The sequence below is a fragment of the Pseudorasbora parva genome, chromosome 3 (assembly GCF_024679245.1).
Source record: "Pseudorasbora parva isolate DD20220531a chromosome 3, ASM2467924v1, whole genome shotgun sequence".
Taxonomy (NCBI): Eukaryota; Metazoa; Chordata; class Actinopteri; order Cypriniformes; family Gobionidae; genus Pseudorasbora; species Pseudorasbora parva.
In genome coordinates, this window is record NC_090174.1 from 24,975,371 (window position 1) to 25,047,459 (window position 72,089).

The 72,089-nt window shown below is 37.4% G+C and overlaps 3 protein-coding genes across 4 annotated transcripts; all 3 read left to right on the plus strand.

The window, feature by feature from the left end:
- The first annotated feature begins 14,640 nt into the window (after positions 1–14,640).
- On the plus strand, positions 14,641–22,195 carry LOC137071848 (arrestin domain-containing protein 3-like). 2 transcript variants are annotated; one of them, XM_067440059.1, is made up of 7 exons: positions 14,641–15,117; positions 15,230–15,271; positions 15,447–15,507; positions 17,364–17,511; positions 17,710–17,806; positions 18,197–18,453; positions 19,840–22,195. In XM_067440059.1, the coding sequence occupies exons 1-7, from the start codon at positions 14,853–14,855 to the stop codon at positions 20,143–20,145; spliced, it is 1,176 nt and encodes a 391-aa protein (XP_067296160.1). In that variant the 5' UTR covers positions 14,641–14,852; the 3' UTR covers positions 20,146–22,195. The 2 variants fall into 2 exon arrangements, with proteins under 2 accessions (XP_067296160.1, XP_067296159.1); XM_067440058.1 differs by having other exon boundaries at positions 19,776–22,190.
- A 165-nt stretch (positions 22,196–22,360) lies between these two features.
- LOC137071849 (arrestin domain-containing protein 3-like) lies at positions 22,361–33,977 on the plus strand. The gene is made up of 7 exons (XM_067440060.1): positions 22,361–22,758; positions 25,231–25,268; positions 25,650–25,710; positions 28,875–29,022; positions 29,653–29,749; positions 29,881–30,137; positions 33,615–33,977. Exons 1-7 carry the CDS (start codon positions 22,493–22,495, stop codon positions 33,873–33,875), a joined length of 1,128 nt encoding a protein of 375 aa, XP_067296161.1. The 5' UTR covers positions 22,361–22,492; the 3' UTR covers positions 33,876–33,977.
- A 3,743-nt stretch (positions 33,978–37,720) lies between these two features.
- On the plus strand, positions 37,721–45,955 carry arrdc3a (arrestin domain containing 3a). The gene is made up of 8 exons (XM_067438221.1): positions 37,721–38,216; positions 40,611–40,692; positions 40,806–40,953; positions 41,037–41,139; positions 41,668–41,924; positions 42,831–42,993; positions 43,276–43,418; positions 43,550–45,955. The coding sequence occupies exons 1-8, from the start codon at positions 37,937–37,939 to the stop codon at positions 43,616–43,618; spliced, it is 1,245 nt and encodes a 414-aa protein (XP_067294322.1). The 5' UTR covers positions 37,721–37,936; the 3' UTR covers positions 43,619–45,955.
- Positions 45,956–72,089: the final 26,134 nt, after the last annotated feature.

Here is a 72,089-nt window from a genome sequence, read left to right on the forward strand (position 1 = left end):
ACAAAGTTATTATGCCTTTATTCCCAGAGAGAGGAATATTGGAATTTTCTAATAGAGCAACCCATAGGTAACCTATTACAAAACTATACACAATCAATAGCTAATTTCTCTGCATTGATTACTGCTTGGACATTTAACACGCACCCTCTGGCAAGTCATAGGGTGTGTGTGTGTGTGTGTGTTTGTCAACTCCCCATTGGCTCGTGAGTATTACATCCATCGATTCCATGAAGAGGACTAAAAATGCCAAACTGTTCATTTATCTTAATAAAGACTGCTCAAGACTGGATCTGTCTCTCTTTGCTCTGGGCAAGGATGCAATTCATGTAGAAGAACAAATATTATACACAACACTTTCCAGGGATCTAGAAGCAAAACTACATTATGATCTATGACTTGGTCAAAACCTAATCATGTCTACAATATCACATATACTTTTCAAAAGTTTGAGGTCAGTAAGATTTTTTTTTTTTTTTTTGAAAGAATGTTTTTGAAAGAAGACTCTCCATTCTCACCATGGCTTTATTTTTTTTAAGGGTTAGTTCACCCAAAAATGAAATTTTTTTCATTAATTACTCACCCTCATGTCGTTGGACACCCGTAACACATTCGTTCATCTTCAGAACACAAATGAAGATATTTTTGTTGAAAGCTGATGGCTGAGAAAGGCTTCAGAAAGGCCTCCATTGGCATTCAGTACATTTCCACTGACCAGCTCACAAGAACCATAAAAGGCACTAAAGACGTCGTTACAAAGTCCATCTCACTACAGTGGCTGTACAATCATTTTACGAAGCGACAAGAATAGTTTTTGTGCGCAAAAAAATCTAAATAATGACTTTATCCGCCAAGTTATTATCTTCTAGTAGGTCTCTGACGTAAACTCACCTGGAACTCACGCGATAGCGGCGCTCCTCCTCTTCTGGGTCATGAATCGAACGGCGGAGCTGCGTCATATTCTCGCGCATGCGTCGAGTTCATGTCAATAACTTAGTGGATAAAGTCGTTATTTAGATTTTTGTGCGCACACTAACTATTTTCGTCGCATTGTAAAATGATTGTACAGCCACTGTAGTGAGATGGACTTTGTAACGACGTCTTTAGTGCCTTCTATGGGTCTTTTGAGTGGGTCAGTGGAAATGTACTAAATGCCAATGGAGGACTTTCTGAAGCCTTTCTCAGCCATCAGCTTTCAACAAAAATATCTTCATTTGTGTTCCGAATATGAACGAACATCTTACAGGTGTTCAACGACATGAGGGTGAGTAATTAATGTATTTTTGGGTGAACTAACCCTTTAATTAAAAATACAAAACAAATTAATATTGTAAACTATTACAATTTAAAGGGTTCATAAAATTAGTTTTTTTACCCTTGAGCTTTTGCTATATAAGAGGCCATCATACTATAAGAATATTCTGCAAATTTTACAACTGAACATTTCCTTGTTATTCCAAAAACAACTTTTATTGTAACTAAGTCCAGAGAACGACTCATTTTTGAATGTGCCTATCTAGATAAGGTGAAAGACAGAAGAAGATCAAATTTAGTGCAGGTTTTGCAAAAAGACTTTTAAGAAATGGACTCAACAATAATGCGGCAGTAATCAATTGTTATTTCTAATGCCTGATCTGTGACCAGTGATTTCTGATATGTAATGATTCATTTACAGTAAGTTCTTTGAGATACCCCTCGCTGCAGACTGTAGCGCGCTGACGTCACGAATATACGTCACGTATATTACGTATCGCATATCTTTAAAACGCATGCGCCATAACGTGGTGATAGCGCATGCGTGTACTATTTGCGTTATGCGGTGATGTCACGTGTTTTGATTTCTTGTTTGACGTCCCACGTCTTTAAAATGCATGAGAAAACTTGACATAATAGGTTGATAAAATGTTAAAAACGCTAAAGTAATAATAAAAAACAGCAAAACGGAGTACACATATCCTTGGTTTTGACCATGCCATCTGATATAATTATAAGGAATTACAAAGTATACTCTGTAATGGCTGTGTATTTTATTTAAACTAAGTGTAGTTTAGATTACAACTCTTTATTGTCCACGCCGGTGGAAATTCATCTTTAGCCTCACAAAAATTATTAATTTGAATTCCCAATTCAATACAGCAAACGCACAAAGAAACTTGCAAGAATTACATGCCCCATGCATTACAAACGTATAAACTAATTACGCTAAGACCATAAATAAAATAATATCACTAAATAAATAAATAACCACCCTTAGTATTATTATGTACATAGATCATTAATTGTAAAAAAATAATGGCAGATGGTATAAATGTATTATTTTCACATTAAGTTGTAGCCTACATTGTTCTTCTTTATTTTTGTGTATTATATTTTTTTGGACAGTTTCTCTGACAATACGGCATGTAAAACATTTATGCCAATAAAGTAGTTTGATGTTAAACTGACTACATACAGTACATTTTCAGTGTCTATGTCTATATCCCAAATTATAACTCATAAGAGTGACAACTTTCTTTTATTTCAAAGCAAAGCAGACATCGCTTTTATCATTATAATTACAGAATTATGTACACATACAGATTATCATACACACATATACAAAGTACAAACATTATCATTTTTTATATCGCATACACACAAAACAATCCATTCAAATCTACTCAGCCTGAAATTTCCCTCCATCATTAAAAAAAAACATTCAACCCGAGCAATAGCCCTCATCCTCGTTCTCTGGATGAAATCACCTCAGGACTCCCCATCCGCCATCAGGTGCAGACCCGGGTGGGCAGTCCTTGGAGAGTGCAGTGCAAGCACAGTGTCAATGAGCAGGGCACCCCAAACTCTTGTTTGTGTTCTGTGGAAAATGCGCACCAGTTCTAGACACCTAATTTAGATAAAATATAGCACAAACAATGTTGAATAATTTTGAAGAAAGGCATTAACATGGTACAGGATTATACCAGGACAATATTTTAAAATGCATTATTGGAAGAAGTTAGACAAAGATATGCTATTGGCTTTGTCTGTAAAGTACCTAAGAGACTTACTTCATTAAGAATAAAAACAAGATAAAAAAATTCTCAAGACAAACTTTAGATTGAGAAAGCCTAGCCTGAAATTTTGAAATAGTTTCAATAGCTATGAAGCTTGAAGATTCATTAGTTCAAAGTAGTTTATAAACTGAGAGTTTACAGTCTATCAGAAACAAAAACATGATAAATAGATAGACACAGACAGACAAACAATATATATATATATATATATATATATATATATATATATATATATATATATATATATATATATATATATATATATATATATATATATATATATATATAGACAGACAATACAGACTGACACATTACAGACTGGCATGACATGCAGGCAGACAGACATTACAGACAGACACATTACAGACTGGCATGACATGCAGACAGACAGACACATTACAGACTGGCATGACATGCAGGCAGACAGACACATTACAGACTGGCATGACATGCAGTCGGACATACATTACAGACAGACACATTACAGACTGGCATGACATGCAGACAGACAGACACATTACAGAATGGCATGACATGCAGGCAGACAGACACATTACAGACTGGCATGACATGCAGGCAGACAGACACATTACAGACTGGCATGACATGCAGACAGACACATTACAGACAGACACATTACAGACTGGCATGACATGCAGACAGACACATTACAGACTGGCATGACATACAGACAGACACATTACAGACAGACATGCAGACAAACAGACAGACACATTACAGATTGGCATGACATGCAGACAGACAGACAGACAGATATTTGATTTGTTTTCAACATAAATTCCCATAATTTTATTAATTCTTTTGAGACTCCAATTTACATTTGCATTCCATGTAAATGCATCTCTGTTTAAAGATGTTTAAATATCTATTTGGAAAAACAAGACAAAAATTAGGATTTTTATTTTATTTTATTTTTGCAATGCATGCAACAATCAATGACATGACTTCCTTAATTTAAGTCTTTCTGCTCTATTTTAAGACATCTTCAAAGCATTAATTTGTTTAGAGGCACACATGTTAAACATTAATAAATTAAACATTTATGACGCTCTATATAGCATCCCTAACAATTAAAAGCTGTTAACACAAACACACAATTGTTAAAAACAACATAAATACACTGCTTATTGACTTACTGCCATGGAATCCATACCTTTCGAGCGAACGCTAACATCATCCTCAGGTGATTGAAGTTGAAAATGAATGTACGCGCATGCGCGAATACACAAAAGTGACATCATCGCCGCGCATGCGTATTAAATACCGACGAAACGTCACTTTGCGCATGCGCGCTAACACATTCGTGACGCAATATTCGTGACGTCACCGCGCTACAGTCTGCAGCGAGGAGTATTTGAGTTCTTTGTCTGTCTGTCAGTAAATCAAACCAGTATAAAGGGTCACGTTGTTTCTCTTAGTAGCAGCATGAAAGTAATCTGTTATCTAAATTGTGATTAAACTCTCGTTACAATCAACAAATCTCTTATACATTGTGTTTGCACTCTTGTTAGTGTGCAGAAATAGAGTTGCAATTACGAGATCGCTGCATTCATGTGCTCAACATGTCTGTGTTCGGCTCCAATGCTCATCACTGCAAACTTTCTTGCCGCGATCTCAATATAATTCCATCTAAATAAAATGCAAAATAATCCCTTTTTATGATTAGCTGTAATAGCAAAAACGTGTAAAAATTTGAGAGAGAGTTAAACGCAATACTTAGCTATTTAATATGCAAAGCTGTCAGCCAATCACAACATGGGCATTTACATCGAAGTCTCACGGCAGACGCGCCCCTTCAAACAGTGTTCAAATCAATGGGCTAAAATCAGGGTAGAAAAATGTCTTTTATTTCTAAATTAAAGGACAACTCCGGTGAAAAATGAACCTAGGGGTAATTAACACATGACATGGTTACTGAGTAGATCGTTCTCTGGGGTGCGTTTTCATGAAAATCGAATGTAAAGAGTTTTCTCTCTATAACAGATTAGCTTATAACGCTAGTATATGGGGCACAGAATAGAGGGAATGCACGTGACGCCATCTTCAGCTGGAGTGACTGCGATTACGCCCTACTGAGTGGCAAAAAGACTGAGAGGCAGCATTGGTTTACAGCGTGAATGCACCTGCTGCTTCTGCTTTAGGGAAAAGTTGCCCATAACTGCTTGTCTAGGATATGTAATCCTCTGCAAGAATTCGTAATAATAGCACATTATTAGTGAAAATAAACTAGCAAAAGATCCAGTGTGTATCTTTATTTGCACTCGTCAAATGATTAAATCTCCAACGTGTTTTCGCTTCATTGAGTAATGTAGCCAATCACAGACATGTTTGTAGATTTCTATAACGCAATTGGCCAATGACAGGTGTTGAACTTGGAATCCACTCACTCAACGCTCGAGTATTTGTCCAGGTGCTGAGTTCACTCGCTTCAATCCTCTGTAAGTGCAGACATTGTGATAATAAGAGATTAATTGTATACCAGCTTCACTGCAGAACTTTGTGAGATTGCGTTTATTGAATGAGTGACAGCTTTTAGTGATTATAAAGGGATAAAACTTTTGTTTTCTATTCTTGACAAGCGGCCACATACACGCTTCAATACACTGACCCATCCGCATAAACATTTAATTTGAGCGCAGTACCAGATTTTCCCCGTTAGATGCCAGCAAAGCTCCACTGGTACACACGTTGGAGTTACACTTATTAATTTTGCAGACGCTCCAAAGCGATTTACAACTGGTGGATACAGATTTGCATTATAGATTTTATCTTTCAAATATTACAAGCACACATACAAACTTTATTACACACATGCAAAACTTTTGTGTGAAATGCATGTATCCTGTCTCCTTTTGGATACATCTCTTCCACACACACTGTCCTGTGGAGCCCACATTTGTGCAGCCCTGTATAACCTTCGAAGTGACATTATTTCTGATTTAGAGGATGAATAAGTGTTGATTTGTGGTTGCATTCAATTTCTTTCGATACATTTTACCTTTGGTTTTGCTTAAACTAATCAGTGTGAATGTGGAAGTATTGTTATTTGTATAAACCGTTACAATGTGACCAGATGTTACCTGTTGTAAATAATGATTAATAAACCTTTACAATGTGACCAGATGTTACCGGTTGTGAATTAGGTTTTATATTATGAATATTTACAATGTGGCCAGATGTTTTCTGTCAGTAATTTCTTATAAAACCATACAATGTGAGCTCTGTAGATTCCTCTTAAAATTTAAAGTAATCTGATTTGAAGGAATAATGTAAAGTTTACAAATTAATTCCTTCTTGGTTTATTACATATGAAAATTAAATGGTGAAATATTACCTCCACATGAAGGTCAGTAGAAAGAAACGTTAGCTTTCCTGCTTATTTACAAAACTGCAAATATCTTGTGGAAAGCAACAGACGGCCTGCCTGAAACTCATCTGACACATGAGGGAGCATATACTCAAAATAAAAGGCTTTTAGTATAGCTACAGTCTTGGCACATAATTGCTCACTGTATGGGACTTTTAGCAGAACTTGTTGTGATGGAACTCAGATGAGCAGCTCACAGGCCCTTAGCTGCACTTGCAGATCCTTGTGGATTTGGCTGCAACTGAGGTGTCCAATCCACCATCTTCACATCATACCTCTGCCTTCTGAACAGGTCCTCCAGAGACTCATCACACTTAAGGAGAGGCCATTTGATCTCCAGCAGTTACTCTGAGTTCAAAACTCTGTATGGGCTTCTTGACAGCCAGGGCTCGCTTTTACACAACTGCCTCTGTGGCTGACTGTAAACCCACAACCCTCTAGCCACTGTAAGGCAAATGCCACAAGTGAGAGGAACTCTGCTCAAGCGTTACACGCTCCAATGCTGTACATTTGTTGTGATCAAGGGCTACGAATCTGTCATAAAACAACATACACCTCTGGCAGATTTTGGTCAGCATGTGGTGAGGATGCAAGCTGTTCTGGCTCCTGTCCCTGAGCAGCACTCAGACATTTGTGCAGAAGGCTTGACAAAGGCATGTCGAAGATGCTTGAGACCCTCTCTGAGCTCATCCTGGGTGCAAAATGAAGGAGGAGGAGGCAGAGGGGCATTGTTGGGCATTACTGCACATCAGTAGCTCTGTGGTAGTAAGAGGTGATGATGTCCATTAGCCGCTTCTGGCAGAGGTTCCTCTGGGTCCCCACATTTCAGAGCCGCTGCTCATCTTTAGGCAATGCCACTGAGCCCACTGGAAACAGCAATTTTAACCTGAGACCCAACATATTTAATGGAGAGTTTAGTTAAGAAGAGTTTGTGTACTTAAAAGAAAACAAATTTGTATAGTTAATGCTGCAGTTCGTAACTTTTGGCACTCTAGTGGTTAATCAACAGAACTGCATGTATCTTGCGTAAGAACATTGTAGCTGGAGCTACTTCTCTCTGTGCCTGGCGGATCACGCAGGGACTGTGCTCCTCCGCAGCGGTACCTTCCAGTCTGGCCTGAAATAGTCCCAATATAAATACTTATTATAAGTGTACCATAATGATTTAGGGTAGGACAAAAACGCGGTTTGGAAAATGGATTCACGTTGTACATTCTCATCATATAATTTTTGTAAATCTTGAACACAAAAAAAGCTACGGACAGCAGCTTTAAAATAAATAAACGTTATAAACTTCTAAACTTTCACAGTTGTCTTATTTCAGAATCATTCATTATTAATACATTTGATGTGTGTATACCTTATTACTTATATCAGGTGATAGCATGATTAGACAATCTTACCTTTACCTTACATTTTGCATATACTAGACTCCACACTCAAAAAATATTTCAGTCTAAATTTAAGTAAAATATTCATATTATCCATTTATCACAACACTGCTTGATCTCAGGCGGTAAAATCACACTCTAATGAATAATGCGTCACCTGGCTATATGTTTAACAGCACACCAGTTTAAAATTTGTAATGTGGAAAATGTGTTTATGAAAATGCTTTATTGTGTGTGGAATGTAAACATTCAATATGATTTTATCTGAGAATATTCTTAAATAAGGAAATCTATTCAGTGATTGGTCCATGCCTATGTCGTCATCCAAAATCCCGTTTGTCGCACAGCAAATCATCTCTAAAACTGACACTTAAGATTTAGTACTCTTCAATTAAATAATGACTGAGATGCTTGATAAATAACTTTTAAGCCCAGCTTTTAGCCAAGATTTTTTTTTTTTTTTACTCATAAGTAAATTCTTAGCACTGTTCTTTTGAGTAATTCTCCGAATACGGGCCCAAATGCGATCAGTTCAAGTCTAATGTTTGGTTTGTATCACCAGAGCTCTCCATCCCCAATTATACAAGCTTGCTGATGATGAAACTGCTTGCCAAGGTTTGGTTTATTTCCTGTGTTGACATATTTTCTATTCAAAAGGGAAGTCTGGTAAATGCCACCATAAACTTGTTCCCCTATGTTAGACAGAAAATATATTTATTTGCTCGTTTGACCTCAAGAGTTTTGTACTTTAGCTTAATCCTGAAGTATACCCCATAAAGGTAACTTTAGCAGTTTGTTTTAATTGTTTTTCACTAAATAATTTTAAAATTCCACTTAAACTGTGCAGCTTCATTGTAAACCTCTCAAAGTTTCCTTACATCACTTTTATTTGAGTATATAAACAGTTATGGTTGAGTGTACAGTTAGATTATATTGGATAACATTCAAAAGGGGTCACTACAACTTTATTATTCAGCAAGACAAAAGGGGATGTCTAATGCTATTTCATGCATTATGACTTATTTACTCTGTTAAAGAGTTGTATTAAATTTGCTAAACAAAGCCAAAGTTTAAAAAAATAAGTTGGACGTATGACAGTACTTCTGTGCCAAATACACTCCTTGAGAATTTGTATAAGTTTCACCCTGTATGACGGTATATAGGGCGAAATTCCTTATATGGGCAATTCTCTCGGAAGAGCATGCATACCATAGACAGTAAAATAAATGGACACAGCAACCACATAGACTTCAACGGCGGCAAACTGCGCAGGCTCAGACTGAGCTTGATGACGTAGATGTGACGTGAGCTGTCTGACAGTTGTAGGTCTTCTAGTTGTGAAAAGTGAAACCTGGATCACGTTGTTTAAATTTTTTGTCCCGTTGCTTTTGGCTCACTATGGGCTTCTCCCCATTCTTCCCTCTTGACTTTATCGGACTTTATGTTTCCACGTCCCCCCGACTGTCTCGTAGACAGTAAAAGATTGCTTCTGAGTGTCTCCTCCTGTCTATACGGTAATTTCTCTACTGTGCGACAGAGTTGGTTATGATGCAATCGTTAGCCAATTTTTACAAAAACAGCTTCTACAGGGCGATAGTGTAAGATACAAGGTAATGGAGCCTTTTATACATTGTCGTGTTTCTTTATAAATAAACAATGGACAAATGGAGTCTTTAAAGTTCACTGTCAAAGTGACGCAAAAATGAATGGGAGTCAATGGGATGCTAACAGCAGGTGATGGCTTGGTTAGCAATGGCCGCCCCTATGGGTGGAACGCTTTCCGAGTGCTAGATTACCCCCTTGATGCATACGCATCAACCAGAGCGAGAGCAAGAGCGCGCCCATCATTGTGCTTTGTTCATGTTACAGTAGCCGTCGGCAGCGTTGTCATTTATTTTTTCTAGACCCCGAAATCAACAGTGTCACCAAAGAAGTGTGATTTTGGTTGCGAGGGAAAAATAACTTTTGCTTCCCAAATAACCCAGCATTAAAGGGGTGGTAAAACTCCAGTCTCTGATTGGTTAGCTGGCCCAGCTGTGTTCGCTAACCGGCTTGTGCACTCCAGCCTACTCTTCTCCAAAGCAATAAAAAAGGGCCTCGGCCCCCTTATTTAATATTCTCGGAGGAGGGGTTTATGTAAATATTGAACCCGCTGATGTCAGCAAGTCTGGAGGTAAAGGCTTTGGTTCCCAACCGGCCGTTTGCTGTAGTCCTTAGAAATTGATTTCTTTAAACACAAATATCTCCCTTTGCTTTAAACTTTGAGCATTGTAACTTTGCAGCTGTTGTTTATGCTCAAACAGCAACATTACAAACTAGCTAAAGTTAGAAAAGTGAATGCAGTTAGTTGTTCCAGGACAGCGACGGAGTTGTGTATGTGTTTTATAAGGCCCAGTTTGACGCTGGATTTGCAGTTCGTTTGAATATGAACGATGGAGCGGTCCCAGTGATAAAAGTGTGAAGTGGATATAATGTAAACAACAAACATAGTTAATCAAATGTTATCCAGGGATAATGCGATGATATATTGTGTAGTCCTCCAGGAGCTCAGTTCTTTAGTATCTGTCTTTGGAGATATGATTCACCTTATTCTGCCCTGCCCACTTTTAAACCATCCCTTTTCCACATTTTGTCATCCGACTTCCGCTAAACTGACGTGGCACATCCGGTAGCTCAGTAGTTGGAATATTGTCTATAGCTAGCTATACCTTCAGAAAAATTATGAACAATGTTCATTCCGTAAATGTTTTAAATTGGGTGCATGGAGAAAACTTTATACTACGATCAGATGGCCCCATGTTGTCCCATCCATCTTCATTGGTAACGTTCAAATTCACATTGAATGGTGAAATTCCTAAGAGGAGTTTACATCCAATACACATTTGACAATAAAGAGTTTTCAAGAGAATACATTATAATATAGGCCTACACATTTTAAATGAAAGATAAACATGTTTTTATCTATTTAATTATTTTTTTTAAACTGGTGTGCTGTTAAATGACCTGCCTATATATAGCCTAGATTTTTTTAATATATAATCAGCCACCATGGATTCCAAAAGAAAACCGACATGGCAGGAGGAAGAAGCGATCGCTACTGCATGCTGAATTACTCGAACAGTATTTTTTATTTTATTTATTTTTTTATAAAACCCAACATTAACCAGCGCTGACAAAGATGATGTCTGCTCTGTCCAAACAATACTGTTTGATTAACTATTTGTCGTCAAAGATTTCGAACACATTCTCCCTCTATTGAAAGATTTGCGCACGTCTCTGTCTCCTCAGCGCTATCACAAGCCCCTACTGGCAACTCCTAACCACTTGAGAGACCTCTCGAACTGTCTTAAATAACTGGGAGAGTAAGAGTGATTCTTAGCTTTAAGAAATTTGATAACTTGCTTTTATACTGAAGTTTGAAAGTAGGAGTAAATTTCATGAATTTTCAGCACTTAAGACTAAAATAGCACTTTGAGAAACTTGATAAATACGGGCCCTGATCTCTATAGCAGACCTCCATTAGACTCAATTTCACATGCCCTGGATTTAATAATTGATAAATAAAGCCTTTTCTGGACAAAATTATGGTTATGGTAAGTAAATTCAAGACTTAAACAGTCCATCAATTATGCCTGACTAAATAAGAACATCATAATTGTAATCTATTCAGTGATTGGTCCGTGCGTCATCCAAAATCCCATTTGTGGCACAGCAAAGTGTCCTGAATGATACTTAAGATTTAATCTTAAACTTCACCTAATTAATGACTGAGATGCTTAGTAACTGACTTTTAATTGAGCCAAGTATTTATTTATGTTTCATTTATTTTTTACTCTTAAGTAAATTCATAGCAGTGTTCTTGTGAGTAAGAGGCTTGATAAATGCGGGCTCAGCTTATAACTGGTTCTAGGCAAGTTTATTTATACAGCACATTTCATTCAGTTATTTTAATACAAATTATTATTTTAAATTAAATCATTAAAAAAATCAGCATATACATAAGAAAGAAAAATAAATAATAAATGAAAAAATTACAAATATATAAAATTGGATTTAAGATGTAAACATATGTGGAAATGACTCCCTTTAATTAGAAATAAGCTAGAGGTGAAATCATAGTCTGAGTCATGATCTGTCCATCATCCTCCTGAGTTTAAAGTAGAAGATCAAAGTTTCTGTAAACTAGTTTGAGAACATTAAGATTTTTTAAAATTAAATTAAATGTAAACTAGATTTAAAGAAATTACTTCTACTATTTCAATTGAATTCTACCAACACTTCTGGAAGGTATTGGAAGATCCCCTTTTTTTATTGTTTAATGAATGTATTAAAAAAAAGAATTTGGTCACAACCATGAAACAAGGATTAATCTCCCTGATTCCTAAACCAGAAAAAGATCCTCAAAATATAGATAATTGGAGACCTATCACTCTCTTAAATACAGATTATAAAATGTTTGCACTAGTTTATGCTAAAAGATTAAAATCTGGATTGAATGAAATCATTAATGAGGCTCAAACAGGTTTCATGAAAAATAGACACATTAGTAATAACATTCGCCTCATAATTGACCTTCTAGATTACTCTGATCAAATTGACTCAGGGGCTCTTATTGTGTTGTTAGATTTTTGTAAAGCCTTTGACACCATCGAACATGGCTTCTTACTCCACTCACTTAAAGTTTTTGGTTTTGGTAATAATTTTATTGATATTATAGAAATGTTTTATAAAGATATCAATAGCTCTATTATTCTTAATATGGCAACCTCTAAAAGATTTGGGATCCATCGTGGCATACGTCAAGGCTGTCCAATCTCTCCCTTTTTGTTTTTATTAGTGGCTGAGCTTCTTTCTATTCAGATCTTGAATAATCAGAACATTCAGGGACTGAAAATATTTGATAGAGAAATAAAAATTTCTCAATTGGCAGATGACACTGCTTTATTTCTGAGAGATAAAAGTCAAGTTAAAACAGCCCTGGATTGTATATCCAAATTTTCCATATCCTCTGGCTTAATGTTAAATCTTAAAAAATGTGAAATTTTATTTTTACACGATTCAACAGATCTATTAGTTGAAAACATACCAGTAAAAAACTCTGTTAAATATCTTGGCATTCATATTTCCAAAAATACAAATACACGTGAACAACTGAATTTTATGCCTAAAATTAAAAAAACTAAAAATATTTTTAATAATTGGTTACAAAGGGATCTGACTTTGTTTGGGAGAGTGTTGCTTTCCAAAGCTGAGGGTCTTTCCAGATTTGTTTACCCAGCTCTATCCCTTTATGTGAGTGATAAAACTTCCAAAGAAATTAATAAATCCTTTCTTGACTTTATTTGGAAAAATAAACCTTGCAAATTAAAAAAGGATATTATATCTGGCAAAAGAGCTGATGGTGGCCTAGAGATGTTAGATTTTTTTGATATTAATAATACTTTTAAACTTAATTGGTTAAGAAACTGTCAAAAAAATGAAAACTCATTATGGTTCTTTATTCCTCAGTTTTTTTTCAAAAAGCTTGGAGGCTTATCTTTTCTACTGAGATGTAACTATCTGCCTGGAAAACTACCAATTAAACTATCCAGATTTCATCAGCAAGTGTTATTAGCTTGGAAAATTGGTTACCACCACAATTTTTCTCCACACAAAATGCTTCTCTGGAACAATTGTCTAATTACCTCTAGAAATAAATCCTTATTTATAGACAAATGGTTTGAAAAAAATATATACTTTGTGATGGATTTGTTTGATGAAAATGGAAATGTTTTGTCTTATGAAGATTTTATGTTTACCTACAATTTCCCCATTCCATTTAAACAGTTTCAGCAAGTTGTGAAAGCTATTCCAAATGGGTTGAAACTTTTAATGAAAAGTCACCTTACTTTTGGAAGTAACGAAAGGAAACTTCCCGAGTTAATAGTTGATGGTACCAAATTATTTTCTCATTCCTGTAATAACAAACATATCAGATTAATTTTTCAATCTAACCATAAAATCTCTCCTAGAGGGAAATTTTTTTGGAATGCACAAATCGCCGATATTAATTGGAAAGAGGCATGGCTAAATCCGTATAAATTTTGTATGCTGAATAAGGTTAAAGAGGTACATTTTAAAATACTTCATAAAATCTACCCATGTAAAGTTTCTTTATCAAAATTCATGGACATCGACAGCAAATGCTCTTTTTGTAATGTATACGAGGAAGACCTGGCTCATTTGTTTTACAACTGTGATTTATCTTTAAAATTTTGGTCTGATGTGAGTTCTTTTCTTTTTGCCCCAAGAAATGTGAATTATAAATTATCTCTAAAAGACGTAATATGCTCTTTCTCAAACAAAAGCAAAATGATTGAACTTGTGGTGAACTTCTACATCTTGCATGGTAAATATTATATTCATAAACAAAAATTTGCCAAATGCATCCCTAAATGTAGTTTATTTTTAAAAGAGATGGAATCGCTGAACAAAGCTTTACAATTAATTAAAAACAAAAAGAATGATACTTTGTTAAACTTTTTGGATGAATTCTTTATAATCTAATGTCCCCACTATGCTCAACAATTTATATGAATATTGAATTTGTCAGTAAGAAAAAAGGAAGAAATACTTGTCTGGTTTTTTTTTTCTTTTCTTTTCTTTTTTTTTTTTTTTCTTTTTTTTTTTTTCTCTTGTTAACCTTGTTGAAAACATGTGGCTACTGTCTGTGAAACGTTTTTTGTTGTTTGTTGGATTCAATGTTGTAATTCATATGTTCGCTCAATAAAAAAAAAAAAAAAAAAAAAAAAAAAAAAAAAAAAAAAAGGCTGAACTGAACCTATAGCAAAACCAAAGTCCCATAGGATATTCAAATGTTTTCGATGTAATGCAATATTATTGCTAACCAGGAAGCGCCACGCCCTCAAGCCTGTGCTTATGTCGAAAGAATGTCAGTCAGTCAAGCTTTCACCCACAGTTACAGTTCGTGAATGAGAAGAGCCCGCGCATGCTGTGTAACGTTAGAGAGACATACATAATAAAATGTCGAAATCCATCAAAGAGCTTAATCTCCATTACGACCCCATTAATGAAAGCAATAGTTTTACTAGCGGAGATATTGTGGAGGGTCGAGTTGTTTTGGAAGTGACCAAAGAAATCAAAGTAGATCATTTGTTTGTGAAGCTGACGGGAGACGCGAACGTGAGCTGGACTGAAAGCACAGGTGATGACGAAACAACAACATACAGCGACCATGAGAGATACTTCAAGATAAAGCAATACTTCATTCAAGAGAGCTCGAAATACGGTAAGATGGACAACATTGATGATTATTATAAATTGTTGTTGTTGTTGTGTGTGTGTTTGTGTGTAATGATAATAATATGGGGATATAACTTACTTGCATTTCTTGTCTAAAGGACAACCCGAAAAGAATACCACTCTTATAAGTGGAGAGACTTGTAAGTGACGTTTTTATTTACACATTGCACTAATAAATACATATAAAACTGAATTACATTTTTTTTTTTTAATTTGCACGAAGCATGAAAATATTGTTTGCTGATAAAAATGCTTTTTGGAAAAGGAACAAAACTCTCTTTTAACCCATACTAACATGCCTTATGCTCATCTCAGATGGACCAGTGATTAAAGAAGGAAGTCATGTTTTTCCATTCAGATTTCAGCTGCCTCAACAGTGAGTGATAATATTTAATAGTCAATATGTTCTTAAATGGCAGTCAGTTTCTGAAAAAAGCAGATGTTAGTCATATTCATTTCTCATTATTCTCGAATATTTGATTTTAATTAGTGCTGCCAAATCAATAAATCAAGGTGCAAAAATGTATATTTGTGTACTGTGTATAATGATGTATATAAATACAAACACATGCATGTATACATTTAAGAAACATTTATTATATGTGTGTGTGTGTGTGTGTGTGTGTGTGTGTGTGTGTGTGTGTGTGTGTGTGTGTGTGTGTGTGTGTGTATAATACACACAGTATATACATGCACTATGCATGTGTGTATATTCATATACATAATTATACACAGTACACAAATATAATGTAAACAAACTTTTATTATGGATTAAATTAATCAATTCGATAGCAATAATATGCTGCATATGTGTTTAGTTAAAGGGTTAGTTTACCAAAAAATGAAATTAATGACTCACCTTAATGTAATTCCTCAACCGTAAGACCTCTGTTTATCTTCGGAACACAGTTGAGTATATTTTATATTTTAGTCCCAGAGCATAGGCAGTCTATGCACACTTTACTGTCCATGTCCAGAAAGCTAATAAAAACTTCATCAAAGTAGTCCATATGTGACATCAGTTGGTTGATTAGAATCTCTTGAAGCATCGAAAATGTAGCCTGACAAGCCAGACCCACATCAAGATGTTTGGTCTGGAAACTCACCATTGACAGGGGTCAATCCAAGAGGCAGGATAAACGGCTGTCTTTCAAACTCCCTCTGCACACAATTGGATAGCGCTACAACCAACCAGAGCAACATTGAGCAACCGGAGCTAGTTGAAGCTAGTAAACATGTGAAGATTAAACTTTCGCTGTATCTGGTCGGCTAAACTCCGAACACATCTTCCCTTTTTAAGAATGACTTCAGTGTCGTTCTTTGTTCTTTTCTCAGGGAAAAGCTTAACTCCAAGTCTTCCAGAGTCGCAGTCAAAGCCGATTGGAAAGACCGCCGTTCGCCAGTTTCTGTGTTTACTGGTAGCACGCAAGCGCAACTTGGCCGTCATTATTTTGAACCCCGCCAACCGACTCTGTACACGATGTGATTGGCCCGAACAGAGTTTAGTTTTCACAGCTCAGAAGTGTATTGAGAGTTGCTAGACGACACTCGCTGCAGATTAGATTTGCTGCTGCTAAGGTGTGTCTAGATTTCTAGGCTATCGAAAATACATTTTGGTCCAAAAATATCAAAAACTATGATCTTTAAACTTTATTCAGCATTGTCTTCTCTTCCGTGTTCCTCAAATAAAGATTAAAATGGTCATGAATCAGTTCATTTGATCAATGATTCGGATCGCCAATGTCACGTGATTTCAGCAGTTTGGATCACGTGTCAAACTGCTGAAATCACATGACATTGGCGAGCCGAGTGATTCTAATTAACTAACTGATGTCCCATATGGACTACTTTGATGATGTTTTTATTCCCTTTCTGGACATGGACAGTAAAGTGTAGATAGACGGCCTATGCTCTGGGACTAAAATATAAAATATCTTAAACTGCGTTCCGAAGATGAACAGAGGTCTTATGGGTGAGGAACGACATTAGGGTGAGTCATTAATGAGTGATGACATAAATAAAAATTTTGGTGAACTAACCCTTTAAGTAAAACAAAAAAAAATTGTAAAGTATATTGTATATGCTGGTATTTTAAACAGTTATTTGGAATTAATTAAAACCTATTATCATACAGTAGCAATGGCTAACATACCAATATTCCCATATTATGCACTATAATGCTTGTCAGTCTTTTATGAGAAACTAAAGATTTCTATTTTGCCTTGATTTCAGAAAAATGCCTGCATCCTTTAAAGGAGTTCATGGCTCGGTTAAGTATGTCTTGATGGTAAAGCTAAAGAGGCCTTGGAAGCCTACGTCTAGTACATGTTCGGAATTGAACTTTTCACCAGGGAATGATGGGACCAATGATCATTTACTGGTATGAATTATAATACAATGTTTGACTCTTTGGCGCTCATCTATTGATACATAGAGAGATTATGTAACTGCCTATACTGTCATCAGAACTCATGTAATGTGACGCAAACCATTTGCTTTGGACGTAGAGCGTAGAAGAAATTGTATGTGATTTTAGTGTTAATGTTTAATGTTTTTTTATTTTTTTTACATGGAACAGGAACCACAGTCTGTGACAAAAGACAAGAAGTTGAAACTTTTTGGCTCAGGAAAAATGTCAATGACAGCAACCACTGACAAAACTGGCTATATGCAAGGTAGCGCCTCATTCAAAGCTGCATAAACTAAAAACATTAGCCTGTAATGACAATGGCCAGGTCTCCATCAACATATTTTTTTATCCAGATTTTGAGCTCCTGGATTTAAACAGCAAATCAAATGTCCCAAATTTGCATAAAAACATAAATGGTCACATTAGTAGATACATTTTTTATTAGGGTAAGTAGATGTAAACATATTTTAACTCCAATTGGATATTTAATATACTTTGTTCTCCTGAACACACGGAAACATTGCTTTACCTGCAAATAGATTTGCATAAAATTTGCAACTTGGATGGAAAACCCGGCTATAGTCATTTTGTCTTTCTTTTCCCCATTATTGATAAATGTTGTCTTTAATTCCTTTAATTTCTTACATTGCTGCAGGTGAAACAATCAGAGTTTCTGTTGATATTGACAACTCTTCATCTCGTGATGTCAAGCCAAAGTACAGCCTCAAGCAGCAACAGACCTTCATTGCTGGCAAGAGCACTAATAAAGCATTTAAGGATATAGTCAAAGAAACTAAAGATCCCGTCCCATCTGGAGAAAAGACTAAATTCATAGTGGACATACACCTTCCACATGACCTGACTATCAACATTGAAAACTGCAGAATTATAAAAGTGCAGTACCAAATCAAGGTGCTATTTTTTCTTCCTTATTATTGCCATATTTTAAGTAAAACTGGCATTCAAAAGTTTTTGATCTTTAATATTTTTAAAGGGATAGTTCACCCAAAAATGAAAATCTGTCATTAATTACTTATCCTCATGTCGTTCAACACCCGTTTATTAATACCCAGATATTTTTGTTGAAATCCGATGGCTCAGAAAGGCCTCAAACTTGGCGTCATCAAACTATGCCTTTGTTTTGAATAGGCACCCTTTAGTGGACGGAAAAATTACATGGTGTAGATTTAAAGCTGCTGTTCGTAACTTTTTTGTGTTCAAGATTTACAAAAAATATATAATTAGAATGTGCAACATGAATTTTACAACCTGTGTTATTGTCTTACCCTGAATTATTATGGTACACTTATAATAAGTCTTTATATTGGGACTGTTTCAGACCAGACTGGTAGGAACTCCTGCGGATGAGCACAGTCCCTGTGTGACTCGGCAAAGACACAAACAGAGAGAAGTGGCTCCGGCTGCAATGTTCTTCCGCAAGATTCAGTTCTGTTTAACCGCAAGAGCGCAAAAAGTTACGAACTGCAGCTTTAACTATTCCATTAAAGGAGTGGTTCTGTGTTTTTTCTAGGCTTGGTTGTGTTTATGGGGCGCAGTATAACATGTCTTAATACTTCTTCTTTTTTAAACGCCATATTTTTCTTATATTTTACCTTTATTTCACACTGCTGTCTCCACTGTCCTTTGAACAGCTTGTTTGCTTCCTGCTTCTGTGAAGCCCATCTCCGAAAAACGCATTGGTCTTAGATTGGTTGGATGACCAAATGTAGTTTCCTGTATTTTTATTGGCTGAAGTGCCAAGCACAGGTTGTCCAGAAATGCCACTTCCTTACCGTTACGTGCAGAAGTCACGTCTGGGGCATTGTTTATGTTAATAGCAAGGGTTTATGATGCCACCAACCCGGGAAGAAGCTCATTGTAGTCCAAACTGGCCGTTTCTGTAGGTAATAAACTGCCATACATTTAAAAGACAATAAATCCATTTGCATTAAACTCTCAGCGCTGTAACTTTGCAGATACTGTTTATCCTCAAGCAGCAACATTACACACTAACTAAAGTGAAAAAAGTGAAATCGCATGCAACCACCCCTTTAATTTTGTACAAATTTCTCGAAAGCTTTTTAATTTGTGTGGTACAATAGTCTATAACAACATTTATTTTGCAGCAAATACAAGACCTATAAAGTGTAAAGCAAAAAGAAGTAATTTATTTGTATTCTCTCCTTTGTAACTTCACTCAGTTCATTTGACTTCTGTACATGATTGTCTTTCAGGTCTCTCTAGATGTGTCTTTCGCCTCAGATCCTGCACTTATGTTACCTGTGGTTATTCTTCCAGCCTACCAACAATGTCCTCCCTGTCAAGGCCCATCTGGGGGATTCCAGCCATATCTGCCACCTCAGCCTAACCTTGTGCCTTATCCTGGTGGACCACCACCTCCATATGCAGAACTTTACCCCAATCTGCATGACCCTACAGCGCTGCCCTATCCAGGAGCTGCTGCAGGGCTTTATCCAAATCCAAATGCCATGCTGCCTGGTTTCTATCCAACTCCATCTGCACCAGTTTATGATCCAAATCAAAGCACTAAAGCATCCTCACCTAATGTGCCTTATTAATCTTCTTCAGCAGGCAAACTTTTGACTACCAATTAGGATGTATCAGTAATAATGTTATGGTTTTCATCTGCATGAACTTAAGCGTGGTGCCTATTATTGTGCCTTTCAAACTTAGCACTTTTACTCCCAGTTACGAGCTCTGACGTCACATAGGCCACGAAACAACAATGGCAGCCCCTACGGATGCCGTGTTTGTTATAATAAAAGGTATAACAGCTTCTCTTGCATTATGCACCAATTTTTCTTCTCCATTTCCCTTAAATAAGCAAGTAATCATCTTTAGAAATGATTGTAAATGAGCATAAGCCCCGTATGATCCGACGTCATGCTTTGTTTACATGTAGCTACCCCGTTTCCTTGCGCTCAGGCAGTGTGTCGTGACTGCCTGGAATGCTACAAAGTAGTGAGTCGTAGTTTGAAGTTGTAATACTGGCTGAAAAACCTGCCTGAAACACAGCATAAAATAAAGCTTGTAGTAAACATAACTTGACTATAGGCTACTTTGACTAGTTCAACTGTTTTAAAGTTCAACTGGTTACTTTCATTTTAGACTACAATTTAATAACAATTTTATGTAATATTTTGTATTTTATGGGGATTTTAGGGTATGCGTTCAAGTCCTCCTTGGATGTTTGTATTTACGAGGTGAGAAATCGTGTTTACCACATATGCGTTCAAGTCTCTTTGGTCGGAGCAAGATGGTGATGTACCTTCTTTTAATGAATTTCATGAAAATACAGCAAGATTTGTTAACTCTGCTTATGGAAAATGAAGAACAAAGAATGTGCATCAGGTGAATTTTAATCTTTTACATCTTTAATTAATCTATGAAGCCACTGTAAACTGTATAATTTTATATTAGGCTAATTGTTATTTACAATGTTAGCTTACTTAGTTGTAAATGACAAAGCCTATCAATGTCACTGCTAAATACCCATTGTATTCAACTACATTTATTGAATCTATTGATTCCACCATGTTTCTAATGGAAACGGCACCAATTCGTACAGATTGGGGCTTAAATAAAATCCCCAACTTCCCACTGGTATTTACAAGTTTGTTGTGGCGTTCTTGTGCATTCAATTTGTAAATACGATCTTTACAACATGACTTGAACGTACCATATGTATTTACTTCTAAATGATGCAGCATTTATCACTTGCAATACCACTAGAAGTCTACATTAGAGCACGAAGGCTACACAGCAGCATCTACTGAAAGTAAAATTATGTTCCTCTGCTCTAAGAACAGCTCTTATTACAGAGCTAGTGAGAAATTCATGTATCTTTTCAGTTAAGCTATTTAACTTAAATCGTCAGAGCAACGCTGGCAACACGTTTGTGTGAGTGTGTTTGTACTGTTTCTGTGTGTTTGAGTTGGGGAGTGGACTGGAGAAAGATTATATACTTTCAGTACATAATAAAACAAAACCTTGTGACAAAAACATGGAAATAATTTGTTTGTTGTATCCTATTGTTTAGGCTATTAAATGTATTTGCTTGTTCATTTGCTAATTTGCCCATCTCCATCCCCAGCTCCTCCCCTGGTCAGTCAGGATTTGGTATTCTAATTCCCCTTGAATCAGACTAAATTCCTGAATTATTTTGTACATTTAATATCAACATTAATGCTATCTGCAATACATTGTTGCTTCTGTTCGGTTTACCCTAAGGGGGTTATTGCTGCTCTCCCTGCCATGCTAGGCCGCATGGATGCACAGTTGAGACTTGGTGTGGATGTATGTGTGGATACACACCAATTTTGATTGGCTACGACAGTCAGGTGCTGTCAAAGGGCACTAAAAAACACATCATCAGTTTTAGATTGTCTGAAGGAAGACACACGAGGCATGCCTGAAGTATGTCAACAAGACTCAGCGTCTCATTCCCCTTTTCAAGAAATTCGAATATATCCTAAGACGTACTCCTTTAATTAGAGTGGAACTTCAGTATTACTTGATCCTCGCCATGCCACGGCCACCATGCAAGTATCCCCTGTACCATTGTTGGTGCAGTTTCATGTTTCTTGTTCATGCTAAACCAAGCCAAGCCTATGTTTATTGTATTTTTGTTCACATTTTGGATTTAATAAACTGTGTTTCAGTTCATCTACCCTACCCTTCAGTAGAGTTTGTTACAGAGGGAAATAAGCTCCTGAAGTCAAAACCTGTTGTATGACTGTTAACTCCATCTATCACAGTGAACTTTGAACTGAAAGATCTGTTCAGACCAGGTGTAGGAAGTGCCACTCCCTCAAATGTTTTATTTTATTTTGAAGCATGAACTTTGTCACTCTTGCTTCACCTACGAGAACGGGAAGAGCTGTAGCTGTCTTTGAATGTCTAGTATACTGTACATACATAGAAACAAAAAATGTCAGGATCCATCAAAGTGCTCGGTCTTTATTACAACAAGATTAATGAAAGCAATACCTTTACTAGTGGAGACATTGTGGAGGGGCATGTTGTTTTGGAAGTAACCAAAGAAATAGTTGTGGACCATTTTTTTGTGAAGCTGAAGGGAGATGCGAAGGTCCGCTGGCCTGACCCATCGAGCGATAGCAATAGAACCTACCGTGACCATGAGAGATACTTCAAACTAAAGCAATACTTTATTCAAGAGAGCTTGAAGAAAGGTGAGTTACAGAATTAAAAGATATATCCATAAATAATAACAATAAAAACGTATATACAGTAATATAATAAATTATATAAAATTACCTGTCAAAAGTTTGGAAACATTACAATTATAAATGTTTTGGATGAAGTCTCTTATGCTCACAGAGACTGTGTTTATTAAACCAAAAGTACAGTAAAAACAATAATATTGTGAAATATTACAATTTAAAAATAGTTGTTTCCTATTTTAATCAATACAATTTTTGTATTCATGCGATAAAGCTATATTTGCAGCATTATTCTAATATGCTGATTTGCTGCTCAAGAAACATCTCAGTTACTTATGTAACATCTCTGGCCCAGGTCATGGAGCCAGTGGTGAAGTGGCCTCATATGAAGCAATCCGAACAGCGTTACTGCGGATGCCCCAGGAGCCTCTCAAAATGTTTCATTGTGACCGCTGTTCTGCTTCTGAACGAAACCAAGCAGTTCATCACCGACTGGACGCGCTCCTCTGTGAGGCACAGTCAGATTGACCGAGTCTAACTCCATACCTAGAAAAGAGATTCTTTGTAGAGGGGAAAGTTTGCTGTTTTCCCAGTTGACCCAAAGTCCCAACTGGCTGAAGTGACTGAGCACCATGGCCCTATGTTCGCACAACTGCTCTCTGGACTGGGCTAGAATTAGCCATTCGCTGAGGTAGTTGAGAATACGAACTCCACGCTCTCTCATGGTAGCAATGGCCGCCTCCCCATTTTGTAAAGACACAAAGTTGATATGCCCACCCCATGAACACAAAACCTAAGAGCGGTCTGTGTCGAGGGAGAATCAAGACCTAAAAGTACACAGCCTGAACGGCAGCCTGTGCAGGGGCCAATTGGCTGAAACCCATCTCCTTTCTTGGGTACAATGAAGTACAGGCTGTAGAAGCCTATAGAAGTCTTCGTATCAGCTGGAGGGACCGGCTCTATCGTTTCCTTCACCAATAGGACTGCAATCTTCTTCCAGAAAACAGAAGCACCCTCCTGCAGCAACAGAGGTGAACGCCGGACACATTGCATCTCAACGGCCTGTTCCACTGCAGGGATTTACTACTAGCCTGGTTTCTGGCAGAGAAAGGTGCCCCTCCACGACCTAGTAAGCTCCTCATTCACTTCCAGGAAGAAAGGCACTAGGGCGGACCACCCCGAGATACCAATCATCCAACCTAGAAGGTTCAGGACATGATGTAGGGTTTCACATGAGCCAGACCTTCTTGGCGGTCCGGGAAGGCATAGGCATCAATTCTGGATCCATCTCTGGCAAAACTACCCTCCTAGCGGGAGGGAACACAGCTTAGTCTTCATCAGTAGACTGAAGCACCTCCTCAATGCAGCGATCAACATCCTGTTTTTGGGTGTTACCAAGAGAACCCTCTGGCCCCTTCCATGTCTGTCCAGTGGTGTCTTTCAGGACTCTGGCCGATGACAGGATGTTGATGTCTACATTTGGGAAGGCGGAGTCCCCTTCCCTAAGGCCAACATGAATAGCACTAGATCGGGGCATAGTTAAGGATACTTCGCCTTCCCGAATGTGGGTGAGTCTCAACCTCAATGGCGAGATAGTCATGCTCCTGCATTGAGTACATGAACTTTCCACAAATGCTGCCTCATTGTGCTGAATGCTCAGACATGTCAGCTGGTGACAGGGAACGACCGCATCCAGAAACGCATGGGTGGAATGAAATCTTGAAAAAGATGCAGTGTCACACCCGTGTATGTACTCTTTTAAGGGGAAAAATCTCTTTTAAATGTGCTGAAGCACACAATGAGATGGTCGCGGCAAAACACTGGGAAATAGTGCAGCCCTGTGTATGCACTCATGTCACTGGAACAGCCTAACAAGAAGAGATCACTCTTTGCTGTGAAAACAGCATTTGTTTCTCTTCAGTCCTCGCTCCGTGTCTTCTCTCTCAGCACTCAAACCCTTTCTCCTCTCATTCTCTCTCTCTCTGAAACACTCTTCGGCACCACATAATATTCAGCTCTGAAGTGAATGTAAAATGTGCGCTGCACCCGCTTCTGTATCTATATCTATATCTATATATATATATATATATATATATATATATATATATATATATATATATATATATATATATATATATATATATATATATATATCAGTGCTGCAGGCCAGTGCGGGAGATGCAATTCTTGCACGCCATTGTGCATTGGGTCGTTCTATATACACTCAAAGCTGATAGAGCTCCCAATACATCGGCGACGTCAATGCAACTTTGAACATGACCGACTTAAAGGGAACATTTATTATTATTGTCAATGTTATTATAAAACATATTTTATTTATGTGTACATTCATAATCAGGAAATAATAAATCCTCATAGTGAACTTACAACCCAAGGGGACAGGTGCTTAAAAAAGAGCATTAAAGAATAAGGAAATTGGAAATAATATATTTGTTGCTGTGATGTCTACAGGACAAGAAAGGAGACAAGAAAGGAGTACCACTCGTGTAAGTGGAGAAACTTGTAAGTAAGAGTTTTGCACACAGATTCCCATACGTTCTGGTATTAAATAAGTTACTTTTATTGAAATTTAATTACAATACATAAATTATGTATTATCTGTCAGCAGTAAATAAAACAATGAAGTACACAAGACAAGAGTAGCAAACTTCATCTATTTTGATTTCTCATTCACTTCCATCCATTCCCACACACATTACGACACAACAGTTCACACTTCCTTTACAAAATAGTCCACAATACAATTCTTCTCATGAAGACAAAACACACAAAAATCATAAGTTACATGAAAACGGAAAAGAGTGTAGTGACAGTAGAATAAAAAAAGTTTGTTGAAAAAAATACATCACAACTCTCTTATACTAACTAATTTATGTTTCTTAGATGGACCAGTGATTAAAAAAGGACGTCATGTTTTTCCATTCAGATTTCGTCTGCCTCAAAAGTGAGTGATAAAATTTAGTCTTCAATGGTGGTTGTTCTATATTGTTTAAATATGTGCACAGTGAAATAATGTTTATCAGTTGTGATTCACAGCTTATAAACACAATGTACAGAATAAATTCCCTATGGTAGATTATGATAGTGAAAGCAAAACTAATCATCATCTGAAAAATCAGATGCTTAGTAATATTGACAGCATATTATTAGACAATATTTGCTTTGATAAAACTTTCTTATTTGCTTACAATTCAAGGATATTTGCTTTGATATGCACTAATAGTAATATATGAACTGGACAACAGGTATTTGAATTTCATTAAAAACCTATTGTCAGGGTTCTGTCATTTTGGTCTTGTTTATTCTTGTTTTTGTGACAGAGCCCTGGCACTCCTGTATTTGTTTTGTCTTTGTGTGAGCACCTGGCTTGTAATTTGTCTTTGCTGTCTATGTGCTTGTTTGTCATGTTTGGTGTGAGCACGTCTTGTCATTGTTTCCTTGTGCCATGTGCTCTCCTGTCCATTGTCTAACCCCGCCTATATCTACTATTGGTTCATTTGCCCCACATGCCCTCCCTGTTACTGCTTTTGTTTGCTTCCCTATTTTTCTCCTTGTGCACTCAAAAAAATAACTCATTGGACAAACTCAATTTAATTGAGGGCAGGTTTTCAATCCAATCAATATGTGTAGCCCCAAATAATAAAAATCTAATTCATGCAATTAAATGTAATTGAGTTGGTCCAACTCCATTTTATCAAATACAGTTTAAGTTGTATTTTTATACTTATAACATGAGTTTTTTTGAACGTGTCATACTTTCATCATCATACACAATGAATATAATGCAATTTAAGAAAAGGGTGATGTAACGCCTAACATTAGCATAGATAACTAAATGCCCACTCTCTAAGCCCAGGCGCCACTCTTCAGCAAAATGGTAAACACAGAATTCAAAAACATTACAGAAACTTCTCTAAATGTCCAATATAACTGAACATTAAACACTAACATTAACTTACAACAACTTTCCATTTTACAGAAAACCATAAATTAAAACTTTAATCCCTAAATTAAATACTCTCATAATTTAGTCCCTTGTAAAGCATGCTGGGAATTACAGATCCGCTGCCCAGTTAGTTATGTCAACTCAAATATTTTATGTAGTTTTAACACAAATTGATTAGGTGAACTTCAGTTTTAAATATATTAGGTTGACTGAACACAATTAAATTACATTTTATCTAAATTAGATATGTTTAAAGTGAACATAATTTAAATGTGTCGTATCTATGAAGGGCCTGAACCATTTTTTTTGAGTGTGTTTGCAGTCCTGTAATAGGTTGTTGTCATCTGTTACCTGTCATTTGTGCTTCGTTATTCCCTGCCCCTCAAGTCAAGTCTTGTTTTTCCCCTTGAGGTTGTTTCTGTTTGTTTTTATAAAAACCCTGTTTCTCCTGCGATTTTGTAGTTATAGTGAAAATAAAGATTTCTGAAGCATCGAGGCTTTCCCCTCAACTGTACCATAAAAAGGTTAATTACTCTTCAACACGGGGCACACTAACAACATCTTGTGGTCAAAAGGTGGAATTATGCTGCCTTCATGTGCTATCGGAAGTTTCCTACTTCCCATTTTAGAAGTCGTGATTACGAGCTTGTTGTGTTCAGGTCCTTTGTTGTCGGAAAGAATGGAGGGTGCCAGGTTCATATATTTTTGTGCGTCTTGGGAAAATGTTATTTTAACACTATAGCCTAAAAACATTTCAGTTATTTCCCGGTTTGAGAAAATCATAGAATCACTGGCAAACACTAGCAGCACAACACGAAAGCATATTGTTTATAATCACATTTACAATAAAGGCAGAATATAGACAAGGTAAGGCTTAAAGATTAAAATGTTAATAGTTTTCAGCCATACATCCTAGCTACTTTTACCACACTAGATAGTTGGGAATGATGGTCAACTACATGCGATTTTCGATGTGTTTAAAATACACAATATGCTTCAAATTATTATTAATTTATGCAAATATGTACTACTTTAACGACAAGAAAAGACAATGAAACTGTTGTGAAAAAAAAAAAAAAACCTGAATTAACACCTGCCACAGCAGAAATTCGTCTCCCATCCGCCATTTTTAACGGTTGTGCCACGCCCATCTTGGGAACTTGGGTCTCAAAATTATTTCCGATCTTCCCAGTGGAACCTCAGTAAATTCGTATGTACGATTAATCCGACAGCACGTGAAGGCGGCAAAAGCTGCCTTTCAGTCTGCCTTTCAGCTGCCCAGTCATTTATGTGCTATAAAAAACGTATAAGTCTGTCACGTGTAACGTGCACGTACACAATATATAACTAGATTTGTGAAATAATAGGCAAGGCTCATGTAGGCATATATGAGCAAAATAAAAGATTCTTATAGAATAAAGTACCTGTGATCCAGAAAATAATTTACAATGAACATGCTCAAAACTACACATTTAAATATTTAATCGTAATTCTGTATTATGATTTATTTTTATCAAATAAGCGAATGACACTTGAAATGGCGCAAGAGGTTTGCATTATTTGAATCAGAATATGAAGCAGCACGTGTGTGAAAACGAAGCTTAGAACGTCACAGATCACGTGGTTAAGGCAAAATGAATCAAGCAGTTCAGTGCTTGTCTGGCTATCATCGGGCCAAGCAATTTTTTGTTAAGATTGAACATTGGTCTGGGGAGTCTGCTCTGTTTTATTACTGCACAGGAGGTGTGATCAATGGGCATAGTTCAAATGACTCTGTGCGTAATCGGATAGTTATTCAACCAATCAGACCAACGATCCATCGCTTCTCTCTCAGCCATTTTGTTAAACCCGCCATATGATTGGTCCCCGCAAATGTGTAAAAGAAGCAGGATAGAAATATGTAAAGGTTTCCAGCTTGAGCTGCAGAGCGAAATCACCGGCAGATCTGGCTGTGTTTACCTGCAATGCTTTACTGTTACATTTTTTCTTTTTATATACATGCTTTGAAGCCTTGATGTTGAACATCACCTTTTACCATACAAGTGACAATGTTTTTATTTTTCTGTACTTGCTGATGCATGTATCGAATACCATATTATGCACTATAATGCTTGTCAGTCTTTTGTGAGAAACTAAATATTTTTATGTTGCCTTGATTTCAGAAATATTCCTGCATCTTTTGAAGGAGTTCATGGCTCGGTTAAGTACGTCTTGATGGTAAAGCTGAAGAGGCATAGGAAGCCAACATCTAGTACATGTAGAGAATTAACCGTTTTGCCCAGAAATGATAGGACCCATGAATTTTTAATGGTATGAATTACAATATGTTTGACTCTTTGGCGCTCGTTTGTTGATAAATGGAAAGATTATTACATTTAAATTTAATCATTTAACAGATGCTTTTCTAAAGCGACTTGCAAATGAGGAGAGCAATATAAGCAATCAGACCAACAAGGAACAACAGCATAGAAGTGCTGTAACAAGTCTCAGTTAGTCCAGCATGCAGTGTATATATATATATATATATATATATATATATATATATATATATATATATATATATATATATATATATATATATATATATATATATATATATATATATATATACTATGTATATATATATATATATATATATATATATATATATATATATATATATATATATATATATATATACTATGTATATATATATATATATATATACTAAAAACAAATAGAATTGTTAAGTTAGTGCTGGTCTTAATTGGTCAGGTGCTGCTGGAAAAGATGTCTTTAGACGTTTTTTGAAAATGGTTACAGACTCACCTGCTCAAATTGAGATTAAAATTATGTAACTGCTTATTCTGTCAACAAAACTCAAGTAACGTAATTTAAATGATTTACTTGTGATGTAGTTTTTTACTAATTTCAATGTTTTACTTTCTTTTTTTCATACAGCTACCACAATATGTCATACGAGAGAAGAAGATGAGACTATTCAGCTCAGGAAAAATATCATTGGCTGTAACAACTGACAAAACTGGCTATATGCAAGGTGTGTACCTGTGCACCTGTGTAGCTCTCAAAAGCCAAAGCTGCATAAACTGAAGGTCCAATTTCAGTTTGTCTATTTTTTTTTTATTACTGGTCACCTATGTTGTCTCTAATTCCTTATTAATGCTGCAGGTGAAACAATAAAAAATGTTGTTGATATTGACAACTCTTCATCCCATGATGTCAAGCCAATGTACAGCCTCCAGCAGCAACAGACCTTCATGGCTGGCAAGGAAACTAAAATAAAATCAAAAAACATAGTTCATGAGACTAAAGATTGCGTCCCATCTGGAGGAAAGCACAACTTCATAGTAAACCTGAAGCTTCCACGTTACCTGCCTGTCACCATTGAAAACTGCAGAATTCTGAAAGTGCAGTACTACCTCAAGGTGCTATTTTGACTTCCTTAGTATTGCCGTATTTAGAGGGATAGTTCATACAAAAGATGAAGATTCTGGCATCCTTTACGGTCGGTGTATCATCTGATCATTTCATTTCCTGTTTGGAATGGAATAACGAGAAAAGATAATTCAGCGTTTTTATTCGTTTTTTTGTTTAGTTTAAAAAGCGAAAAATTAGATTTTGGCTCGATTTTTTTTTTTTCATTCTCCGTTTGTGGTTTACAAATCGGTTTATGGGTTCGATGTAAACGCCCCTTTCATCTGATTGGTCAAACCACTCCGCCTTCAGTGCAAGCTTTTCATTCTGTCAGGCAGAATACGAGTGCGGGACTGACAAATGCAATTTAATAACAAAAAAATGTCTGAAAACACTACACACAATATTTAAAGCAGAGATATGTTGCTGGTCACGTTATTCATGCTGTTGTGATTTGTAAGTGACCCCATTAATGTGAGCCACAGTATTATTTGATTATTTGAGTATGATAGCCTATTTCTCATTGATACAGTGCAAATAGTTCTGTCTCTTTGGATTTAACAGAAACGGAAATATCAAATTTATAGAAATATATAAATAGAAATATAGTTTATATTTATGAATGTAGCCTATGTGAAGCAGTTCACGTGAAAAGAAAGAGACAGAAAAGTGAGAGCCTAGTATCAGTAAACATTCATTGATACTGACACAATTAGCAGGGTTTGGGATTAATTAAAATCATGTCGATTGAAGAGCAGGACATCTTTAAAATCTTATTAGTTTTATTATAAAACGAATACAATTTTATTACATACTGAATTGGGTGATGTTTCTCTGAGTTTTCTTTATTAAGTTTGCTTGAGAAAGACAGCATAGGCCTATTTAAACATTATTATTATTTATTATTAATATTATGAGAACTTTAATGCTTCAACAAACTCAGTTCCGACCTTTAGACTGGTCTGACTCGCTTATATCTTTTCTAACTGGTCAGAATTACTTTCCCCAAAAAATCCCATTGACTTGCGTTATCTGAGCAATGAAGGCCGTAATGATTAACGCTGTCCACTAGAGGGGGTGACAGGATAATACGATAAGACTACTCACTTTCCCTGTTTGCATCAGTTTAAATGACAAATGAATTTCATTTATAAATAGGCCGTATCTGTTTATGAGAACAAGCTTTACACTTCAAGCTGTACAACTAATTAAAACTTACCCTGCTTTAAAGTTTGCCACTCTCTAGTTTCTTTTAAGATATTCACACTAGTTTTTGCATTGAATGTTTTTCCATCTAATAATAAAGAAAACTCAGAGAAACATCACCTAATTCAGTATGTAATACAATTGTATTCAATTTATAATAAAACTAATACGAATTTAAAGGTCCTGTTCTTCGCGATTCCATCTTTCAAACTTTAGTTAGTGTGAAATGTTGCTGTTAGAGCATAAATAATACCTGTAAAATTATAAAGCTCAAAGTTCAATGCCAAGCGAGATATTTTATTTAACAGAAGTTCCCTTTCATACAGCGAACGGCCGGTTTGGACCACACCCCTGCACTTCCTGCTGTAATGACGTCACTAGAACCATTTTCTGACTAACCCTCCACCCACAAGTACACGCAAAATAGGGGGCGTGGTCTTGTTGCTCTCCCACTTGCATCTCCCCGTTATGGTAAGAGGCGGGACCTTTCCGGGCAAAGTGCGCTAAGCTGCTGTCCAATCACAACACTGGAAGCGCTGGCCTAATCAGAACTCGTTACGTGTTTCTGAAGGAGGGGCTTCATAGAACAAGGAAATCTTCCTGCCGTTTTTAGGACAGAGGAAACAGCGCTGTACAGATAAGTAAATTGTGTGAAATATACTGTGTTTTTTTACACGCAAAATATGAACTCATGTTATATTGCACACTGTAAACATAATCTAAGCTTCGAAAACACCCGAAGAACGGGACCTTTAAAGGCATGTTGTGCTCTTCAACTGACATGATTCTGAATGCAGTTTCTCACTTTTCTGTCTCTTTGTTTTCACGTGAACTGCTACACATATAAACTATATTTCTATGAAATTTTCAAAATTATTTACGTCAAAAAAACAAAAACAAAAAAACCAGCAGCCATATCACCCTGTAGCCCAAGACTGGTTTCCCACTGAAGCTAAGCAGGGCTGAGCCTAGTCAGTACCTGGATGGGAGACCAACTGGGAAAACCAGGTTGCTGCTGGTAGAGGTGTTAGTGAGGCCAGCAGGGGCGCTCATCCTGTGGTCTCTGTCATCCTGTGATCTCCTAACACCTCAGTATAGTGATGGGGACACTGTACTGTCAAAGAGCATCATACTTCGGATGAGACGTTAAACCGAGGTCCTGACTCTCTGTGGTCATTAAAAATCCCAGGATGTCCTTCGATAAAGAGTAGGGGTGTAACCCTGGCATCCTGGCCAAATTTGCCCATTGGCCCCTGTCCATCATGGCCTCCTAAATCCTCCCCCTCTCCTGATTGGCTTCATCACTACGTCTCCTCTCCACCAATCAGCTGGTGTGTGGTGAGCGTTCTGGCGCAATATGTCTGCCGTCGCATCATCCAGGTGGAATCTGCACATTGGTGGTGGTTGAGGAGTTTCCCCCCTTCATTGTAAAGCGCTTTGAGTGCCTTGAAAAGCGCTAGGCCTATATAAATTGAAAAAAAAAGTATTATTATTAATTATTATTAATCAAATATTAGCCTACTGTGTCTCACATAATGGGGTCACTTGCAAATCGCAATTGAGCACAAATAACGTGACCAGCAACATTGTGTGTAGTGTTTTCAGACATTTTTTTTTATTATTTTTGTCAGTCCCGCACTCGTATTCTGTCTAACAGGACCTTTGACCAATCAGATGAAAGGGGCGTTTCAGCGCAGCCCACGCCACATGTGGAAACGAAATATCGAACCCATAAACCGATTTGTAAACCACAAACGAAACATGAAAAATCGAGCCAAAATAAAATAAAAAAATCGTTTTTTTTTTAAACAAAACAAAAAAACAACAATGAATAAACACACAATTTATCTGTTCTCATATTCCATTCCAAACAGGAACTGAAATGATCAAAACGTACACGGACCGTACACAGACCATTTACTCACCCTCATTTCTTTCTTTCTTTCTTTCTTTCTTTCTTTCTTTCTTTCTTTCTTTCTTTCTTTCTTGTAAGACAAAAAATAGGTTATTTTGTTATTCTGTTATTTTAGTCAGCTGGGTCCATTCATGTTGATTTGGACTGAATTGATAATTTAATATTGTTTTAAGAACGTAAATGTAAATTATGCCATAATTTTGATGATGACATTTTAACTAATGTTCATGCATTTCTCAAATGTAAATGTGTTCCTTCATACGCCAAATTTGATAGCTTAAAAGATGACTTCCTATAAAACAGCAAAGCTTTTTTTTCTCTTCTTTGTACATGTAGATGTTGACTTCTGTACATGATTGTCTTTCAGGTCTCTCTAGATGTGTCTTTCGCCACAGATCCAGAGATTATGTTGCCTGTGGTTATTCTTCCAGCTGACCAACAATGTCCTCCCTGTCAAGGCCCATCTGGGGGATTCCAGCCATATCCGCCACCTCAGCCTAACCTTGTGCCTTATCCTGGTGGACAACCACCTCCATATGCAGAACTTTACCCCAATGCCATGCTGCCTGGTTTTTATCCGACTCCATCTGCACCAGTTTATGATCCAAATCAAAGCACTAAATTTTAGTGACTTAATCATCCTCTCCTAAGTGACAAACTTTTGACTACCACTTATAACAGGGGTTCTCAAGTTTGGAGGCTAAGAGGTACTGTCTATACATTATATATAGCCTGACAAAAATGCTTATTTTAAAGAAAAGCATCAGACAGATATATATATATATATATATATATATATATATATAAATATATATATATATATATATATATATATATATATATATATATATATATATATATATATATATATATATATATATATATATATATATATATATATATATATATATATATTCAGTGCCTTGCGAAAATATCCGGCCCCCTTGAACTTTGCAACCTTTTGCCACGTTTCAGGCTTCAAACATAAAGATATAAAACTGTAATTTTTTGTGAAGAATCAACAACAAGTGGGACACAATCATGATGTGGAACGAAATGTATTGGATATTTCAAACTTTTTTAACAAATCAAAAACTGAAAAATTGGGCGTGCAAAAATATTCGGCCCCCTTAAGTTAATACTTTGTAGCGCCACCTTTTGCTGCGATTACAGCTGTAAGTCGCTTGAGGTATGTCTCTAACAGTTTTGCACATCGAGAGACTGAAATTTTTGCCCATTCCTCCTTGCAGAACAGCTTGAGCTCAGTGAGGTTGGATGGAGAGCGTTTGTGAACAGCCGTTTTCAGTTCTTTCCACAGATTCTCGATTGGATTCAGGTCTGGACTTTGACTTGGCCATTCTAACACCTGGATATGTTTATTTTTTGAACCATTCCATTGAAGATTTTGCTTTATGTTTTGGATCATTGTCTTGTTGGAAGACAAATCTCCGTCCCAGTCTCAGGTCTTTTGCAGACTCCATCAGGTTTTCTTAGAGAATGCTCCTGTATTTGGCTCCATCCATCTTCCCATCAATTTTAACCATCTTCCCTGTCCCTGCTGAAGAAAAGCAGGCCCAAACCATGATGCTGCCACCACCATGTTTGACAGTGGAGATGGTGTGTTCAGGGTGATGAGCTGTGTTGCTTTTACATCAAACATAACGTTTTGCATTGTTGCCAAAAAGTTCAATTTTGGTTTCATCTGACCAGAGCACCTTCTTCCACATGTTTGGTGTGTCTCCCAGGTGGCTTGTGGCAAACTTTAAACAACACTTTTTTCTTCTTGCCACTCTTCCATAAAGGCCAGATTTGTGCAGTATACAACTGATTGTTGTCCTATGGACAGAGTCTCCCTCCTCAGCTGTAGATCTCTGCAGTTCATCCAGAGTGATCATGGGCCTCTTGGTTGCATCTCTGATCAGTCTTCTCCTTGTATGAGCTGAAAGTTTAGAGGGGCGGCCAGGTCTTGGTAGATTTGCAGTGGTCTGATACTCCTTCCATTTCAATATTAACGCTTGCACAGTGCTCTTTGGGATGCTTAAAGCTTGGGAAATCTTTTTGTATCCAAATCCGGCTTTAAACTTCTCCACAACAGTATCTCTGACTTGCCTGGTGTGTTCCTTGTTCTTCATGATGCTCTCTGTGCTTTAAACGGGCCTCTGAGACTATCATAGTGCAGGTGCATTTATACGGAGACTTGATTACACACAGGTGGATTATATTTATCATCATTAGTCATTTAGGTCAGCATTGGATCATTCACAGATCCTCACTGAACTTCTGGAGAGAGTTTGCTGCACTGAAAGTAAAGGGGCCGAATAATTTTGCACACCCAATTTTTCAGTTTTTGATTTGTTAAAAAAGTTTGAAAAATCCAATAAATTTTGTTCCACTTCATGATTGTGTCCCACTTGTTGTTGATTCTACACAAAATATTACAGTTTCATATCATTATGTTTGAAGCCTGAAATGTGGCAAAAGGTCGCAAAGTTCAAGGGAGCTGAATATTTTCGCAAGGCACTGTATATATATATATATATATATATATATATATATATATAGAGAGAGAGAGAGAGAGAGAGAGAGAGAGAGAGAGAGAGAGAGAGAGAGAGAGAGAGAGAGAGAGAGAGAAAGAAAGAAACCTCTAAATCCGTCTGATGCTTTTCTTTAAATAAAGTGTATAGGTTTCTACCTAAGTACTGGTACTTCTGAATCTGCCTTAATCAATTAAGCATAACTTAAACTTAAACCATTTAAACCGTTTTGTCAACTTAATTCGATCTGTGATCTGAGTAAGTGTACTCCCAGAGTTTATTGTGGCATGAATAAATGAATTGCTTTGTTTTATGGTGTTATTTTACCATTTAATTTGCTGTATTAATTTATAATGTTCTTATTTATAAAATAAAATAATAACCTTGTTATCAGTGTTGTGTTTTGCATGCTGAATGTTTTAATGTTTTTGATAGAAGTCTCTTATAAGGCTGCATATTTGATGGAAAATACAGAATAAACAGCAATATTGTGAAATATGATTACAATTTAAAATAATGGTGCACATAATAAAGTATATAATTTTAATATACTTTAAAATATAATTTTTATTTCTGTGATGTGATGTGATTCAAAGCAGAATTTTCAGCATCATTAGTCAGTCTTAAGTGTTACAAGATCCTTCAGAAATCATTCTAATATGATGATTTGTGCTGCTTAATATTTTTGGAACCTTTGATACTTTTTCAGCATTTAATGATGAATAAAAAGTTAAAAGAACAACATTCATTTTCTAACAATATAAATATTTACTGTCATATTTTATTAATTGAACATCCTTGCTAATCAAAAGTATTTATTTCTTTAAAAAAAAAAAAAAATACTGACCCCAATTTGTTTCATATTAGAATGATTTCTGAAGGATTATGTGACCCTGAAGACTGGAGTAATGATGCTGCATCACAGGATTAAATTATATTTTAAAGTATATTAAAACTATTACTTTAAATTGTAATACTATTTAAAATATTACTGTTTTTTTCTGTATTTATGATCAAATAAATGCAGACTTAGTGAACATACGAGACTTCTTTCAATAACTTCTTTCAAAATATTATAGTAGGCTATAGCCTATTTAGGCCTACTATAGTAATGTTTCCAAAGTTTTGACTGTGTTTTCCATAAACACATTTTTTTTAATAAAAAATAACACACACAAAAAAAAAACAGATGCTAAACTCAGGATAAACCTAAAACTTCTAACATTTTAGTTCTGTTGTGATCATGCAATTACATTAGGAATTGTGTCGAATTACTGTTCCACTAGAGGGCAGCAGAAACCATCGTAATTCCTTCACACACACTAGCGACTGAAGAAAAAGGCAAAACTTTTTGTAGCCGCAGGGTGGACCATCAGATTTCACAACTTAAACCAGCATGAAGCTACTGTAGGCCAAATACATGGAAATAAAATGAAAACGCAAAATCAGTTAAATTTACATATAGCTACTGTGGATTGAAGCTGGTACAATTGGCTTCAGTTCACCATCTTTATCGCTGCAGCATGCCTTGAAAATAATAATAATAATAATAATAATAATAATAATAATAATAATAATAGATTTTATTTATAACGCACTTTTCATTCCGAAAAATCTCAAAGTGCAGCAATGGAAAAGGGGAAAAATGATTAACTGTCAACGGTATTTCTTGTTGTAAGAGCCCAAATTCACTTAACACAGACTAACTGTTAGTCTTATAACCAAACTTTTCACATATTAATGTGGAGCTCTACCTAAACGTGTGAAAAATGTTTAGACGTCCACGTATTCTTTTAATACATTGCTGCTCAGCTGTTCGCTGTTATTTGTCTCCTGAGTCCCGGTCAAATAAGAACGGCACAAAAAGCGGAAGAAGGGGGACGGATAAGAGCTCCGCGCATGCGCACTAACTTGTTTTTCACTAGAGCAACCCATTAAAGTGAGCCGGTGGCGAAATTTCGCTGTCTTTCATTGCAGACCATCAAGCCTTCACCGAGACGCGATAACAGCATCTTTTGCTGTTATTCAGCTCTCGCAGCTCAATGACACTGTCCAGTGTTGACTCTCGCTTTTTTTCATAAGAGATTATTTTCATAGACTGCCGTGTGGCTTTTTTTTGTCTACAAAACTTTGTACATTTTCTTTTCTTGCCACCATGGTGCTAGGAAAGGTAAAGAGCTTCATTGTAACCTACGACTGTCTAAATGACAGCAATGTCCCTGTTTTCTCAAGCGGGGACTCCGTCTCAGGAAGAGTTATCATTGAAGTCACCGGGGAGATTCGCGTGAAGTCTCTTAAAATACATGCAAAAGGATTCGCAAAAGTTCGTTGGACAGAATCACGAAATGCTGGCTCCAACACTGCCTACACTCAGAATTACACAGAAGAAGTGGAATATCTGAATCATAGAGACATCCTTATTGGCCATGAAAGAGGTAAGAATACAGATCTAACATGCTCTTAGTGTAACGTTAGATGTGTTCAGAAAAGAGCAGTTGAATGTACTGGTGGGATGCTCAGTGGTCCAGGATGACATGACATACTTTGGATGCTGCACAGTACTTGTTGACCGGTGGATCTGTAACGTTAGACATTGTGTCCAAGCATATATCTTTATTTTCTTTATCGTTGTTTTTTTTTTATGTATTCATGTGTTGGATTTGATTAATGATACACCATACATGGAACATTACATGGCAGACCTATGATGATCAGTCATTCAAACAATGAATTTTGGACGCTTCGTTTTCACTATCCCGTTTAGATCGCCTAAATGTGTGATATTCAGCAAATTTATTTTATTAATTTAGGGCTACACTTTAACATTCTTTCAGGTGTCAGTGACAGCTTGAATGAATGAATGGTAGCCACACAGTCATCTCATATGCTACAGCCTTATGAAAAACGAGATTCGTTTTCAGTGGTCCTCTACCACTATACGTTCCTTTTGGGGGTAAAATAACATTCATACATTTTATATAATATCAGAGTAATGACAGATCTTTCGCAAAATGTCTTAAGTTTCCACCCATTGTTAGAAGCGGTTCAATCCTGTTTTGATGCAGTGTCTAGCCGTTCTTGTCTCTGATTGGTGGAGGCGCCAACGTGTCTTCAATGACATCATGCTTTTGCGGAAAGTGAGGAAAAACAGCAACTTTGCACCAGTGGCCGTAGTATGCAACCTTGCTCAGACAGTGGCTATTACATTTAAATGTATTGAGTATTTCATTAACCGTCAATGCTGACTGACAACCTCTGTCTGCATAATGTTCTTGCATACACTATTTTCACACTTGTAACTGGCCAGGGTCATTGTAAAATGGAGTAATCTTATTCCTGTCATCTGGTTTCACACTGTACATTTATGAACCCTCATTTGCATATTAATGAGGTCAAAAACTTTTACTGGACGAATGCAGCTCGCGACCTGTTTTGATCTGTTTGTTGTTCTTGATGGCATTATACATTTTTTAACGTTTGCTAAAAAAAAAAAAAAAAAAAAAAAAAGCCCTTTTACCTTCAGTAGCCTACACTCCGTTAGCTTTTCGCACATTTTCAATTTCCTCTCAGCGCGTTCCACCAAAGACTTTATAAAGGATCCACAGTTTCTGCAACTGTACAGAGCGCATTAATATTTAATGAATTAAGCACCGAGGCAGTTCATTGGTCCGTCTGTTGCTAAACAACTTGATGTAACGCTCTACCGCTGCATTGTTCCTTACTTTACCTTTGGCACCAAGCTGGACTTCAGAACAAGGGGTTACAAATTTACAAGTGTGAAACGTTGCTTTAACCATGGGGGAAACGTGACCTCCTCAAGAATACACCAAAAATTGTATAACTTTTCTCATATTTAGTCTATTCTTTGTTGTTAAGTTTTTGTTAGCATGATCTGGATTCCTGTAAAGAATGAGCTAGTCCAACGACTGAATGTTGAAAGTCTTTGTATACAAATCAAGTAGTGCATGTTATGACTTTGTTAGATGCATGCGTATTGTAATTTCAAAGAAATTCATTCCCCTGTAAATTTCTAATCTAAATAATGTGTCTAATTGTCACTGCTGTTTCTGTACGAGTTATTGGTTACAATAAAGGTCAATTTATTATGGAAACTGGTCGTTTTTCTGTCGTTTGTGATTGCTGGTGGGTTTTTTTGGTCATATGTTTCGCACGTGTTTTGCTGAATGGGAGGACGCTCGTGAGGTCCACGCCGCAGCACACGCGTATGTTCAATTCGGAGGCTTGTTCTGGCAATGTGTGAGTGCGCGCACGCCCGCACCCGCACACTGAATACCTAATGAGCGCTCCGGCACAGAGAAGCAGTTGGCTCCGGTTTCGGCCGGTCTTCTCTTGCTGCCGGAGTCTGCCCTTGATTGACAGCTCCGTGCTTGTTTACCATGCCTCCGCTAAGCTGAATGGAGTGCTGAGCAGGCGAAACGAAAGCCACCGGTGCTTTTTGGTGTTAGACAAACATTATTTAACATTTGGAATTTTGTTTCAAATTACCTCATGTTTCATGTGAACTGCAGTGGACATAACGAGTATTTATCCCATTCAGACTTAATACTGAAACTGAATACACCTGTGCCTCAAGTGCAATGATTATAAATGTGATTAAACATAATTCATGGGTGAAATATAATAGTGATGCATATCATGATTTGCTGTGGTTTATGAGAATCAAACAACTTGTGTGCTTATGTTTACATTTAAGCATTTAGCAGAAGTGTAATGCTTATGTGTTTGAATTATATCATGTAACAAACAAGAAGATGATCAATGCTTTGGCAGGTAAGGTATATTTGGAATATTATTTTCTTCTGTTTCAGATGATGATAACTCTGAGGAGGGACTCACCACTATTCATTCAGGAAGACATGAGTATGCATTCAGCTTTGAGCTTCCACAAACGTGAGTTTTGGTCAGACATGGCCCCGAAGCTAATGATTATTCAGCTGCACTGAATGTTATAATTCTTATTTGTATTTTTTTGTTATTTTTTTTATTTTGGCATGCACATGCAGACCTCTGGCTACCTCGTTCGAAGGGAAGCACGGCAGTGTGCGCTACTGGGTAAAGGCTGAGCTGCACAGGCCGTGGCTTCTGCCCATGAAGACCAAGAAAGAGTTCACTGTCTTTGAACACATCGACATCAACACTCCTCTCCTGCTGGTGAGTGGCTGGATAATTTGCAATGCTGAAGAATAATCATTCAAGTACGGTATTCTAATGTTTTGTTTTTCTACTTTGCACAGTCTCCCCAAGCAGGAACTAAAGAAAAGACACTATGCTGCTGGTTTTGCACCTCAGGTCCAATCTCCTTAAGTGCCAAAATTGAACGGAAAGGATATACTCCAGGTAACTACAGTTAATTTTTTTACTAGACATTTGTATATTACAGTGGACCCCACTGTATATTTACAAAATACTAGGGCTGCAACTAACACTTATTTTTTATTAATCTGTCAGTCATTTCTTTGATTAATCCTAAACATAAAAATCCATTATTTACTAAATTGTTATACCACATGCTGCCCAATGTTGTCCTCCAAAAAATGTGTAATCTGAAGGAGTTAGAAACAAATAGGGCTATAATCTGTAGGCTATATGCAGTTAAACATAATGTTCAAAAAAAGGGGGGGTTCAAATTTAAATGGATTGCTTTCCATTTAAAAGCAGAACTTAAAATCACAAAATTAAAAAGGATAACAAAGAAAAACAAATCAGAGACTGTGATTTCTGTTATTCACTACTGTAAAGTGACATGATTAGCGTATGTTTTCATGCATCGTACGCAGGCGATTTCATCGATTAATTGTTGCAGCCCTACATGATACCCCTTGGTACTCTTTGGTACCATTAACAATGTATTATTTCTTCACACAGGAGAGTCCATTCAGATCTTTGCAGAAATTGAAAACTGCTCCTCGCGAATGGTTGTGCCAAAGGCCGCCATTTACCAAACGCAAACCTTCTTTGCCAAAGGGAAGATGAAGGAGATCAAGCAGTTAGTGGCCAACATCCGAGGGGAGTCGCTTTCTTCCGGCAAGACGGAGACATGGAATGGAAAAATGTTGAAAATCCCTCCTGTATCACCCTCCATCCTCGACTGCAGTATCATTAGAGTGGAGTACTCACTCATGGTAAGGGATTTTTTTGTTTGCTCTAATTTGAGTTTTCATGTGATTGCATAAACTGATCATCTCTACATTCAGAGCTTTTAATGTCAATTTCAAGCAACGAGGATCAGTTCCTTGTGCTCTTCCACACATGCAGGACCCTGAATGATAAGCAGATAATGCCAAGTTCTCCCAGCACATACTGATAAGAAGATCAGCCTAAAATATCTTATTAAATTCAGGCCATTGAATGTTAATGGCCTATTAACCCCATAAACCAATTTGCCATTGCTCAGAATATTAGAGTTTACTATTTCAATTCATCTCTCAGCTCTGATGATACGTTGTTCATTGGCTGTGAATACATGAATAGCACTGTTATTAACACTGCCTCCTACAAATGATTTCGTTTCTTGCCTTTTGACTGAAGCTTTTTGTCTAAAGTGATTGAAAGTACGCCGGCACAATGATCGGGTCATCCTTGCTTTTTTAGAGCAGGATCATTGATAACTCAGATAACTGAAATCATGACTCGTCAAATACTGTTTCAGGGTCTCTATAAGCATTCTTCATGTCTAGCATTCTAAAAAAGTCAAGGTTTATACCACATTCTCTGGGCTCACAGTATCCCAGACACCAGGATTTTTTTTTTTTTTCAATTAGAAAAAGATTAATCACTGTCTGGCCAGATAACATTTTGGTATGGAGATAAAGGTCACGATCACAATTATTTCCTTGGTAGTACTGCACACCATGAGAGTTTATTAGCACCATTTGTTTGCTTTTGTGATACAGAGAAGCATTTAGACCTGGAAACAGTGACACATAAGGGTCAAACTTAACAACCGTATGATATATGTCATATTTACAAATCAAGGTGCACTATTTTGTGAAATGATTAACCTAAAATCCCAATATTATTATCTGCAGGTGTATGTAGATATCCCAGGAGCCATGAACCTGTCTTTAAACCTGCCCCTGGTAATTGGCACCATCCCCCTCCATCCTTTTGGTAGCCGCACGTCATCTGTGAGCAGCCAGTGCAGCATGACCATGAGCTGGTTAGGCATGGCCCTCCCTGAGAGGCCTGAAGGTAAGGAACTATTCACGATACTGCCTGCTCATCTCATAGGTTGTCAATTAGTACCACTTGTAAGCATGTTTTTAATATAATACAAATCTAGATTAGGCATATATTGAGATCATGTGATTTGAATTGGGCTTTTCTCAGATTACAGTGAAAGAACTTGTTGCTCAAGTGTTCTTTTAAATAAGACACCAAAAGAGGAAGCGGAGATAACGTTGTACGCGGAGAAGAAACCAATATCATGGTTGGCACGGTTACAGTATTAACATTTACTTTTGCTGTACGCAGCTCCTCCAGCCTATGCAGAGGTGGTCACAGAAGAACAGAGGCAGAGCTGTCTGGAAGTATCGTCGGGGCGGGAGAACTTTGAAGGCCCACTATTGGCCTACATCCAGGAGTTCCGCTTCCGACCCCCTCCACCTTACTCTGAGGTAAGCTTTTTGTTTGTTTAGTTTTTTTTTTTTGACATGTAAAATGTTGAGATTTCTATAAGGAGGCAGTTTTAAACCATGTTTACATGCATTGGACTCACGGCAGCTGTTTCGGTTTCCCTCTCCGTCAGATTGATCCACATCCAGATCAAGCCACATCGACCGCGGAGCAGAGACTCGACACCTGCCCATCACGTTGAGAAATGCATGGAACGAGTCCAAAGCGATTGGGCTTTAGGAGCTTTCACTTTTGTTTATCTCCCGATGACAGCGAATGTTCGCTTTGCTGTCACCACGGAGAGAAAACAAACCTCTATGGAGAAGTCCATATGCAAGGGTGCAGGAAGTCACTGGTAAATTACCCGACCCAGACCCCACCTCCCCACCCGTGGATGGGACACACCCCACCAGACTAAGCCCGGGGAGCTTTTCAAAGTAGTCCCTTTTCTCATGCTTTTGTTGACAAAGAACATGCAGACCTCGTCCGAGATTGGAAGAGAAATGCAAGAAAACACTACGACCCCAGCCATTCGCAGCACAGCCGAGAGAAACGCGATATTCTCTTGCCTCAGTTTAGGATTTCTGTTTGCACATGTTTGTTTTCCTCGCTTGAGGTTTAAAATCACTGATTGTTTTATTTCAGTTTTCAGCCTCTTGGACTAAGAGATTACAGGCTTATAACAGTTTCGCTTGAGCCGCACAAATTACAAACAACACAGAACAGATTCTGAGGAATAACTGACTGAATGGACTGATATAATGCACTGATCTTGTTTAAGCTCTTTTGAGGTCTATAGTTTTCATTGATTGTGTTTCCTCAGTCGATAATCTGCTCTGGGTAACATGCTGTCTGAAAGCTTTTGCAATGTTGCCTCGCCAACTCATAACCCAAGTGTGGCTTTAGTTTTATTTTCTCCTGTTCAAATGGACTTTATTTTCGGTTCTAAATGTAGAATGCCTTTAAGCCAAACGTGGTTTGCTTGGTGTTAAATTTGTTGCACATGTTGTTTGGTAGAGGAGCAAAAGTCCAGGACTTCATGTTCATGTGTGAGATCAGAGCGGGGAGATAAAACAGGGTGGGGCCTGGGCAGGACGCCTGAAATGTTCGTTGCCTTTCTGTTTGTAGTGTGTAGCAGTGCAGGCTTCGAGATTGCACTGCCTGAAAAAAAAGCACTCAGTCTCAGGTGATCTCACTTGCCAAATGATGAAAACAAAAATGGTGTAGATTATGTTTCAGTTGTACTGTTTCAGTTCAAGGAAGGAGACTATAGAAGGAAATTCAGATTCAATACTGAAAAACCGATTCAATAAAGGGAGGGGGTATGCACAAAAATGCAAGGCAGCTTTCAAAGACTTATGACATTCCCTTTTTGTCTTACATTTGACGTGATGTTTCTTCAGACTGGTGAAGCCAGATATGACCCAAAAGGTGGCACAGATGCTTAAAAAGCCAAGTTGTAAAGCAAAACGAGGACTCTGGATCCTATCCAGAGACATCCGAATCCAGTTGAAATGAGTTGTACATTTGTTTTTAAAACTCATTCGACTACAAAAGTAGTTTAGGCTCTGATCATGCTTGGCCTTCATTAAGCACTTTTTACTGAATTAAAACCATATATCTGCTTGTGTCTGGTAGAGGTCTGGAGAAATGTTGACATTCAACCATTTAGCAACTTAAATATTTCAAGTAGTGTTTGGTTTTATAGAATTAGTCAAATTGTGTTGTTGTTATAGGTTAATCTGCAATGTCTGTGTGTGTGTGGGGGGGTTATGATTCAGCAGTTTTCGGAGCAAAGTAAAGTGGTCTTAATATAGTGGCCTTGATGAAGTACTGATCTTAACATGCTTATTATCCTATTTGTTGTCCGTTTAGTCCTACAGATTTGGGGTTTAGTTTAAATGGACAAAAAGGGAAACTCAAAAAGTCCTTCAAAGCGAGCATGGGTCATGCCACTTTTGATTTGAATGGGTTTCAGTTATGGGTTCTGATGAATACTGTTGGGCATTCGCTGTTTGTTTTTCAGACAAACTATCTTATACAGATCCTCTCGTCTCAATTATTATGGGAACAATAGCTGTAGCACACCTTAGAGAAGTGGGTCATCTAAAAACCGAAGAGATGGTTAGGAGAAGGAAATGATTTACTTCTCTGTTGTGTTTTATAGTTTAAAATCGAACCAAAATTGGCTACGAATGAAAGAATAAGCTTAAACACAAAAAGAAAAGAGCTTCTTTTTGTGGTCGGTCAAAACTATAGTCTAATGCTTGGCCTTCCGTGTAGTCCAGTGTTAAAGCTAAACTCTTGACTCCGTCAGGAAACACCTTTAACGGAAATATGGTATGTTTTAGAAATTAAGTGCAATATTTCTCGAGTTTTTGTCTCAGTGGTATATTTTGTCTTATTCCATTGTGATTTTATTTCAGAGATCATTATGAACATTAGATAATGACTGAAATGTATGTTCGTAATGGTTTTAACTTTTGTCTTAGTTCTTCCTTGGGAATAAACAAAATAAAATAAAAAATCCCTAACCTCTGTTGTACTTTTGCTTTATTTTAAACAAAATGGCACTGAAATGATTAACTCTATTTTAGGTGACATATTACTACATGTACTTACTATAGTAATAGTTAATTATGCATAGCTAACCCTAAACCAAACCGTATAGTAACTCTGTAGTATGTTCATGTAGTTCATTAATTTTACTTAGTACTTATTTAAGTACAATGTAACTGTCACCTTAAAATAAAGTGTAACCAAATAATTTCATTTCCACTGTTTACTGCTTCTCAGTATATAAAACGGCAAACCTCTGGTTTTGGGAAAGAAAACATTTATGTGGAGACGTTTCGATGCTGTTCAATGCCCTCATTGGCAACAGCGCCCACACAGGCCATTCCAGCAGTTACACAAATGGAGTTTTCATTAAATTATTGTGCACATAATAAAATATCACAAAAAAACATATGAAAGCGCTATGAAAAATCCTCATTCATTCATTCATAATATTTTGTAATAATTGATCATATAATTTAGTGCTCATACCAATTATTTTCTCTTTTTTTCATACTTTCACTCCTTTGCATTGCTATTGCTTTAAAATGCAGATTATTTCAAGATAAGGTTGAACCTTCTTTAAAGTGTTGGACTCTAAGACGCCAGCTTGGTTTATAGGGGCTAACCTTCTGACCTCAGCTTATCAGGTGGCATTGGGGTCAAGAAGTGACTTTGGGGTCAAGTGAGTTCACAAACTTTTGTTAGCAAGGTTGGTAGAAAATACTAACACATAAACTAGACTTAGCTTAGAACTGGCCATGGCTTTAATCTTAATTGTATTCATGTATTAAATTCTGTTCTTTACCACATGTTCTTCCCATGGATTGGATTTTTCATAATCATTAAAATGACTTCCTTCCCACTTATGGGCCATACAATTGATGTAACATATTTATTTAACATTAAATATGCATTATATTTTGATCTATCCTTTTTTGTAGCTATTTTGAGTAGCTATTTGCATTGCATAAGGTGAAGTGTGAGGTTACATAATAATTTTGACCACAAACTGATTATTGATTTGCAACTCAGTTGTGGCATATTTAGAAAATCTATTGTAGTTGCGTCATTCAGTGGTTATGTTTATTGACTTGGTTTTAGGATGTAGACTCACACGCACATGATAGAGCATAAGGAGTCATGAATATAAAGACAGAAATATTCTCTCTGGGTCTTTTTAACTGCATTTATCAAAAGACACATGAGTTTTTGATAGCCTACACTTAGTTTTCAGCATATTAGAATGATTTCTGAAGGATCATGTGGCACTGAAGACTGGAAGAATAATGCTGATAATTCAGCTTTCACCTGTAACTGGTCCAAAGAAGATCAAGATAATTATAAATTAAACAGTATTTTTTTTTTTAAAGAAAGCAGCATTAAATGCATGGTAAATGAGGGAAATAACAAACACCTGTGCAGATCCAATGAATCACTATAGCCCCTTTCACACTGCGATTCCAGCAAATACACGGATAATGAGATCCGGCATTTGTTCCCGGGCCGCTAGATTTGGTCCATTCACACTGCCAGCGAAATACCGTAATATGTGCGCTTTCACACACAACCCGTAACGGTCCCGGATCGAGTTGACACGTGACATCCGGATGTGACGTATAATGGCGAGCGATCTCAGCTTCAGCGCGGATAGTAAGGAGCTCCGTGGTCTCGACTTGTGTTCAGTTTGCACACATTTCTGCTTGTTTAATTTTAGTTTCTTTTGTATACCAACACTCTCTGCGTTTAAAACACCGACTAGCTCTTCTGGCACTGCAGGGTTGTTTTATTGAAAAAACAAGCTCTAGGAGTCGCACGATAACTACATACACGTTGCGGCATTAGTTTTGGCTTTTGGCGGTAATCAATTCCGAGACGTAGTTGCTTTCACACAGAAGGCGACCCAGCAATGTTCCGGGAATATTACGGGTCTGACATGCAATGCGAAAGGGGCTTTAGACAACTGATAAGAGGCGGGAAACTTGAACAAAGCACTATGAAGTATTTTTGCAGTAAAATATCCAAAAACCAGGCCAGTGTTATATATTTTGTTCAGTTCAGTACTTACAATACCCCAAATGTTTCCAACTTTTTGTAAATTGTGAGAAAATTATTATTTTAACAAAGGACCCGGAATGTGTCAGCATAGCGTTTGAGGGAGCGGCCTGTCAATTGCGTCATATCTGCGTTACCCTCGGTTTTATTTGGCAGAATCGCTTTTCTCTTAGCAGTGTGAACATGTCACAGCAGCGCCGAGCGAACGCACAATGTCGAGTAATGTCATAACATCATTTTAAACACACTTAAATGTATCTAATATGATAAACTGAGCTGCTTTACCTTATGCTCTTGACCGGAAATGCGGAAATAGTGCAGTGGCCCGGCGACTGTGTCCCGTCCCATCATAATAAAAGCCCCGGTGCTTGCGAGCCGTGTGTTTGTGTAACAAACGCTCCACCGGCCTTGCTCAGCTCCTCAACACTCAGTCCTGCTCTGCTTCATACTACAGTAACATTAATAACCGCATCCATGAACATGATTTTTGCCTGAGTCCTATTTTCCACCGGCTGTGAGGTGAAGACCCCATGTCCCAAGATACTGCGCTCAAACTTGCCGTCATCAAAAACTACACCTTTGTTTTGAATAGGCGCCCTCTAGTGGACAGAAAGTTGCATAGTGCACCTTTAAAATAAAACCAAGAAGAAAATAGTATCTAAACAGAACAGAACTATGACATTGCCATTACAGGAATAAATTGGCAACTGAGTTTTCTTCAGTGCTGTGACGTATTTCCAACTGAAACGGAATATTGAATAGAGGGGAGTAGTTAAGGATATGCAAACCCAAGCCGTCAAAGGCCCTGTCCCAAATGGCACACTTCATGTGCACGTTCGCCCTTGTGGACTTACAATGGCCATTGCATGCACGTGTCCGTTAAGTCAACACAAGACCGTAGGGTGTCCCATTCGTCATTTAAGCTTAAAGAAAGGGCGCTCGTGAGCCTTTTATGAAAGGCCGCCCTTTATGTCTGCTATGCGCCCTCACTTCAGCTGAGCCCGCAAGTTTGCGAGCTACGCAGAGGACTACCCAGCAGTCAAAGCTGCATTACATCGTGAAAGTGCGGACTCAGAGGAAGACGTGAGGCTTTAGGGTGCTCCATTCCAGACCGGAAGTACCTTTTCAGATTATTATTAAAGATTACCGCGACAAACGTTTTTTTCCGGTGTATTAAAGCTGCAGTCCATAGTTTTACTCTTTGTCGTCATCTCTGTTCCTGTGGGAATCCAATGTTTGGAGGAGAATGTGCGGCTGTCAGTCACCGCGCCAGTGTGGATATTGTCATTTGGAATCACAGACTCTAGTGTTTGATACATAGGCCGTAAAAATATGGACAACGCGACATCATACGTTTTCGCTTGGCAGAATTGAAGCTTTTAGTTGGCCTGCACGGCGCTGATATCTTGGGACCGAGTCTGCGCAGTAGTGATTTCGGGACCGGAGTTGCGCAGTAGAGAGCAGGAAGTAGAGCAGGAAGTACAGCTGCGATTTCAAAAGCCCGCCCACACTATCACAGATGCAGAACAAATAATTATGTTGGTGTGAAATAAACAGTTATGGAGATGTAGAAATTAAAGCTAAAGCTCCAATATGCTCCCAAAAATCCTGAAAAAAGTCCGTTAGTGCCTCAGTGACAACTTCACTCAGAGAAGACGTCGATCTCAGCTGTCAATCATGACGTCACACACCCCGTTTTTATAGCATCAAATTACTAACTAAAACTAAACTTATTTTAAAAATGAACACTTCAAATGAAGTCATCGTGATGATAACCAGGGCCGGCGCAAGCTCAAATGCCGCTCTAGGCAGAGCACGATCGTGCCGCCCCACTCACAATTAGGTATCCTTAAGATGCATGTACATACAAATTAATATTTTCTTTATCTTTAAAATTAAACTAAAATAAAAACGTGCAAGCATGTTTTCAGATTTTATTTTTCATTCTGCAACGTGAAAAAAGTACACAGTGCTCTACAGCTGCAATTTCTGTTTTATAATAGACAGTGTACAGAATAAAACTAAACATATGCACGCAACTTTTTAGCTCATTGGAGGTTTTGATTTTTTCTTGACTGATACACACAAACAGACATTCACATAATAGCCTACATTTCAGAAGCGTGCGCGTCGGGCTTTCGCAGCGGCAAACGCTTTGATTGCGTCCTCGAGTTTAACTTTTTCTACAAGTTCGTGCTCAATTGCAATTGTTGCTAGTCCATTGAGTCTGTCTTTTGGCATTGTACGTCGGACTCGGAGATCATTTTTAATCAGTTTAAGCTTTGAGAAACTGCGTTCTCCAGAGCTCAGTGACGGGGAGAGTGAGAAGCACTCTCAATGCTATAAAAACATTTGGAAAAATCAACACAATCTCATGGTCATGCGTATAAATAGATACGCACTTTATGCGTATAATACACCATAACCCTAATAATACGGTTCGTATGTATAATACGCCATTAAGTGCGTATCATATGCACGCGAAAAACCGCGTACCATATGCACCACAAGATTGCAAACTCGAGAGCGCATTATTGTAGCGCGAAAGTACATTAATATAATGCGCGAGCGCAAATCTCTCTCTGCTCGCACGCGGAATGTAATGTGCGAGCGCGAATCTCCAGTTCTCCCTGAAGAACTCTGCGTGCGCTCTCAGATACGCTGCTCTTGTTAGAATTTTTTGTCTGGGCTCACTCAGAGAATATGCCTGCACTTAAAACGTGTCCAGTGCAATCGCGAATTCAGATTCTAAAAGGCAAAAATAATTAAAATCTGAACAAAATGCCCCCTAATAGATATAATATAAGCATATATAATGTAATAATAGATAAGGGGGCAAAATGCCCCAGTAAAATTATGATATATCTAACTGCATCAAACACAAATGCAACAGAATAAAACTAATTAAAAATACTGACTACTAAATTAATGAAATCCATTTTATTGGGAAAATGTTACTGCAATTTATGAATTAAGTTACCTTTCACCGCAAAAGTTGGCATACATTTCTAAATAATCCACTGGCAGTGGCAGAACTAGACTTTTATACATGGAGTGGCCAAGGCTGCTTTAGGGGGTCCAGAGACAGTGAATATCATATGTGTTATACTTATTTGTTTTCATTGTTTTGACCAATGTAACCTTAAATATGTAACAATAAATAAGCACCCACAACAGTAGATATCAGTGAAATTTCACAATTCTCAGCCTAATAATATAAATGTAAAACATCATTGAATACAAGTGAACAGTTGAAGCTGCAGGACACAGTGATTCAGGTACAGAAATTAAATAATCAAACATAATAACATTGCATAATCGTTTAAAGTGCAGGCATATTCTCTGAGTGAGCCCAGACAAAAATTTCTAACAAGAGCAGCGTATCTGAGGGAGAGCGCACGCAAAGTTCTCGCGCGCGAGCAGGGAGATTCGCGCTCGCACATTATATTCCGCGCGCTCGCAGAGAGATTTGCGCTCTCGACATTTGACAGGGAAATAACGCCATACTTTTCCAGTCTTAAGCAATCCTGAAGAACTATTGTAGGCTGTTCTCCTATTTCTTTGAGAGATGCGATGTCATATAAAAATCCAAATAAGCGCCCATGGTCTCGAAGCAGAGGAAAGCGCTCTTCCACGGAACGGATGGCACAGTTGAGCGTATTTTGCACGCATATACTAATCGATGCGCGATCGGGCGGGAATTTTTATTCTAAATTTAAAGTTAATTTAAATTCATACTAATGGAGTGGGAAAAATGTTGTTGATATAAGTGCGATAATTGTAACCTACCTAATGTAAAACTAACAAATAAATTTATAAAAAAAATTCTCTCTCTCGCTTTCGCTCTCTCGCCTTCTCTCTCTCTTGCCGCCCTGGCTGAGCTGCCGCCCTAGGCGGCTGCCTAGTTCGCCTATAGGCACGCGCCGGCCCTGATGATAACTGCCTTCAATGACATAAACTAACTTTGGGGAAAATTATTTTGAATAAAATGTTATTTTATTGTTTAGTTTGCCTCGCCGGCCATTAGAAAACACAGAGGGGCGACTATACTGGGACCGGTCACAGGGGGGCGATCGAGACGCGAAAGCTTCAGTTTCCGAGAGGGGTGCTGCAGGCTTGGTTTGATAGTATGACCGACATAAGAATGTCATCTGAACAAGCAAGTAGCTAACGTTTTGACCAACTAAGAAGAAAAAAGCATTGCAATAAATCGCAATGATTAATCTAACGATCATTTAACATATTACGAGCAAATTTTGCTTTTTCAAATTGTTAATGTTAACATCAGTATTGCGTGACTACATTTAATGTGTATTAGGGCTACCTGTAGATCAGTTTCTATTTCTGTGCAGTCTAATTTCTAATGGTCATATACCAACAAATGAATGTGGAGTGGTGAACTGCTCCCCTTAATAGCTAGCACATCATTATGTTAACCATAATGCACATAGCAAAACAAGAAAGGCACAACATAAAAAAACTCCGTAACTGCATGAATTAAGCAAACAAGTGTGCTACTGTTACATAATTCAACCATTGAAATGTCCAGCAGAAAAAAAGCTGCAAAAAACCCCTTTAAAACACATCTTCATCTTTAAAAGCCTTTTTATCCTTGTTTTCGCATCGGCCGGTTAAAGTCTCATTTTTTCTGTAGCCACTCCGAAGTTTACTGATTATTTATCAGAACTTTACTCAACTTCAAAGAACCTTTTATGCTAAAAAAGGTTCTATAATGACAAGAAAGAACCAGTTTTGTCACAAAGGTTCTTTAGGCTATATTATTCATTCATATATTACATTATTCTGCAATTTTTTTTAGTTGTAATTAAATTACTGTTTATTAAACTGTTGTAGTAACTCAATATCACATTTTAATCATGCTGATTTTTGGAGGAGAAAAACTGAAATGGCACTATATAAACTATTAACATTTTCTAACCCCCATATCTTGAATTGTGTGATTATTCACATGCATTACTAAAATGAATTTGAATACACTGAATAATACAGTGAAATGTTTGTCATTAATATGAAATATTTAATCCGGAAAGGACAAAACAAATGATAATGAATGAACCCCTAAAGGGTTCTTTTGATTGAACCCTTAAAAAGGGTTCTATATAGAATCTGACAGATGAATGTCATAAACACCTTGAAAGTGAAATTTTCATTTTTGGGTGAACTATCCCTTTAAGCAACCTAAAACAAGTTATGGGCACATTACCTATTCTTCTAAAAGCTTAATCTGGACGTTCCCCTGGCAAGGAGGTACGGCAGTAGGATTTAGTAGTTATTGGAAAAAGCTCAGATGTGTGTAGCATCAGCATGGACTAAATCAGCAGCTGCTATTGCTAGTAATCCGTCCTCTCTTTTTGTTGGGGCCCAGGGTCAGCACCACACAAAGGGCCTGACCTGCAAGAGTCAGTAGAGCAGAGGCCTAGCAGGACAGGATAAAGTGCTAAGTCAAAGCTGACTCATCAGAGATGCTAGAAGCAACACTCAACTGCCTGTTGAGAAGACAATACTGTTGTAGTATTATGTAACACGCGCAAGCTGCAACTTGCTTTGCTGTGTGAGGATACCAAGTCCTTTCACATTTCATTGCTATTTTGTCCTCATTTTACACTGGCAAAACAGCAACTATTAGGTTGAAAAATAAGATTGTTCATCTTTCAGCATGATATACATACTGTTCAGCATGAAATACTACTGTTCAAAAGAATGGGGTTAGCATTTTTTATTTTATGGTTTTGAAATAACTCTCTTACCAAGGCTGTATTTTTAAAAATCAAAAATACAGTAGAAACTGTAATTTTGTAAAATTGTATTACAATTAAAAATAAATGCTTTCTATTTTATTATATTTTAAAGTTTTAATGAAATCTAAATGTCCTATTTACTTTGTTATCACACATTACAGGTATTGGGGTGAATCCTGTGGTTCTAGAACCCAATTTAACCTTTTTTTCAAAGAGTGTATATATATATATATATATATAATGTCCTGGCTCATCCAAGCATTATAATGGCAATGAATGGCTGCCCAAAATTTGAAGCCCCCAAAAATAAATATTTGGAGTAAATAAAAGTACTCCACATGGCTCCAGGGGGTTAATAACAGCCTTAAGAAGAGAATCAATGGATTTGTGTAAGAAAAATATCTCATGTCGTTCCAAACCTGTAAGACTGTCATTCATCTTCAGAACCCAAATGAAGATATTTTTGATGAAATCCAATAGCTTTTTGCCCCCTCCATTGACAGAACAATTTCAAGGCCCACAAAATGTAGTAAAAACTGTTAATATAGTCCATGTGATCATACAAGTTCTACAGCAGAACAACTTGTACGCATGCATCGAAGTGCTCACGTGAACAACGGTGGCCAATGGTAAACTGGTGTTCTGGAAGTGCTGCAGAAGTATTGAAGAATGTCAATAATGTCATATGAGTTATTGGCGGGGAGTTTTTAGGTGAACTATCCCTTTAATATCTTGCATGTATATATAACCAGTATATAACAATACAAATGCTAATGATGTTTAAAAGATTTGGTCTGTTATTTAAACTGCCATGACACCAGTTTGAAAGATAAAAAAGCTCATGAAGCAATTTCCTTGCATCTACTTTTTTTATCGGTCATTGCATCTGGTTTCAATCTCTGGCAGCTCTTTTTTTTCTTCTTTCATTTTCATTTCTGCCTGTGGCATCCCTAATGTTCTGTACCTTTTCAATGAGCTGTTTTTTTATTTATTTTTTTATTTTTTAGAATTATTACTGCTAGATACATGATTGAACATCTTCACAATGTTCCCACTAAGAGCAGAAGAACCACACTGACCGCCTCTGCAGGGGAGGAAAAAGTCAAGCCACCTTTTTTTATATAGCACTTTATACAATACATATTGTTTCAAAGCAGCTCTACAGTGATACCATGGAAAAATGATGTGTCATCTGTTCAACTGAAGTCAGTTAAGTGTTGATTCAGGTCTGATGTAAAGATCATCAGTTATTACATTTGTTAATTTCATCTATAAAGCAGTTCTGCAAAAATATTCATAATCGTCCAGCTCAGTTCAGGTCCCATACAGCAGCGTTAAACAAAATAACATAAGAACATGAGCAAGCTTGACAGAGCTTTCCTACTCTTAATTTGTCTATCAAAATATATTGTACACAGTAATACAAGTGAGACTTTCCACAAATGTTACAAAAGACGACATTTATCTCATAAAGTCGTCTCAGGTTACGTATGTAACCCTAGTTCCCTGAGGGAACGAGACGCTGCGTCGCTTTGCCATACTCCCGGCGTGTCCGTGATCACTTACTTCAGGCTTTATCAGAAGTTAGTTCCTGTTTGTTTTCACGGACGTTTTATAGCTTCCGGTCGATGACGTCATCACGCCGACGATCGATCTTTTTTCCGATGGAATGGTTCTACAGGCGCTTCACGACGCATTAACGCAGAGGCGTTCTCACAGCGTTTCGACGCAGCTCGAGTTCCCCGAAAGGGAAATGTATTTTTCTAGTCAACAAAGGATCAGCGACATGTGCTTCAACTTTAGAACACCTCAGGATGTCAAAATGATTTTATTTGCTCTAGCAACGAATATGCGATGAACACAAATTAAACAGATAAACAAGAAAAAAGTGCAAAATGTGGCATGCAGATAAACATTTCATTTATTGGTAATTAAAGTCAATCACATGTCTTTAAAAAAAATGTTCACAAAAATAAATGAATGTAAACATTTTTGTGTAGCTGTACGGCTTTAATTGTTGGAAACGATGGAAAAGTTGTGGAAGGGGTTGAATCACCTCTGTAATTTGGAGATTTGGGGGCAAGTGGCAGAAGCACAGTAAGTTTATTCAAGGGATTTTGCGATTCTACATTTAGATCACCATTTCACCTTTTGATGCCTTCAAAGTGGAACATGATTTTTAACTTGTTCACAGTTTCTCAAAATGTTTTTAATACTACAACATATAGTTGATCTACAAAAAACTGCTCAGTTTTCAATCCAAACATGTCTCAGTGTAACATAAAGGCTACCATAAAACCCCAAACATTCACACCCATCTGTGATCATGGCAACAAAGCAAACACAAGTGAAGGGAACAGCTGCAAGAGCTATTGACATGCAGAAGCCAGTTGCTTCAGCTTGTTTTGCAGCATGGCTCTGGATAAGGATGAGGGAACTTGATAGTATGAGATTTCTCAAGCTAGTTGAGGTCCCAGAGTTTACGGGTCCCAGGATAGACTGCATATCTTTGGGTCTGTCCACACCACAGGGACAAAGGTTCAAGTTCCTGACGGTTAAGTGCAGTGTCATTACTTGAATTAGTGTCAGGATAGTAGGCAGCATTACTCTCTGGATAACCCCAGTAAAAGCCCACACATACAAATGGATTCTGTGTGTAGATAATTTTAATACATTTAATTGATTCATATATTTACAGTATTTGTTTGTTACAGATAGCTTTGGGATAGTTTTACCTAGTGTCCCTTCCTTCTTTCTCCCTCAACGATGCTTTGAAGAGTGCTTTGAGCGCCTGCAGAGTATCCGTTCTGAAAACTCAGGGGTGGTGATGCATCATGCATTATTCATGATATGGAGACTGTGGCTCTGCTGTACTAAGGGTTGACAATTCACACTGTGGCACATATACAGCTGTTATGTCAGTGGATGATTAATAGGACCCTAAATGGAGTTTGTGACTGCAGAGGTTTGTGGATGGGGTAAAGGAAGAAGAACGCATTGCAGTTTTAGTGGCCTGAAGATCTGCAGGCCTGAATATATTGATATATATTCCTGAACCTATATGCTTTTAAATTGTATATAAACAAAAATATTAAATTATATTAACTTAATTATTAAATACATGAAAAATAATAGAATTAATGAAATGTTAGTATATTTAATTTATATTATTATTAAAGCATATTCATATGTTTTGAACAAATAGACTGAGTGAATGATTCAGTGACTTTGAATGAACCTGCATTGTTGAATGAATTTGTTGAATGAGCAATCGATGACTCACTAAACAGATAGCATATCAAATTAGTAATGTAATTTCTGCTTCAGTAGCCGTTGTGATGCGTGCAGTCAAGCTTGGTGCAAGAACAAAAATATGTTGGTTGTCTCGAGAACAAGAACAAAGTTTGTTCCATACTACATCATTCCATAATTCACGAGAAAAGCAGGCGCAGAACATTTCTGTTTCTCTGTATTAACCCCGCCAACTTTACATTTCTGACCAATCACCAGAGGTGGGACAAAGTCATTGTTATGCAAGTCACAAGTAAGTCTCAAGTCTTTGCCCTCGAGTCCCGAGTCAAGTCGAGTCAAAGATGAAGCAAGTCTCGAGTCGAGTCAGAAGTCAAAGCCAACAAGTCTCAAGTCGAGTCCAAGTCCTACCATTTTAGTTTCGAGTCACTTCAAGTCATCTTACCACAAAAATAAAAATTATACAAATCATGTATGTCTGTAAGATTTATATTTATTTAAACCTCTTTTTATACAATGACATTAAACAAATACAGTAAAAAAACAGAAATACTCGAACAATGCACAGCGGCTTCAGTCCTGTATTGTGTTGACCTCATATTGCAAAACAGTGCAACTTTCAAATAGACATGGGCATTATGGAAACATTATGGGAATATTGTTTAGCTTATTTTTGGCTTAATTTGGTTTACTTTAATAATTTTGGTTTACCCCCCCCCCAGCATCCCCTCACGGCACCCATGGGTCCCGTCCCCACTTTGAAAAGCACTGCTATAAAGCATATGACTTCAGTTTCTGGAGGGAAAGGCCTTTCTTATGACTTTGGAAGCAGTGAAAATATTCTTAATATTGCATACACTGAAACTGAAATATTATTGTATACCATAGTGTATAATAGACAATGAATATTAACACAACAACACTGATATGAGTAAAGAGTAGTTTCAAATACAACATGTGAGGCTATAAGGGATTTTCTGACATCTGTTTCATATTCTTCTCAGGTATGAAGAATACCTAGAGGGGTGGGGGGCCCAAAACAAGCCCAATATTATTACATTATTTATTATCATCAGTATAATTTATGATCAATAATTTATCAATAAATGAGCCTGCAACATTTTAAATTGAAATCTCGTGGAGTTTAAAATGCAAATACAGATGGGATTTTACAAAATTCTTCACGTTGCAATAAAGACTGTGAACAGAAGAGGTTTGGAGATGGAAAAAGAGAAAAAGGGACGTGAAGGATTAAGGAGCACTGGTGAACATACACACTATAAACCATAAAAAGGATAAGCCCTGCATCTCAATGTGCAATCTTCTCTAAATAGTATTGAAAATTACTAATGTCACATAGCTTCTATTTAGGATTATTATGCACTTTTTTACAGTCTATGATTGGGAGTTGGTGCCCTGGAAAACACTGAAGAGCGCTGCAATATAGAGACATGTTTATAATAATATACATTCGAACCATACCTACTGTTATTATTAGCAGCCTATACTTTTTTATTATTTATTTTTATTTTTATAATAGGCAAATAATAATAACCATAATAAATAGCCTACATTATAAAACATATTTTTAAGATTAAATTAGGTGGCTTACCTCCCTGTTTCCTCTCCATCTCTGTATATCTTTGCTGGTTGCATTGTTTGTAAAAAAAAATTTTTTAAAAATAAAAAAATGTATTCGTCTATTTACGTCAATGAACTATCATTACATTTACAACATCACATCACATGCCTGCACCGCACACTGAACGCGATTTTTCTTCAATGAGGGGAAGGAGGCGGGATGTATGAGGACGAATGAATACAGCACTTGTATCGTTGCACTATGGCTATTAGCTATGAGAAGACTGTGTCAGGCAATGTATCTGGACAAAACAGCGACCATAAATGTAAAGAAACGAAGTTGCTTGTCAGATTTTCCTAACAAGCAACCACATTTTTTCAAATAAGCCCAAAAACCGCGACCCGCAACTCGAGATTTTTTTACCGCGACTTGCCAAAAAAAGAAGCCTAAAGTCACGTGTTATACGCGGTCTTGGTAGCTATGGATACTGTCGAATCAAACCAACGTGGGACTACAGTGATTGGATGTCGTGCTGGCAGCGCGCGTGCTCTCTGCATGCATACAGGTGCAGCTTTTTTTCACTGAGAGCAGCGCGGCCGTGTAAAAGAAAAATGGCCAAAAAGTAGCAAGTCTTCTCGAGTCATGAGGCTCAAGTCCAAGTGAAGTCACAAGTCATTGATGTTAAAGTCCAAGTCGAGTTGCAAGTCTTTGTACATTTTGTCGAGTCGAGTCCAAAGTCATCAAATTCATGACTCGAGTCTGACTCGATTCCAAGTCACATGACTCGAGTCCACACCTCTGCCAATCACACAATAGTTCTCGGACACCCACAAGAAAAAAGTTCAGACGATGTGTCGAGAACATAGACTGTAAAAAATATGGACGTAGTGTCCGTGACGTCACCCATAGGATTCCGAAAAGCCGCTCTGAAGCATAAAGGAGAGACGAGCTGGGCGTCGCCATCTTGCGAGCGAGTCATCGCGCGTCACTCTCGGACAACAGAAAATGGGTGAAAAGGGGGGATGAGGGCGGAGCTTAGTTGACGCAATGACTATAGACGGCGGATAAATGGCTATCCACCTGTCATTTAAAGTAACCACGCCCTTAATTATGCAGAACTTTAGGCTTTATATAACGTAAATGAATGAGTTATAAAAATATTCACCCTCCTCACAGTTGTCATGAAGGTCAAAATTAGCGATATAGGACAAAACTACAATTTTTACCAGGCTGTAAACATGTTTTTTTTTCTGCTGTAACGTTGGGAATTTTAACATGGGGCTCAATAAGATGTATTAGAATAAGATGTGCCTAGTGGCCAGTCGATGAATTGCAGTTTACATTACTTCCATATTGGCTTCAAGAGAGATCGCGGGAGGTTGCCGCTTGGTCAAGAACAAGCTGTGAGAACTCCCGAAACAGGGCTTTGACAACAAAATTACGTCATTTTGTTCTCGCAGCCCTAGGAGCAAGAACTTTTTTCTTTGTTCTCTGTTATAGGACAAATTGTTTCAGTGGAAACAATCCGCGGATTTAGCTCAATTATATTATATCCTTGCTTGCCCAATTTTTATGTTGATTCGTCCTCTAAAGTGTAAACTTTTTATCTCTGTTACTGGCACGATGGCTCAGCATTGTCACATATTTATCTGACTAATGGCATATGGAGGAAGTGTTTGGGAAACCTGTTTCGGTCATTTATTTTGCAGTTTGTTTCAACTATAGGGGAGCCTAAATCGCAAACTGCACTTTTACATTTACATTTAATTGTTTAGCAGACAAATGAGGGGAACAATAGAAGCAGTTAAACCAACAAAAGTGAATCAAAATGTAAGTGTGGTGACAAGTCTTAGTCTAGCACAGTAAAGTTTAAAATAGATAGAATAGAAAGTGTTCATGGGTCGTGTTGACGAAAAAAGGTAATTTCTTAAAAAATAGATAAAGACTCAAGAGCTTGTGTGTAGTTAGGCAGGTCATTCTACAAGCATGGAACAGTCAGGGTAAAGGTCAGTGAAAGTTATTTTGTGCATACTTTGGTATGGAACCGCAAGGCACCATTCACTTGCAGAATGCTCCAGGAGGGCACATTAAGTCCAAAGTAGTGAGTTTAGGTATAGGGCTGCAAATCCAGGGGTTGTTCTAGGCAAACATCATGGCTTGAATTTGATGTGACCATGCAGCTATTAGCAACCAGTGCCAATTGATAAAGACAGGTGTGATGTGCTTAACGTGACTGTTGCCGGCACATTTTGGATCAGTTGCAGAGGTTTGACAGTACATATTGGAAGGCATGGATGGAACAAGAATTTGGACAAGTTGTTGAAGTTGTTGACATGATGCATCAACAGTTCATGCAACTAAATTCATATTCTCAATGAACAGACATCTGCTGTATGCTATGCAACATATAAGTCAATCTCCAAAAATACCCTCCTGGCCAAAAAAAGAAAAGATGAGGGCCAAGACAAATTAGAAAAAGATTAAGCAAATGCACTACTCAAAAATCCATAATGTCTCGGAAAAACACCAAAGGTTTTGGCAGGATATGAGAAGTTTGATTCTGAGTTTTGTGGAGTGATGAATTATAATGAAACATGAGTTGCCTGGTGATGTTCAAGGGCGATGTCTTCAGGAATCTGGTGAGAAATAAATGCATCTCTAGCATAATGAAGCATGGAGGAAGAGGTGTCATTGTGTGGGTAGCCTTTTAAGCTGCTGATATTGGTGAGCTACTTCATTGTGAAAAGTAATTTAATGCTTTGTATTACAGGAGAATGTTTCCTTGCTTCCAACAAATCAGAAGTTGTTATCTATAGACGAATGATCAAAAGTTATTTTTCAACAAGACAATGCTCTTGCCTAAATTGCAAAGACAACCAAGACATTGCTTGAGAACCATCAGGCTCATGTTTTGGCCTGGTCAGAATCCAGATTTGAACCCTATAGTCAGAGGCGGACAGTATAGAAGTACTTGTACTTTCCAAGTCATTTTGTTTTTCAAGTAAATGCACTTTATCAGTGTTCTTCTTTGGACAACTTTTACTTCACAACATTAAAAAACATAATATTGTACTTTTTACTGCAATACATTTCATATTGAATATCATTTAATACCTAATTACATTAAACATGTAGGACTGTATACTTTTACTCAAGTAAAAGTATTTCAAAGTTTTATTTGAGTAAATTTTACAAGTAAAAAAGTATTTTTTTAAATGTAATTAAGTATTAAAGGTAAAAAAACAACTTTTATTTATGAAATGTAGTCCAGTAAAAAGTATGACATTATATACTATGCTTTTTGAATTTGGTGAAGTAAAAGTTTTCCAAAGAAAAACACTGATAAAGTATACTTAAAAATGTACTGGAGTAGAAATACTCCACTACTGTCCGCCTCTACCTATAGTGAACCATTTGGTCTCACATTAAACTCAAATGGACTGGGAGACATTTTTCAACTGCTGATTAACTTTTTGAAGCCATTAAAGGGGGGGTGAAATGCTGTTTCATGCATACTGATCTTTTTACACTGTTAAAGACATGTAATCCCATACTAAACATGGACAAAGTTTCAAAAGTTAAGGTGGACATTTGATGGGAGTATTTCTTTGTCAAAAATACTACTTCCGGTTAGTCATAAGTTTCGGCAAGTTTTTTGCGATCATGCGTCCCCTTGACGTTAATGGGGGCGGAATTTCCTTGTATGGGCCTTACGGACAATTCTACTGGAAGCGCGTGAGAGAGAGAGAGGGAGAGAGCGAAAGTAACAGGCTACGCCCATCAAAGCGCTGGCTCGTAGGATGCGCTGCACAGGTGATGTGCACAATTACCAATGTCACCAAAAAAGTGCGTTTTTGGTTGCCAGACCAAGACAGTTTCGCACAGATTCCCCAAAAACCCCGCGGTAAGGCAACAGTGGATAGAATTTACTTTTCCAGATCAGCAACTGAGTTGCGCGAATGTTTATATCTGTTCGCTGCATTTCGGTGCCGACTGTTTCATAAACAAGGCCCAGCTCGACGCCGGATTTTCCGATCGCCTAATGCTGAAGGATGGAGCAGTCCCAACGATAAAGGTCCCAACGTTAGAACCGCAGGCTGTGAGTAAGACTGCTTCAAATGTCTGTGTTTTTGCCTATGCTCATCAAGTAGCCCAAACATGATCACGTATAGCTAATTGATCAATGGAGCATGCGATGTGTAGTGCGTGTACATTTGTTTAGCTGGCCACTATATGTGTAACTTTATGTTTGTGTATTGTAAAAGCACTCCAAACAACAATACACAAAGAGTGGGGAAATATGTTGAACTAAATAAGCGCGCTTCTTCATTCAAATGCGCTACTATTCCGTGTCTTTCTATGTAAACACTAACTTAGCCTGCCGTGCAAAACCAGTCCGCTTACTAACGTTACAATTGTCTACACAAACCACGCGTAAACACACACACACACACACGTGCACAATTGCACTTCCCACATGTACACCTTCAAAGACAAAAATACGACGATATAATTCAAGTATAAATATGTAAATAACACAAGCCGCTAAGCATATTATATAGTTAGTGTATAACTTGTACCACATAGAGACGTCCTGCTCTAGTAGTTTTTGCTGCTTCTCCTGTTCAACTGCAGCCTCTGGGTCTGATTCCGGATCATAGATGTATGGCTGTATCTGATTAAAAGCCATATTTTTATTTTGAATAAAGTTTTTTTCCCGCTGTTAGGGATGACACAGCTTTACGACGCACTCGACTCAACACAATAGCAGCAGCGAGCACACGCACACGTCATTATTTAGCTCCGCTCACACGACACGCCCCCACCCGCTCGGCTTTTTTCGGAAAGACTCGGAACAGCGCATCTTTCTTATATAATTATAAAAAAACATAAAGACTTTTCGGAGATATGCAGGATGCAATGCTACTCTATAGGTACTCAAGATTGACATGACACTGACTGAAACTGAGTGTTTCACCCCCCCTTTAACATTTAATGTACAACATTGACTCTTCTTCCTGTAAAAACTGTCTGCAAGTTAGGTTTTACCGTGCTGTTACTTATTACTTAATCTACCAACACGTTCTCACTCCTGTTTGTCACATATTGACACTTGCTCAGGACCCATCGGTGTCACTTTTTAACGCACAGGGTACTCCATTGATTTCAGTTGTTTTCACAGTGCATCAGATCAAGATGCATTTAATTCCTTGCATTTTTAAAAGTAGAAATGTAAAATATTTATAGGCTACTTTTTTTATTTTGGAGCAACTAACCCCACTCCTACCCTAAACCTGCCCAATTTCTTAACAATATAAAATGCATACCAGGCAAATAAAAGTACAGTCACGGGTATTTATTGCAAAAACTGACCAAAAGCAGTGTAAAAGTATTAACTCATGTTGCATTCCAAGTCTTCTGAAGTCATACGATGTTTTAGATTTTTTGATTCGCTGAAATGATGATACCGCCGCTCCGTGAACAAACTCATTCATATTTTATTCATATCTCATTCAAATGATACACACCGACCTACACCTACACATCTTTAGCATGGTCACCAGACATACGACAGCCAATGCTGTCAAAACTGAAGTAACGTTTCTTCCGTCTGCAATTTTTGAAATGTGCACTTGATCATTGGCGGATGGACTCGATGCCGATCACTATCGGGGATTTTCTTCACGCAAATCAATCATTTGGCCTCGGAACACTTCAAATATTTGTAGTTTTTTAATAAATTATGGCTGCAGTCATATCTGCCTGTTATATCCTGTTTTTTTTTTTTATAATACACAAATGGGTATGTTTAGGGATGGGGTTGGATCACATGTTCAAAACTTGTCTGAATAATGTAAATAATTGTGCTGGCTAATTAAATAGATTTTGTCATAATGGCTAAAATCATGACTCTAGTATATACACTGTCAGGAAAAAAAAGGTATATTATTGTCACTGGGGCAGTACAAAACCAAAAAGGTACTAATATGTACCTTTAAGGCATTAATATGTACCTTTAAGGTACTAATACACACTCTTAAAGTACTGATATGTACTTTTTTAGGTAGTAATATGTAACATTTAGGGGTGAGTAAGGTACAAAGATGTACCTTTTCACTTTTGTACCTTAGGGTACCTCCCCAGTGACAGAACTGTACCTTTTTTCTGAGAGTTTAGTTTCATCATGACGATAACCACCCCAAATGCATATGTATATGATACCAAAGGTTTCTCATCGATATCAATGAGGTACTGCACGTTGAAAAAGAGCGCTAACCCTGTGCAGTAAAAAGTGATGCCAAAGGGAACTGAGCAAGCGTCAATATGAGACAAATAAGTGAGACCGTAGTTGCAACAACAGTATCTGTGCAATTCTTGCTCATTTTCTGACCAGTGTTTTGTGATTAAAATGATTTGAAAAGATTAGACTGTTCTTGACTTGGCCCAAGTTTTTTTGTTTTTTGAGTGTGCATCACGCCAAATACAGCCTGGCCTGCTCTTTCATTAGAGGAAGTGAGTTCCCTCTCTCTCTGCAGGTGGAGGGGGCGATATTTTTCAGCCTTCTCCTTTCAGCACCAGCCAGTTTCCTTTTTTAGGCAACAGGCTGACTCACATACCCTCCGTTTCTCCTCTGTTCCTGAGTCATGATGAGCCTTGACCCCTCCTGTGCCTCTGAGCTGTAAAACAGCAGGTGGAACAAGAGCCGAAAGCTCGGAGAAATCCCACCACAACCATCTGAACACACACATACTCACATTTTAGTGCCTCTGGCTTCACATGTCCATTGAAGCCATGGTAAAATGTGCGATATGATGTGTTCTGAATGCGTGTGCTAAAATTGTGTCGATTTGTTTTAGCTGCAGTGCAGAGAAAGGTGAGCAAGGGTCCATGCCAGGGTGAAATGACTCACGTGAACCACTAACCCAGTTCCTTTTGTTCACCCTGCTGGATATTCCTGGCCTAGTGAAAGGTATTCCATGCCATCATTTGTCAGTGTGAAAGGACATTGAAGTTACACTGCTTTTGCATGTAGCATGAAATGTGTTGTTTTTGCAGTTTCATTTGGTGCTGATAGTGGCGCATAAATGACACATTGCATCTTTAATAATTCCCCTGTGTTCCTTTCATTTTTACACTTTGTGGAAATGGGGCACTTTGTGCAAATAATGAGAATGAGGCGTTTTGTTAGAAACATTGTGTGCAGTAGATAAGCTTTACTGTATATTCCCTGTAATATTCCCAATTGAATTTGCTTTCTAATCTTGACCCATGTACTAAAAACTGGCTTAACTGGTCCTCCACACATTGTTCATGGGAAAAACAAAGGCTGGGCAGATGCAGACTTAGCATTATGTAATGTAAATATTGCATCAGAGGCAATGTAAAATCAAAAAGTTGAAGTGACTCATATTTTACCATCCCCAGGATTTGTTGTGTTGATTTGTGCTTTGTTCCAAACGTTCTCTCATTCTAACGCCTGTCCATACTTCATGTTCATGTATTGTCAAGTGCTAGATCTCGTAAATCCCATTGCTTAAAATCCTTAGAGCGCTGGTAGATTTGGGCCAAACCATAACTACTAACACTGACTGATTGTTCATGATATGTTGGAGCAAAGCATTTGGCCAACTGCATGGTGCAGCAGAAATTGCTACACCGTGACATCTGAAAATAAATTAGAATATTACCTCATCGATCCATTTTTTATTTTTTTATTTATTTTTTATATTTTGTATTATTTCTATACTATTCATTTTTTTATTGTAATTTTTAAGCTGTAATAGTTTTATGCGTTATGTTTATTTTGTATTCTAACAGGCTACACTTCACTGATGTTCTAAGCAAAGTGCAAGATAAGAACCCTGCAGGGCTGAAAAATAAAAATTCCCATCAATTCCCGTTTATTCCAGTGCTCCATGCAAACACATTGTTATTTTTGTTTCTGAACTTCATGACATCTATACACGCCCAAGTATCAATTTCCTGTTTTGATGGAATGATGAAAACTTTTTGGCTTGATTGATTTTCCACAACATCTGATACCCCGAGTTAGCATCTACTCCATCTTGGGTCCGACAGACATCTCGGTCCAGCACCCTCAAATGGATCCTGACATAATATGAGACTGAAAATTAATGCATGCTCTCATTGGTGGCTATTACCTGATAAGCTGTTTGGGTTTGGCTTGCAAGCATATTACCCAATCATGCTAAATGCTGATGATGATATACTTGATCTGGGGACATTCATACATTCATAACAATCTGTGGTTATGTAATGGGGGTGTGTGTGGGGTGGGGGGTGCATTTGTCCACCCCCACCTCCCTCAGTTAAGCTATAATGATGGACAGCTCACTAAGTCCACCACCATAACTTCCCCGAAATATAGAGGTTCTATATTCAGGTTTATTTGTGACCCATGAGGACCACCAGCAGAGTTGTGTGTGTGTGTGTGTGTCTGGTGGGGACTTCAACCTAAATGCACACAGACTCATGGAGACTCGTGTCACTTTGGGGAACTAAATAGAGGTCCACATGGGTACAAAAGCTTCTAAATATATAGAATGATTTCGTTTGAAAATGTAAAAATGCAGAAAGCTGCATGTGATGGGTAGGTTTAGGAGTAGGGTTAGTTTAGGATGATAGAAAATATGGTTTGTACATTATCAAAACCATTACGTCTATGGCGAGTCCCCAGAGACGAGTTAGTTAGTTTGTGTGTGTGTGTGTGTGTGTGTGTGTGTGTGTGTGTGTGTGTGTGTGTGTGTGTGTGTGTGTGTGTGTGTGTGTGTGTGTGCGTGTGTGTGTGTGTGTGTGTGTGTGTGTGTGTGTGTGTGTGTGTGTGTGTGTGTGTGTGTGTGTGTGTATGTATGTGTGTGTGTGTGTGTGTGTGTGTGTGGTGTGTTTTTTAGTTGATTTGAGAGCGAGAGAACAAGAGAGAGAGGGAGAAAAAGCATTTTGTAATCACAAAAATAAAAACTTATTTTTAAATATAACAATACTAATGATTCATACAGCATAATCTTTTATATAAGTTTTGAATTCAGAGCAACAATATTATATTGCACAAGGACTGATCTCTTAGGGCTCTTATCTCAAAAGTTCAAGGACAATGTGATTCCTCATCATATGACCTCCTTAAATCATTAGTTTAATTGATAATTTAGTGTTTTCTACACTGCCAACATCTCCCACCCACAATCCTCCAGGGCTCCTAGGATATAACAGCTGTACAGGTGCCAGATAGTAACAGCACAGTCAATATCCACGTCGTCAATGCTGAAATTAAGTTCTGCAAGTGTGAAAATGGTGGAATGTTCCTGCATAACATCCCTGCATTGCATACATAATGTCCTGGTATGCATTCGCGCCTATGCTAAACTTAACATGTGCTCTGAAAATACAGCAAAGCATTGTGTCGAGGCAGCGAAAGTTAGAGATCCCAGGAAGAGAACTTTTAAGTTAAATAAATCAAGTTAAGTGGGAGCATATAGCTTATAAACATGCATGCTGAACAAGAGTGTTAAAACAATGTAACCGTACTCCAACTCCAAAAAGATTTTTCCCGCTCATCCCCCCACCCTTTTCTTTCCAGCACCTTCTCCTTCATTTTCTCTCCCACTGGCTGTAACATGATTCAGCACTGAATCCAGGAGTCATTGCTACGCAATAATACTATGCCCCCAGATCTGACCAATGAGCCGACTAGTCAGCAGACACACCTCATGATCCCACCCTCTTGCCCCTGGTCCCCCTTAGTCTCTGAGAAAACAAGCCTTTCCTGTCCATCTCAAACCATAAATCCATCACTGACGTATCACTATTGCATTTCTGTTCATCATCCCTCATAGTTGTCATCGGTTTTCAAATAGTTTTAACCAGGGTTATTATCTAAAGCTAAAAATGTAAAAGAGTATTTCCATTACTTGAAATAAATTAAACTTTAAAGGGGTCATATTATGCTTTTTCACTTTTTCAACTTTAGTTAATGTGTAATGTTGAATGTTAATGTGTAAAGCTCAAAGTCATCTCAAAACACTTTTCAAACACTTTTCAAGAACTTCAACCAACGGCTCATCTTGTAAAGTCACAATGTAACTAATTTAAATAATTTCTTCCCACGGAATACAAAAAAAAGGGGTGGGGGGTGGGGGGTGAACTGAGAAGTGAATGAATCATCTCTGTTTCCTGTACAGAACTTTCATGAAAACCTAGTACATCCCAAAACAAAATCAAGACTTAAAAAAATGGTAACACCTTCACAATTTCTCTCAAAGATGATGATCATGTTGGGTAAGTACTCTGTGTATCAATAAATTCTTTTATTTTTTTACAACACCGGCAAAGATCGTTTATTCCAGCGCGTGTGCAGACAGGGTTGCCAAGTTTTTACAACAAAACCCGCCAACTACTAGCCCTAAACAATAGCTTCTCGGGGGGTTCTCCGGGGGAAAATTGGTGTTTGGGGGTGAAATGTGTGTTATTTTGTCAGGGTTGCCTGCTAAAATTCACACTCATGGATCTATATATCACATAATAGTCGCTTCAACCCTTGGACATAGAAAACAACCGCGGAAAAAAACGTGGACTTGGCAACACCATGGGCAACACAGTGCAGTTGAGGTCTGTCATTAACAATGCATCGCTTCGTTGCTCTGATTGGTTGTAGGTCTATCCAATTGATGTCTTTCCTGGTTCGGTTGAAACACGCCCCATAATCACAGCCCAATAGAGCAGTTTCAGACTCATATTCTGACTAGAATTGAATATGACCACATCAGGCTAATGAATAGCTGGATTTTTACTATAATATTAACAAAGATGAACAAATACACTAACAAATGAACTGCTCATGGTTAGTTCATGTTAGTTAATAATTAACTCCATTATTATAATGTGTTACCAAAAAAACAATTTAAATAAATAAACAAATAAACAAATAAACAAACAAATAAACAAATAAATAAATAAATAAATAAATAAATAAATAAATAAATAAATAAATAAATAAATAAATACATAAATAAATAAATAAATAAATAATAAAAATAAATAAAAAATAAATAAATAAATAAATAAATAAAATAAAAAAATAAAAAATAAATAAACCAGCTAGTTTCTCAAGGCAACATTTGAAGTTTAAGTAATAAAATAACTAAAACTAAATAAAACAATAACAATATAAATATATTAAAAAAGTGAGAAAAATCACAAAACAAAAATTTAAATGATAAGGAAAATATAAAATAAATAATTAAATTCAAAATATTCACTTTTGCACAATAGTGCATTAATGAGAAAATGAACACTGGTTTTAGCCTCATGTTTATTTAATTCCATCATGTTTTTAAGAGCATCTTCTAATTAAATCTTCTTCTTACCCTAACTTCTTGTTTATTATATTTTGTTTAATCTTTATTGACTTTCATCCTCTGCTGCTTTAAATGATTTCTTTCTCTTTTGGACATCGTTCAGGGTCATTCAGGGATGAGAGCGGGGATTCACTGAATCATTTCTTTAAAATCAGCCTCTATAAAAGCTGCCAAATGAAAAAGGCCCCTCGTTTCCCCAGTCTGTCACATCCTGCGAGTCAGAGAGCGATTGCGACAGGTTGAGTCAGCACAGAGAGTCGTGTGAAAGGAATGTATTACACACATGGCTGTTACTCTCGGTTATGGACTTCCCCAACTGTGTGCCATTGCCAACACACTAAACGACTTGTCCTTTCCAATTTGAAATTACAGAGCTGTTTTCTTTAGTACACAATTATCCATATTGGAGTTGCTATTCATATAGTTGAATAAAATATGTTAGAACTGGTCACATTTGCCTTTTAACCCCCTATGAATATATGGCCAAAAAAGCTCATCTTAAAAGAGTGTGTCCAAAAGTACAGTTCCCAGTTTCTTCGTTGACAGGAGCTCCAGGTGTGGTCTTGCTGCTGTAGCCCACCTGCTTTAAGGTTCGATGTGTTAAGAGATGCTCCTCCGCAGACTTTGGTTGTAATGAGTGGTTATTTGAGTTACTGTTGCCTTTCTGTCAGCTCAAACCAGTCTGGACATTCTCCTCTGGCATCAACAAGACATTTTCGCCCACAGAATCTCTGGTCACTGAACATTTTCACACTTTTTCGGACTATCCTCCGTAAACCTACAGAGCTCAGTGGTTCAGGCAGCAGTTTCTGAAACACTCAGACCAGCCTGTCTGGCAGCAATACCCATGCCATGTTCAAAGTCACTGAAATCACCTTTCTTTTCCATTCTGATGCTCAGTTTGAAATTCAGCAGACCGCCTTGACTATGTCTACTACATGCCTAAAAGCATGCACTGACTATCAGGTGTTAAAGGAATTGTTCAACCAAAAATAACAATTCTCTCATTGTTTACCCTGTTTTTCAAAACCTGTATAAATGTCCCTTTTCTGCTGTACACAAGAAGGTATTTGGAAGAATGTTTGCAACAAGCAGATCTCTGGCCCCATTGACTGCCATAGTATTTTTTTCCCCCCCATGCTAGTCAATGGGGCCAAAAAAAAAAAAAAAATAAAAAAAAAAAAAAATACAGGTTTAAAACAACTTGAGGGTGAGTAAATGACAGATTTTTATTTTTTGGGTGAATTATCCCTTTCATATTTAGTTGGTTTTCTCTTGTTTTTAAATGTGTTCATAATTTATTTGTATGATATCCTGGCCAAAAATAATGTCTGCAAAATGTGGCATGTTTCATTGCATTATCACAGATAAAACATTTAACAAATGTTGAATAATATTTAAATAAAGGGTGAAATTTTCCTAGTCCATACTTCACTTTTGGCCATTACTGTGTGCATTTCTTATGCGTGCATTCTTGTTGCAGTCTTAATAATAATAAAAAAAATGGTTTAGTATTTTATCATGGTTTAGTGTCTGTACAGTCTCACTCTCTGGTGTGAAGTGCTGTACAATGAGACAACAGGTGCATGCACTGTTACAAATGCGCTGACCCAGTTGGTATGAGGTGTATTAAAAGATGCCACAGGGTAAAGCAGAAAGTAACAAACAATTCCAGGGACAGTCTTAACTGGAAGTCTTTCTGTATTCCTGTAACACTTAAAAACAGACTCAACAAATGTTTAGTTTATCGCGCTGTAAAGCATTGATTGGTAAACTATTATTGGAAATATGCAATATAATGTCGGATGTTGAAATAATGACCAGTCATGCAAGGAAAATAACAAACATACGGTTTAATCATTGACCTTCAAATGCTTGTTGTTTTTTGAAAAATAGTGTGCACAAAGTATTATGTGAAAAGACATTATGTAATGATTTTTTTCAGAGAGTCAACCTCAACACTGCAAACAGGGTCTCCTCCACAGCAGTCCTCTAAATACCTGCAGAAGCAGTCAATAACGGACCAACATACTCTACCAGTGTCTTATTCTTAAAGATCCCACTTTACAACTGGGTGAAGATAAGAGAGCAAAGGGCAGA

Excerpts from the sequence above, each read along its gene's own strand:
- arrdc3a (XM_067438221.1), top strand. The coding sequence starts at position 37,937 with ATGGTGCTAGGAAAGGTAAAGAGCTTCATTGTAACCTACGACTGTCTA. Across the intron at positions 38,217-40,610 it reads CCTTATTGGCCATGAAAGAG|ATGATGATAACTCTGAGGAG; the intron begins GTAAGAATACAG and ends CTTCTGTTTCAG. Across the intron at positions 40,954-41,036 it reads TCAACACTCCTCTCCTGCTG|TCTCCCCAAGCAGGAACTAA; the intron begins GTGAGTGGCTGG and ends TACTTTGCACAG.
- LOC137071848 (XM_067440058.1), top strand. The coding sequence starts at position 14,853 with ATGTCGAAATCCATCAAAGAGCTTAATCTCCATTACGACCCCATTAAT. Across the intron at positions 15,118-15,229 it reads TCAAGAGAGCTCGAAATACG|GACAACCCGAAAAGAATACC; the intron begins GTAAGATGGACA and ends TCTTGTCTAAAG. Across the intron at positions 15,508-17,363 it reads AGATTTCAGCTGCCTCAACA|AAAAATGCCTGCATCCTTTA; the intron begins GTGAGTGATAAT and ends CCTTGATTTCAG.
- LOC137071849 (XM_067440060.1), top strand. The coding sequence starts at position 22,493 with ATGTCAGGATCCATCAAAGTGCTCGGTCTTTATTACAACAAGATTAAT. Across the intron at positions 25,269-25,649 it reads TCGTGTAAGTGGAGAAACTT|ATGGACCAGTGATTAAAAAA; the intron begins GTAAGTAAGAGT and ends TATGTTTCTTAG. Across the intron at positions 25,711-28,874 it reads AGATTTCGTCTGCCTCAAAA|AAATATTCCTGCATCTTTTG; the intron begins GTGAGTGATAAA and ends CCTTGATTTCAG.